We start from the raw sequence: 72,089 nt of genomic DNA, 5'->3' as shown, positions 1-72,089 counted from the left end.
CACACACACACACACACACACACACACACACCACACACACACGGGATTTCCCCTGTGGTGGTCCAGGGCTTCCCAGGTGGCGCTAGTGGTTAAAAAAAAAAAAATTCCACCTCCCAATGCAGTAGACACAAGAGATGCAGGTTCAGTCCCTGGGTGGGAAAGATCTCCTGGAGGAGGAAATGGCAACCCACTCCAGTATTCTTGCCTGGAGAATCCCATGGACAGAGGAGTCTAGCGAGTTATAGTTCAGGGAGTCACAAACAGCTGGACACAACTGAGTGACTGAACACACCAATGGTTAAGACTCCACAGTTCCACTGCAAGGGGCATGGGTTTGATAACTGGTCAGGGAACTAAGATTCCCACATGCCGAGTGCCCTCTCCCTGCAAAAAAAAAAAAGAGGTTCAACATTACAGGAAAGTGACCAGGGTGGGAAGTGGGTTGAGGGGAAAATAGCAGGAGATGAGACTGGAGCTGAGACTTGGAGCCAGATGGTGAAGCCTCCCTTAAACTAAGCAAAGGAAGTTGGATTAGAGTTTGCAAATAATGGGGAATTAATGGAAGGGCTAAGCAGGAAGGTGACATGATCAGCTTTATATTCAGGAAGATAAGGAACAGGTTAGAGTGGGAGAGCCTTGAGGCAGGAGATCCTAACAGGAGACAGTCATAATAGTTCAAGGTAAAAGATTAGGACACCCTGTCCCAAAGCTTAAAATAAAAATGAAAGGCTGATTGGATGAGGTAGGGAAGACAAAGGATGATGCCAAGGTTTATAAGTTAAATTACTAGAGGAAGTAAAACTCAAAGTTATTTACCAAAAGTCAGGTAAGTAGTAGTACATGTCTGAGTGCCTTTGGCCAGATGACTTACTGCTGTGAAACATTCTCCTTCTGTGGAGTAACATTTTATCAGAACAAATGAACACCTGCATATAAGTGATGGTGTCCAGCACATGTTAGTGTCGTTATTGGAATGTCCCTGGGACTCAACTTTGTGCCTGAATTTTTTTCTTTCTTCTTCTTTTTTTTTTTAATCCACACTCAGGTCTTAGCTGAATCTATCCAGTCTCATAGCTTTACATACAACCTCCATACCTGGCTGGGACTTTTCCCATAAAATCGAGCTGTATATTCACTTGAGTACTTAATGTCTCTACTTAGGTGTATAATGCGTGCAGGCTCAGTTGCTCAGTCATGTTCGACTCTTGGTGACTCCACAGACTGTAGCCCAGCAGGCTTCTCTGTCCTTGTGATTTTCCAGGTAAGAATACAGGTGTGGGTTTCTATTTCCTCCTCCAGGGGATCTTCTTGACCCACGTCTCCTGCATTGCAGGCAGATTCTTTACCATTGAGCCACTGAGGAAGGCTGGGGGTATAGTAGGCATCTCATATTTAAACAGGTCCAAAATTGAGTCCCTGAATTTCTCTCCAAAATCCATGCTTCCTTCCCATTGTCCTCTAGTCACCTTGCTTCTAGTTGCTTGGGCAAAAGTCTTGATGTCATCCTTCATTTCTCTCTTTCTCTCACAATTCATGGCCAATCCATGAGCAAATTCTTTTGAGCACACCTTCAAAATACACCCAGAACCTGATCACATCTCTCCTTCCCCACTGTTCCCACCATGGTCCAAGCCACCTGCATCGCTGGCAGAATTGTCGCGTTGATCTCCTAACAGGTCTCTCTTCAGTCTCTCTCAACAGCAGTCAGATGGTTTTCAGCGGAAGCCAGTGGCTGTCATTCTTTTGTTCAGAGCTCCTCCTCAGCTTCCCAGCTAACTCAGGGTAGGAGCCAAGGCTTTCCTGGACCTGCAAGTGCTCATGTGGTCAGACTTTCTGTTGTCATCTGGGTTTCACCTCTCCTTCTCCTCCCCTCTTCACCCCAACATCATGGCAGCCTCCTTCCACCCAACATGCCAAGCTAGGTCCTGACCCAGGTATTTGTGCTTAATAGTCTGTGCTTTCTGTAGTAATTTTCCGTGTTTTATTTTCATATGCTCTCTCAAAGGGAAAAAAATATATATGTTGAGTACTTGCTATGTACCAGGCTCTACATTAAAAAAAAATTTTTTTTTAATTGAAGTATATAGTTTAAAGGGGCTTCCCAGGAGGCTCAGTGGTAAAAAAAATCTGCCTGCCAACGCAGGAGACGTGAGTTTGATCCCTAGGTCAAGAAGGTCTCTTGGAGAAGGAAATGACAATCTGCTCCAGTATTCTTGCCTGGGAAATTCTATGGACAGAGGAGCGGGGCAGGTTATATATTCCATGGGGTTGTAAAAGAGTCTGACACAATTTAGTGACTAAACAACAAATATAGTTGAACAGAGTGTTCAGGGTAAGTCTTACTGGGAAGGCAACATTGGAGCAAGGATCTGAAGACGGTGAAGGGTTTTGCCCTGCAGTCTTCTAGACTGTGTTTCCTAACCCAGTCCCCTCTTCAACCCCAGATGACTTTTGCTTTAGTTTCCTGTGGTCACCTCTTAGTACAAAAGAAGAAGGTGGGACTACAGAGAATACAGGAATGTCGTGGTTACATGACAAAATCCATTACCTGGAGCTGGCCTATTGTTGTCTCAAACAAAAGTGGGGTTTTCTTAGCACAGAAGATACTGAATAAGCGTCTCCCTTAGGGTTATCAAGTAAAAAGCTTAGCATGGTAGGGCACACAGCAAGCAGTAAATGTTTTGCTACTATTTTATCTAATTTTTAAATACAATATGATTGTTAATATTCATGCTATTGAAACTAAACATGGGGTTCATCTTGCCTATGAAAGCAGTTATTATCAGTTCAGTGTGAAATTTTTATTGTGTGTTTATAACCTCAGTTTTCCAGATCTCATCATCTCACCAGCCTAAGGCCTCCAATGGAGTCACATAAACAGCTACAGCCCACTTTTCATGGGATCCTGCCCCACCTGCTTATCAGGTATTTCATCCTTCTGTGAAGCCCCTCCAGGTGTGTTCTGTAGTCCCTGGGAAGAAGGTAGACTCGTATGTTTAAAAACAAGCCCACAACCACCAGGCCCTCAAAGGTTGCCTTCTCCCAATATGCTAGAGATGCAAATGGCCTGTGACAGAGGGGAAAATGCTGGGTCAATGCCTATTGTTAGTTCAGGTTACTGACCTGTGTTAGTTCAGGTCCAGCAAGAAGTGAACACCAAGGCAAGACTAGATGTGCAAGAGATTTACTGGGAGGCTGAGCAGGAGGTGCGAGGGAGAGCCTTCAGAGCTCGATGCAGGTCTGGTACCCATGGAAGAGGAGCGGGAAGGAAAGAGGATGCATGGGGTGAGTCTCAGACCACCCAGCATGCTCTCTTCTCTTTGCCTCCGAGACTTTGGAATTTGCCCAGGCTCACTGTGCTGCCTCCTTCATTCTGGGGATACCTTCTCTCCAAGACTCCTCAATTTCTCCAGCAAATGCGTTTTTTCTCTGGCTCAGACTCTCCACATAGCAGACAAGGTCAGACCTGCTGAATCTCATCAGAAAATACAGTTGGGGCTCAGTTCCCAAGCTGGGAACTCTGACTGAAGGTGTAGAAATACTGAGTGTCAGTGAAAATGGAGTTCCCTGCTGTAGCTCCTTCCAGTTCTTATGGCTCCAGCCCTTTCCCCTATTGCCCCTTCCTACCCCACTGTGGATCAACCCAGTCTTCCTTTTCTGCACTTAGATCTTTTGATCTAGTGTACCGTGTAGTGAAAAGAAAGGGGGTCTTGAAATCCTAGCAAAATTGAGTTCTAAACTCCGTGTTATCATCCAGCTGTTCTGTCCCCCAAGAGTGGGTTACATCATCTGTAAAACTGGGCTAATAATCATACTTACCTCCTACAAAGACAGTGTAAACAGATGTAAAACATCTGGCATATCGTTAGTGATTAATAAATGTTGCCTCTTTTGCTTGCTTGGTCTCAGGTGCATACACTCATGTGCCAGAGAAGCCATAGTGTTTCCTCTTTGTCCCAGGTAATACTCTCTGATTTTAACATTTTAGTTATTAATTATAATGAAAATGTCTCTCACTCTCAAGTGTGACTTAAGTGGGGGCTCTGCCTGCCTAGTTTAATATTAGCCTTTGATCATATTAGTAGGAGACCAGACATATTGGATGTAGTATTTAAAATTTGAAAGTAGCTTTTTTTTTTGCAGAACTTAATGCTTCTGACTACTCTGAAAATTAATCATTTGAATAAGGATTGATTTATTAGATTAAATGTAATTATCATTCAGCTGTACAAACTGCTTTTTACCCACCAAGAAATGTTGCATAATTAAGCCAGTGTATTTTCAGGCCCTCAGATAAACATACAGTCTGGGTGCACTTCGCATGAAAAGGCCGTTGGCTCCAGCAGACCATGGCCCAGGCCCACTTACGCAGCCTCAGTGGTAATCCTCCACTGTAAATAATTAACACTCCCTGCGCCCTGCATCCAAAGCCTGCATGGGGTAGGCTCTCTCCACCTGGTTGCTAGGCTGCCATTGCCAGGTCAGATACTATGTGACTGAACAAGGCCCTTGCAACGGAAATTGAATATCTCAGTGAAGGGCAAATTAAACCCTGTGTGATGAATTCACTCCTTCCACAGCTGCTGAGCTGTTTGAGGGTCACAGGCTCATGTAAAACCACTTCGCACTGAGTAGAACCCCAAACATCAAAGAAACTGGCCATGGAAGTATATGGAGACAAAAATGATTTTTAAAAATTGTGTAATTGCTTCCAAATGCTTTCTTGTTCACAAATACAACATTAAAAACATATGCAGCATGGGTGGTACATAATACAGGTTGTGTTTTTCTGCAACAATGCCAATGTTCCAAAGGGCAAAAAATAAGGTTTCTCTGTCACCTGTACATGTGATATTCTAAACTGTTTTTAATCTTTTATTAAAGAGGGAAAGGAAAGAAGATGTGAAAGAGATTTCATATTATTCCTTGTCGGCTAAGATACATTTCCAGTCCTTTTGTGAAATCATATTTTTAAGAAAAACAATTATCTTTAAAAAACCACCCTAAAAAAAAGAAAACAACTCTAAATCAAATCTAATATATGGCAAGTGCCCACTTTATGTTAGCCTGAATGAAGAAGCTAAATTAACCTTTGAGATTGACAATAATTTTTCAGTTTTCATGAAGTTTCTTGACTGTATGGATCTAAATATAACAAATTAAGAAAACAGAAGAAACTCAGTTATCCAGAGTCCTAACAACCCTTAACTAGAACTTCAGTGCGTTCTAGTTCTGCAGTGACCACTTTTGACAACAAAAGGCGAAAAAAGTCTTGTTATTAGGGATTTATTATTAGAGGTTTGCTGCTGCTGCTGCTGCTGCTGAGTTGCTTCAGTCGTGTCCTACTCTGTGCGACCCCATCACGGCAGCCCACCAGGCTCCTCCATCCATGGGATTCTCTAGGCAAGAACACTGGAGTGGGTTGCCATTGCCTTCTCTGAGGTTTATTAGGGACCAATTTCAAGGTCCATTCGAATATCAGTAGGATACAGCCTGCAGGCTGTCTCTCTAGGACTGAACAATAATTTCTGATTGTCATTAGATATAGAGACAGCTATGTAGAATTTAAGCTCAGCCACACTCAAGCTTTGTAGTATTGGGCAAATAACCTTTCTGATCCTCCATTTCTTCATCTATTAAGTGAGGATGATAATACCCATTGCACAGAATGATCATGAAGATTATAGTCAGATAAAACATATGAAAATTCCGTATAAAACTTAAGTGCTTTAAACATGAGTATGTAGAATAATAATAATAATAATAGATGGTGAACTATTTTAGGATTCTAAAATGATTTTTGAATCATTAAAACAAGTTTACTTATGCTTACTATAGTGTATCTTATTGCATTATAACTCTTTTCAGTGTTTCATTAACATTCAACTAGCCAAGATTTCCATTCTGTTACCTCACAGGATGTAAACAATTTATCTATGTTAGTAGCCAATTAATGGTTTAACAGTCCACCGACTCAATGGACATGAGTTTGAGCAAACTCCAGGAGATAGTGAAGGACAGGCAAGCCTGGAGTGCTGCAGTTCATGGGGTCACATAGAGTCAGACATCACTTAGCGACTGAACAACAGCAATTAAATGGGTCTTAAAGTCTGAAATTTAGGAAAAGGAGGAAAATTAGAGTTTATCTTGGGAAAGAAATAGGTCAGAAGACATTAATAGGTCTTCTTGTTTAATAGGTCAGAAGACATTTCATATGTTCCTCTCACCCTCATCCATGTCAACCAAATCTGGACCCCATCACTTCCTGACTTAAAATATTTCGATGGTTGGCGCTCATCAGCTTCAGATCAGGGTCAAAATTCTTTGCCTGCTTATGGCACAGCCCTGCTTACTTTTTAAGCCCACCTCTCACAGATCTACCTTCCCATCTTCCCCTCCAGACATTGCCGTCTATGCGGTTCTCCTCCTGTGCTGTGTTCTCTGTGATGTCTGCTTCCTGGAAAACACTACTCCTTTTCCATGGATTAAAAACCACCAAAGGGCTTCCCTGGTGGTCCAGTGGCTAAGGCTCTGCACTCTCAGTGCAGGGGGCCTGGGTTTGGTCCCTGGTCAGGAACTAGATCCCACATGCTGCTACTAAGAGTTCACAGGCTGCCACTAAAGGTCCCACAGCTGTAACGAGGATGAAAGATCCCATGAGCTGCAACTAAGACCGGCACTGCTAAGTTAAAAAAACAAAATCTACCAAGAATGCAAAAATGCTCTAAAATGAATCGCTACCTAATGCAGCGCAATAGTGAGTATCTGCATACATGTAGCCCACCAGGCTCCTCGGTCCATGGGATTCTCCAGGCAAGGATACTGGAGTGGGTTGCCATGCCCTCCTCCATGGGATCTTCCTGACCCAGGGATAGAACCTGTGTCTCCTGCATTGCAGGCAGATTCTTTACCACTGAGTCACTGGGGAAGCCACAATAGTATCTGCTGCTACTGCTACTAAGTCACTTCAGTTGTATTCGACTCTATGACCCCATAGACGGCAGCCCACCAGGCCCCGCCATCTCCGGGATTCTCAAGAACACTGGAGTGGGTTGCCATTTCCTTCTCCAACGATAGTATCTACATACCTTTTAAAGATAGTAGTTCATGTGTGGTCTTCCTATAGGAAAATGAACAGTGCTCATAAGAACTTGTTTAGAGACTAAAAAGGAATTGACAATCTGCTGTTAATAGTTTTCAGTCACAAAGAGGAATAGCTGGATCCGAATCAGGGCTTTGGAGTCAGAAAGAATTCTGAACCACTTACAAGCTTTAGAGATTTAACCATGACAAGCTTCTACTGTGGTTGAATGAATTCTCAAAAATGGCTACAGCAATATATCTGGTCCCACGAGCTCTTCAAAACCCTTGCCACACCCCCTCAAGAGATAGACTCTATTTCCCCTTCCCTTGAAACTGGGTGGGGCTCTGTGATTGCCTCAAAGAGCAGAATACAGCAGAAAAGGCACTGCATGACGATTTTTTCAGAGAAAATTGAAGGTGTCCTCTCTTTCTCCTGCATTGCAGGAGGAATTTTTACCGGTTGAACCATCAGGGAATCTCGCAGATCAATACAACAGAATAGAGAACTCAGAAATTCATCCACACAAATATGTCCAACTGATTTCTTGCAAAGATGCAAAAGCAGTTCAATGAAGGAATGATAGCTTTTTTCAACAAATTCTGTTCAACAGTTACCATCCATAAAGAAAAATATAAAACTCAATCTAAATCTCACATCGTATATACTGTTTTCACTTTTTTAATGTATTTATTTTTTATTGGAGGATAATTGCTTTACAGAATTTTGTTGTTTTCTGTCAAACCTCAACATGAATCAGCCATATGTATACATATATCCCCTCCCTTTTGAACCGCCCTCCCCATCCTACCCTTCTAGGTTGATACGGAGCCCCTGTTTGAGTTTCCTGAGGCATACAGCAAATTTCCATTGGCTATTTACTTTACATAGGGTAATTTAAGTTTCCATGTTACTCTTTCCATATATCTCACTCTCTCCTTCCCTCTTCCCATCTCCACAAGTCTATTCTCTATGTCTGTCTCTCCATTGCTGCCCTGTAAATAAATTCTTCAGTACCTTTTTTCTAGATTCCATATATATGCACTAGAAGATGATATTTATCTTTCTCTTTCTGACTTATTTCACTCTGTATAATAGGTTCTAGGTTCATCCACCTCATCAGGACTGACTCAAATGTGTTCCTTTTTATGACAGAGTAATATTCCATTGTGTATATGTACCACAAATTCTTTATCCACTCATCTGCTGATGGACATTTAGGTTGCTTCCAGGTTCTAGCTATTGTAAATAGTGCTGCAGTGAACAATTGGATACATGTGTCTTTTTCAAATTTGTTTTCCTCAGGGTATATGCCTAGAAATGGGATTGCTGGGTCATATAGTGGTTTTATTCCTAGTCTTTTAAGGAATCTCTATATGTCTTCCATAGTGGCTGTATCAATTTACATTCCCACCAACAGTGCAAAAGCATTCCCTTTTCTCCACACCCTCTCCAGCATTTATTCTTTGTAGACTTTTTGATGATGGCCATTCTGACCAGTGTGAAGTGATATCTCATTGTGGTTTTGATTTGCATGTCTCTAATAATGAGCAATGTTGAGCATCTTTTCATGTGTTTGTTAGCCAGCTGTATGTCTTCTTTGGAGAAATGTCTGTTTAGGTCTTTTCCTCACTTTTTAATTGGGTTGTTTGTTTTTCTGGCATTGAGTTGTATGAGCTGCTTGTATATTTTGGAAATTAATCCTTTGTCGGTTTCATTTGCTATTATTTTCTCCCATTCTGAGGGTTATCTTTTCACCTTGCTTATAGTTTCCTTTGCTATGCAAAAGCTTTTAAGTTTAATCAGATCCCATTTGTTTACTTTTGTTTTTATTTCCATTACTCTAGGAGGTGGGTCATAGAGGATCTTGCTTTGATTTATGTCATCAAGTGTTTTGCCTATGTTTTTCTCTAAGAGTTTTCTAGTTTCTGGTGTTACATTTAGGTCTTTAAGCCATTGTGAGTTTATCTTTGTGTATGGTGTTAGGAAGTATTCTAATTTCATTCTTTTACATGTAGCTATCCAGTTTTCCCAGCACCATTTATTGAAGAGGCTGTCTTTGCCCCATTCTTGCCTCCTTTGTCAAAAATAAGGTACCCATAGGTGCATGGGTTTATTTCTGGGCTTTCTATCTTGTTCCATTGGTCTATATTTCTGTTTTTGTGCCAGTGCCATACTATCTTGATGACTGTAGGTTTGTAGAGTAGTGTGAATTCAGGAAGGTTGACTCCTTGGCTCCATTTTTTACTTTTAAGATTACTTGGCTATTTAGAGTCTTTTGTGTTTCCATATGAATTGTGAAATTTTTTGTTCTATGAAAAATGCCATTGGTAATTTGATAGGGATCACATTGAATCTGTAGATTGTGTTTGGTAGTATAGTCATTTTCACAGTATTGAGTCTTCCTACCCAGGAACATGGAATATCTCTCCTTCTGTTTATGTCATCTTTGATTTCTTTCATCAATGTCTTATAATTTTCTGCACACAGTTCTTTTGTCTCCCTAGGTAAGTCTATTCCTAGATATTTAATTATGTTGCAGTGGTGAATGGGATTGATTCTTTAATTTCTCTTTCTGATTTTTTCATTGTTAGTATATAAAAATGCAAGTGATTTCTATGTATTGATTTTGTATCCTGCAACTTTGCTAAATTCACTGATTAGCTCTAGTAATTTTCTGATACTATCTTTAGGGTTTTCTGTGTACAGTATCATGTCATCTGCAAATAGTGAGAGCTTTACTTCTTTTCTGATCTGGATTCCTTTTGTTTCTTTTTCTTCTCTGATTGCTGTAGCTAGGAATTCTGGAACTATGTTGAATAATAGTGGTGAAAGTGGACACCCTTGTCTTGTTCCTGATCTTAGGGGAATGCTTTCAGTTTTTCACCATTGAGAATGTTTGCTGTAGGCTTATCATACTATGTTGAGGAAGGTTCCTTCTATGCCCATTTTTTGAAGAGTTTTAATCATAAATGGGTGCTTAATTTTGTCAAAGGCTTTTTTGCATCTATTGAGATTATCATATGGTTTTTATCTTTCAATTTGTGAATATGGTGTATCACATTGATTGATTTGCATATATTGAAGAATCCTTGCATCCCTGGAATAAACCCAACTTGATCATGGTGTATGAGCTTTTTGATGTATTGCTGAATTCTGTTTGCTAAAATTTTGTTGAGGATTTTTGCATCTATGTTCATCAGTGATATTGGCCTATAGTTTTCTTTTTTTGTGTTGTCTTTATCTGATTTTGGTATCAGGGTGATGGTGACCTCATAGGATGAGTTTGGAAGTGCTCCTTCTTCTGCAATTTTTTGAAAGAGTTTTAGAAGGATAGGCATTAGCTCCTCTCTAAATGTTTGATAGAATCCTCCTATGAAGCCATCTGGTCCTGGGCTTTTGTTTTTTGGGGGATTTTTGATCACAGCTTCCATTTCCTGGTTCAGTCTTGGAAGACTGAACTTTTCTAAGAATCTGTCCACTTCTTCCAAGTTATCCATTTTATTGCCACATAGTTGTTCATAATGGTCTCTTACAGTCCTTTGTATTTCTGCATCATCTGTTGTAATATCTTCTTTTTCATTTCTAATTTTGTTGATTTGATTCTTCTCTCTTTTTTTCTTGATGAGTCTGGCTAAAGATTTGTCAGCTTTGTTTATCTTCTCAAAGGACCGGCTTTTAGTTTTATTAATCTTTACTATTGTTTCTTTCTTTTTCATTTACTTCTGCTCAGATCTTTATGCTTTCTTTCCTTCTACTAATTTTGTTTTTTGGGTTTTTTTTGTTGTTGTTGTTGTTCTTCTTCTTTTCCCAGTTGTTTTAGGTGTAAAGTTAGGCTGTCTATTTGATTTTTTTCTTGCTTCTTGAGGTAGGACTGTGTTGCTATAAACTTCCCTCTTAGAACTGCTTTCGCTGCATCCCGTAGGTTTTGAGTTATCATGTTTTCATTGTCATTTGTTTCTAAAATGTTTTATTTCCCTTGTGATTTCTTCAGTAACATGTTGGTTATTTAGAAATGTGTTGTTTAATCTCCATGTGTTTGTGTTTCTTACAGCTTTTTCTTATAATTGATATCTTGTCTCATAGTATTGTGGTCAGAGATTTCAATTTTCTTAAATTTACTGAGGCTTGGTTTGTAACCCAAGATGTGGTCTATCCTGGAGAATGTTCCATGTGCACCTGAGAAGAAGGTGTATTCTTCTGCATTTGGATGGAAACTCCTGAAGATATCAATGAGATCCATCTCATCTAATGTATCATTTAAGACTTGTGTTTCCTTATTAATTTTCTGTTCCGACGATCTATCCATTGGTGTGAGTGAGGTGTTAAAGTCTCCTACTATTGTTGTGTTACTGTCAATTTCTCCTTTTATGTCTGTTAGTGTTCATCTTATGTATTGAGGTTCTCCTATGTTGGGTGCATAGATATCTACAATTGTTATGTCTCCCTCTTGGATTGATCCCTTGATCATTATCACATTGTATATACCATTTTAAAATTAATTTTTAATTTGTTAAAATACATATAGCATAAAATGTATCATTTTAACCATTTTAAGTCTATAGTTCAGTGCATACATTCACAGGTTGTGCAACTACAACCACCATGCATTTCCAGAATTTTTTTCATCTTGCAAACCTGAAACTGTATAACTCTTACTCAATTATTCACCATTCCATCCTTCTCCAGCCCCTGGCAACCACCATTCCACTTTCTGTGTCTTTGCAACTGATTACAATTTACTACACAAGTATCTTAATTGACTGCTTTCAAACAGTATTTCTTCTTCTGTGACGGGCCTATTTCACCTAGCATAGGGTTTTGAAGGTTCATCCATGCTGTTGTTGTTTAGTTGCTGTGGTGTGGCGTGGCACGCTTGCTCAGTCATGTCCAACTCTTTAAACCGTAGGACTGTAGCCCTCCAGGTTCCTCTGTCCGTGGAATTTTCAAGGCAATTATACCACAGTGGGTCACCATTTCCTACTCCAGGGAACACTCCTGACCCAAGGGTCAGACCCACGTCTCCCACATCTCCTGCACTGGCAGGGAGATTCTTTACCACTGAGCCACCTGGGGATGGATTAAAGTTTCTTTCCTTTTAAAGTTTGAATCATATTCCATTGTGTGTATATACCACATTTTGTTTACCTGTTCATCCATCAATGGACACTTCAGTTCAGTTCAGTCGCTCAGTCATGTCTGACTCTTTGCGACCCCACGAATCGCAGCACGCCAGGCCTCCCTGTTCATCACCATCTCCCGGAGTTCACTCAAACTCATGTCCATCAAGTCGGTGATGCCATCCAGCTGTCTCATCCTCTGTCGTCCCCTTTTCCTCCTGCCCTCAATCCCTCTCAGCATCAGAGTCTTTTCCAATGAGTCAACTCTTCGCATGAGGTGGCCAAAGTACTGGAGTTTCAGCTTTAGCATCAATCCTTCCAAAGAATACCCAGGACTGATCTCCTTTAGAATGGACTGGTTGGATCTCCTTGCAGTCCAAGGGACTCTCAAGAGTCTTCTCCAACACAGTTCAAAAGCATCAATTCTTCGGCATTCAGCTTTCTTCACAGTCCAACTCTCACATCCATACATGACTACTGGAAAAACCATAGCCTTGACTAGACGAACCTTTGTTGGCAGAGTAATGTCTCTGTTTTTTACTGTGCTCTAGGTTGGTCATAACTTTCCTTCCAAGGAACAAGCGTCTTTTCATTTCATGGCTGCAGTCACCATCTGCAGTGATTTGGAGTCCAAAAAAAAGAAAGTCTGTCACTGTTTCCACTGTTTCTCCATCTATTTCCCATGAAGTGATGGGACCAGATGCCATCATCTTAGTTTTCTGAATGTTGAGCTTGAAGCCAACTTTTTCACTCTCCTCTTTCACTTTCATCAAGAGGCTCTTTAGTTTTTCTTTGCTTTCTGCCACAAGGGTGGTGTCATCTGCATATCTGAGGTTACTGATATTTCTTCCAGCAATCTGGATTCCAGCTTGTGCTTCTTCCAGCCCAGTGTTTCTCATGATGTACTCTGCATATAAGTTAAATAAGCAGGGTGACAATATACAGCCTTGATGTACTCCTTTTCCTATTTGGGTTGCTCTAAATTTTGGCTACTGTGAATAGTGCTGCTATAAACATAGGTGTAACATCTTAACCAAAAATGGATCATAGACATATGTAAAATGTGAAACTAGGAAACTTACAGGAGGAAATCTTCAGGACCTACGACTAGGTAGGCAAAGAGTTCTAAGCCTTAACATCAAAAATGTAATCTATAAAATTAGATCTTAATAAGACTTTTCTCTGTGAAAGAGGATAAAAAGACAAGCTACAGAGTAGAGAAAAATTGTTTGCAAACCACATATCCAACAAAGGAAAAGATGCAATGATAGTAATACACAAATCTCTTTTGTCTTGCTGCGTGGCTTTTAGGATCTGAGTTCACTAAGTTAGGCCCTCTGCAGTGAAAGCATGAAGTCCTAACTACCGCACCACCAGGGAATTCCCAATAATATGCAACTTTTATGAAATGCTGACTATGTGCTAGATGCTATTATATACATTAACTTACCTAATCCTCCTCATTCTCTTATGGAGTATTAGATATTATCATTATTACCATTTTATGAATGAGGAAACTGAGGCACAGGCTTAACAACATACCCAGTGTCACACAGCAAAACTGATATTTGAATCCAGGCAACATGCCCTTCAGATCAGGCCCTTAACTTATTTTTTTGACAATGAGGTTAGCAAATTGTGTTTTATTTTTCAATTTTTATTGGAGTATAGTTAATTTATAATGTTGTGTTAGTTTCACATGCACAGCAAAGTGAATCAATTATACATATACATATACCCACTCATTTTAGATTCTTTTCCCATATAGGCCATTATAGAGTATTGAGTCAAAGAGGTGGCAAAAATACACAGAAGAGTTATACAAAAAAGATTTTCATAACCCAGATAATCACAATGGTATGATCACTCACCTAGAGCCAGACATCCTGGAATGTGAAGTCAAGTGGACCTTAGGAAGCATCACTACAAACAAAGCTAGTGGAGGTGATGGAATTCCAGTTGAGCTATTTCAAATCCTAAAAGATGATGCTGTGAAAGTGCTGCACTCAATATGCCAGCAAATTTGGAAAACTCAGTAGTGGCCACAGGATTGGAAAATGTCAGTTTTCATTCCAGTCTCAAAGAAAGGCAATGCCAAAGAATGCTCAAACTACCACACAATTGTACTCATCTCACACGATAGTAAAGTAATGCTCAAAATTCTCCAAGCCAGGCTTCAACAGTACATGAAACGTGAACTTCCAGATGTTCAAGCTGGTTTTAGAAAAGGCAGAGGAACCAGAGATCAAATTGCCAACATCCATTGGATCATCAAAAAAGCAAGAGAGTTCTAGAAAACATCTATTTCTGCTTTATTGACTATGCCAAAGCCTTTGACTGTGTGGATCCCAACAAAGTGTGGAAAATTCTGGAAGAGATGGGAATACTAGACCACCTGACCTGCCTCTTGAGAAACCTGTATGCAGGTCAGAAAGCAACAGTTAGAACTGGACATGAAACAACAGACTGGTTCCAAATAGAGAAAGGAGTATTTATATATAAGAGTGTATATATCACCCTGCTTATTTAACTTATATGCAGAGTACATCATGAGAAATGCTGGGCTGGATGAATCAAAAGCTGAATCAAGATTGCTGGGAGAAATATCAATCACCTCAGGTATGCAGATGACACCACCCTTATGGCAGAAAGCGAAGAGGAACTAAAAAGCCTCTTGATGAAGGTGAAAGAGGAGAGTGAAAAAGTTGGCTTAAAACCAACATTCAGAAAACTAAGATCATGGCATCTGGTCCCATCACTTCATAGCAAATAGATGGGTAAACAATGGAAACAGTGACAGACTATTTTTTTGGACTCCAAATCACTGCAGATGGTGACTGTAGCCATGAAATTGAAAAGTGCTTGTTCCTTGGAAGAAAAGTTATGACCAACCTAGACAGCACACTAAAAAGCAGAGACATTACTTTGCCAACAAAGGTTCATCTAGTCAAGGCTATGGTTTTTCCAGTAGTCATGTATGGATTTGAGAGTTGGACTATAAAGAAAACTGAGCACCAAAGAATTGATGCTTTTGAACTGTGGTGTTGGAGAAGACTCTTGAGAGTCCCTTGGGCTGCAAGGAGATCCAACCAGTCCATCCTAAAGGAAATCAGTCCTGAATATTCATTGGAAGGAGTGATGCTGAAGCTGAAACTCCAATACTTTGGCCACCTGATGCGAAGAACTGACTTATATGAAAAAGACCCTGATGCTGGGAAAGATTGAAGGTGAGAAGAGAAGGGGACAACAGAGGATGAGGTGGTAGGATGGCATCATCAACTCAATGGACATGAGTTTGAGTAAACTCTGGGAGTCAATGATGAACAGGGAGGGCTTGCATGCTGCAGTCTGTGTGGTCACAAAGAGTTGGACATGACTGTGCAACTGAACCGAACAGAGTAGAGTTTCCTGTGCTATAGAGTAGGTTCTAATTAGTTACCTATTTTATACATAACAGTGTGTAAATGTCACTCCCAGGCTCCCAATTTGTCCCTCCCCTATGCATCCCCAGTGGACTTCCCTGGTGGCTCAGATGGTAAAGTGTCTGCCTACAATGTGGGAGAGCTGGGTTCAATCCCTGGGTCGGGAGGATCTCCTGGAGAAGGAAATGGCAATCCACTCCAGTATTCTTGCCTGGAAAATCCCAAGGACAGAGGAGCCTGGTAGGCTACAGTCCATGGGGTCGCCAAGAATCAGACATGACTGAGTGACTTCACTCCCTCATTCACTAACTCATGCATCCCTATGCTCTTAAATCTTAAAAAGCCTCTCTGTGCTCAAGATTGTTCATACCAGTACTGCTTATAACAGTGGAGCATCGGAAATAAACTTCATATCCATCAATGAGGACTGATTATGTAAATCATTCATGTGTGCACGCTCAGTTACTTAGTCGTGTCTGATACTTTGCAACCCCATGGACTGTAGTCTGCCAGGCTCCTCTGTCCATGGAATTTTCCAGGCAAGAATACTGGAGTGGGTTGCCATTTTCTACTCTGGGGATCTTCCCAGCCCGGGGATTAAACCTGTGTGTCTTGCATCTCCCACACTGGCATGTGGATTCTTTAGCCCCAAGCCACCTGGGAAGCCCATGTACATCACTGAGAAGCTATAAAAGGTAATACTATAAATTCACTGAAATGATGATGTATAACTTTATTTATTGACCATGAGAGACCTAGAATATGATATTGAGTTTAAAAAGCAAGTCCCATATGCAGTCCCGTTTTTGTAAGATTTCATACACAGAACTACATAAATATTATATAGACTCTGAGATGTCTGAAAGGATAGTCACTGATATGTTACCAAACCACTTTTTGAATGTTCAGAGTTTTGATGATTTTTACTTTCATCTTTGTATCTTTCATATTGTTTGAATTTTTAAAAACAAACTGTCTCATTTAAAAGAAATAAAGCCGAGTTTTAAAAATCTAGTTAAGAATAAAAGATATTAGAGAAATATTTCTGAGGCTTTGAATATTTTATTTTGTAGGATCAATATTCTTGCTCAAGTAAATGTGTCTTAGAAAGGAACAAAGACCTGCAAGCATTTGCAAAACCATCTTCTAAGCTTGGATATGCCCAGGTTGGGCTTCCCAGGCAGCACTAGTGGTAAAGAACCTGCCTGTCAATGCAGGAGACATAAGAGACGAGGGTTCAGTCCCTGGGTTGGGAAGATCCCCCGGAGGAGGGCACGGCAACCGACTCCAGTGCTCTTGCCTGGAGAATCCCCTGGACAGAGGAGCCTGGTGGGCTACAGTCCAAAGGGTCACAAAGAGTTGGACATGACTGAAGCAACTGAGCATGCATGCACGCATGCCCAGGTTGCTCTATTCTTATCGCCAACTAGTCCGAAGAACTCGCATCTAGAGCAGTAGTTCTCAGTCTGGCTTGCATGTCACAATGACCTGTGATGACTGTAGGAGATCAGATGCACATCCAGGGTTAAGAATCACAAGTCAAAAGCAGCAGACATAGGAGAACAAGCAATTACAGGAGGGCATCTATTCTAGTTGCTTCTGAGCAAGCACCTTTTGAATTGAGGCCTGAAGATTTAGACAGGTTTAAGTTGAGGAGTTAAAGAGGGTTTCTCAAATTTAACAGCTTAAAAAAAATGAAAATTTGTTCTTTTACAGGTCAGGATGATCCTCTGGAGAAGGAAATGGCAACCCAGTATTCTTGCCTGGAAAATCCCATGGACAGAGGAGCCTGGCGGACTAGAGTCCATGGGGTAACAAAGAATCAGACATGACTTGGCAACTCAATAACAAAAAGAACAAGAGGCCAGAAGTCAGAACTGAGTCTTGTGGTCTAAAGTCCAGGCAGGGCTGCTTCCTTCTGGATGCAGTGGAGCTGCGGGCATCCCTCTTTCACAGCACATCACTCATCTCCTCTCCCACCTTTGCTGTGCTAGGTGCTCAGTTGCTTCAGTTGTGTCCAACTCTGTGTGACCCTATGGACCGCAGCACGTAAGACTCCTCTGTCCATGGGATTCCCCAGGCATGAACTGGAGTGGATTGCCATTTCCTTCTGCAGGGAATCTTCCTGACCCAGGGATCCAACCTGCATCTCCTGGGTCTCCTGCATTGGCAGGTAGATTCTTTACCACTGAGACACAGGGGATGCCCCTCCTACCCTCACTGCCATTCACTAATTATGCAGTCAAACCTCCCTTGACCTTTTATAAGGACACTTGTGATTATATTTAGGGACCATCTGGATAATCTAAGAAAATCTCCCCATTCCAGATCTTTTTCAGGAGTGGAATAGGAGACAAGAAGTGAGTTAGCATTCTGCTTTAATGAAGATCATGCTGTGTGCTAAGTTGCTTCAGTTGTGTCTGACTCTTTATAACACCATGGACTGTACCCCACCAGGCTTCTCTGTCCATGGGATTCTCTAGGCATGAGTACTGGGGTGGGTTGCCATTTCCTTCTCCAGGGGATCTTCCCAACCCAGGGATCGAACCTGTATCTTTTATGTCTTCTGTATTGGCAGGAAGATTCTTTACCACTAGTGCCTCCTGGGAAGCCCTTAGGGAAGAGCACTACATGGCTAATCTCCTTGAATCTATTTTATTCATCACTTGAGATTTTTTTTGAAGCAAAGGGACATTCACTTGTAAGAGGTCTGTATTACTTGAGTATTCTATAAGGGGCCTTTATGATTTGACAGTGATTATATTTACTGCTGTAAACTGTAAATTGATGCCACACTACTAATAATGATAACTAACATTTCATGAGCTCTTACTACAGCATCAGGTGCTCTCCTAAATGCTTTAATATATTTTAATCCCATCAACAATTCTGAGAGGTAGTGGGTACCATCCCCATACTACAGTTAAGAAAACTGAGACAGAAAAATCATGTTACTAGCCCAAGAAATGTGGTGAGACACAAACCAAGACTGGCTTCAGAGTTCCTGCTCTCACAGGCAATGTTATACTGTGAATCTTAGAATATTGTGCTACGTGAGTCTCATAGGTACAATACACAATTGCATATGTGCACACTTAAGGGTGTTACTAAGGTGTAATTTACATGAAATACACTGTATATATTTTATTCTTTTAAAGATTGATTTTTTTTTTTTTTTATTTTGGCTGCACTGGATCTTCCATGCATTGCAGTGAGTGCAGGCCCAGTCACTTCAACTGTGTCTGACTCTTTGTGACCTTATGGAATGTAGCCCGTCAGGCTACTCTGTCCGTGGGATTCTCCAGGCAAGAATACTGGAGTGGGTGGCCGTACCCTCCTCTAGGGGATCTTTCCGACCCAGGGATCCAACCTACATCTTCTGAGGCCCATGCATTGCAGGTGGACTCTTTACTGCTGAGCCACCAGGAAGCCCCTAGTTTCGTTGAGTAGGCTACTCTGTTGCAGTGTACAGGCTTCTCATTGTGGTGGTCTCTCTTGTTGTGGAGCACAGGCTCTACGGCTTGTGGACTACAGTAGTTGCAGCACAAGGGATCCAGAGCACCAGCTCGGTATTTGTGTTGCAAGAGCTTCAGTTACTCCATGGCATGTGGTATCTTCCGGGACCAGGGATCCAGCCCATGTCCCCTGACTTTGTGGGCAGATTCTTATCCACTGTACCAGCAGGGAAGTCTTGTATATAATTTAAATATACAAATTTGCTGGGGTCCATCCCCGGTGGATCCAGGGTGATTCGAAGGGGAGACGGATAGGCGAGGAAAACTTATTTATTTAGAGATATAAGATTAGATTAGGAAGAAATAGTATAGTAGGAAATTTAGGTGGAGAAAAAGATGCTGAATAACTTGGTTTACAGGGAAAACCAATAAAACCTCGAGAAAAGAGGTTTGCACCATCTACGTTAGGCCACCGGCGTCCACTTGAATATCGAAGGGTGCCCCGCCTTAGGCTCCCTTTCGCGTGGATCTTAGCAGCCAGGGCAAGTAAGTAGACGTGGTGAGCCTCCCTGCTCCAGATGGGAATTCAGCCAAAAAAGGGGAGAAAAGAACGACATGGGGAAGCCCAGCGTCTGTGCAAGACTCCAAAAACTTTATTTTTCAAAAGCAGCTTATATACCCCAAGTTGTACATAAAGAAATAATGGAATATGCAGAGTTATGCAGGGGCAGCAGTCCTGACCCTCACTGAGATAAACAAGGCTTTCTTTTTGCATACCCTCCTGTATACAAAAGGTCTCAGGTGGTTTACATTATCTTCTGGCCAAGAGGCCCGTTAACATTTTTATGGCTCTCTTCCTGGATAATTGTCTATCAACCAGAAAACTCCTTTTCCCTAGAAGTGTTTTTTCTTTACTCTGCATCACCCTCAAAGTACAAAATAAAGTTACATTCCAGTAGAACAAAGGTGCAGTGGGTTATAACAAAGAAAGTACTTAACTCAAAGATCTAATGTTGCTAATACCAGGTCTACTACCTGTTTTTCTATATACCAACTATCTCTACAAATAAAAGATACGAAAATTTGGCAGCAAATATTGGCTCAACAAATGAAACCTTTAATCAGTCCTATTCTAATGATTTTGACTCCTCGGAAGCCCCTACATTCCTAGGATGTTTTAAGCTTCCTGTGCCTCCTGCAGTCAGGAGGCCTCAAACAATCACTTGCGCAGCTGTAGGAGTTCTGAAGGCAGGCTAGAAAGCCATCAGAGGGGTTTTTGGATTGAAACACTCGTATTATGCTCAGATTTATTATCTAAAAGCTCTAATTTTTTCCAGAGAAAGGTGGTGGGGGGACAGCCCCCTGTTAATGACAGAAGAGTAGGTGGAAAGCATAACACAGTAAAGCAGGCAGACTCTGGTCTTGGGAGGTGGATGCTCAGGAAATTCCAGGAGGAACCCCTGAAGCCTGATCACGTCCTTACGTTTTGTCAGGCTTCCTTCTGCATGACGTTGTCATGGGCGGGATTCCTCACGCTGGCTCCTGGCACAAATTTTTAGGTCTTGACATATGTATATGGGCATGTAAAGTCAAGAAATAAACACATCCATCACCCCCAAATATTCTTCATGCCGTTTTTCAATAGTTCCCTTAAGCATTTCCCCTCAGTTCCTAATCACTGATTTGCTATTTCTATTACAATAGATAAGCTTGTATTTTTCTAGAATTTTATATAAATGGAATCATATGATATGTACTTATTTTTGTCTTATTCTTTAGCTTTTGACATACATCCATGTTGAGGGTATAAATAGTTCATTACTTTTTATTGCTGAGATATATTCCATTGTATGTCTATATCACAATTTATTTGATGAACACTTGAATTGGTTATTTCCTGTTGGGTTCATAACAAATTAGTCTCCTATGATCATTCTTGTGCAAGCCTTTTAATGGACATAAGCTTTTATTTCTCTTTGATAAATATCCAGGAGTAGAATGGCTGGATCATATAGTGTGGGTATGTTTGACTTTCTAAGATATTGCCAAATGTTTACAAACCATTTTACATTGCCACCAGCAGTGATGGCTGTTCTAGGTCCTATACATTCTCACCAGTAGGGTCAGTCTATTTTTTGGGGTAGGGGGAGAGTTGCCCTGGGTCTTCATGGCTGCACATAGGCTTTCTCTAGTTACAGCGAGTGGGGGCTCCTCTCTAGTTGCAATGTGAAGTCTTCTCATTGCAGTGGCTTCTCTTGTTGTAGAGCACAGGCTCTAGTTGCCTGGGCTTCAGTAGTTGTGCCTCTTGGGCTCCGAAGGTCAGGCTCAGCAGCTGTGAAGGGCTTAGTTGCTCCATGACATGTGGAATTTTCTCGGACCAGGGATCAAACTCGTGTCCCCTGCATTGGCACGTGGATTCTTAACCAGTGGACCACCAGGGTCAGTCTTTTAAAATTAGCCATTCTAATTAGGATGTAGTAGTATCTTACTGTAGTTTTAATTTGCATTCCCCTAATGAGTAACACTGTTGAGCTTATTTTCCATCTACATATCTTCTTTCATGAAAATATGTGTTTGTTCACATATTTTACTCATTATTTTGGAAGGTTTTGTTGTTTGTTTACTATTCAGATTTGTGAGTTTTCTGCATACAAGTCCTTTATCAGATATATACAAACATTTAGTCCCACTCTGGATTATCTTATTATTCTCTTAACAGTGTTTTTCAAAGGGCAGAAGCTTTTAATTTTGATGAACTTCAGTTAAGCAATTTGTTTTTTTTATGGATCACATTTTTGGTGACGTGAGAAATTTTTGCATAACCCAAGGTGTTTTTTTTTCCTGGAAGTTTTGTACTTTTATGCTTTACATTTAGATCTATGATCCATTTCTAGTTGATTTTTATATGGTATAAGATATATTATTGAAGGGTTTTTTCCAAATGAATATCCTATTGTTTCAGCAACATTTGTTGAAAAAAACTATTCTTTCTACCCTGGATTGCCTTTGTCAAAAATCAGTTGTCCGTGTACATATGAATCTTTTTCTTAACCCTCTATTATGTTTCATGGATGTTTTGTCTATCCTGGTGCCAATACCATACTGTCTAAATTAGTATCACTTTATAAGTCACCTTAAAATCAGGTAATATTGGTTCTCCAGTGTTGTTTTGGCTAGCCTAGGCTTTTCATATGCAATTAATTTACATATGCAATTAATTTACATATGCAATTCTGGCTTTCATAAAATTTCCATTAAGTGATTTGCTAGAAGCTCAGCCCCTTTATGACTTGGGCCTTGTGTAAGTGCATGAAGAACAGAGCTGATGATGACTTAAGTACTGTTCCACAGTGGCTAAGGATGTTAAGTAGATTTGGGAAGTGGAGATGGCTCGTACAATGGCTGACAATCTCCCAGAAGTGAATGTGACCTTGCAAGGGAGCAGCAGCATCAAGGGAGCCCACAGTCAACAGAAAGAACTGAGAGAAACTCAGAGTTCCCCTGATATTTTCTTTTCATATTCTTGAAAAGAGGCTTAATTTTAAAATAGAGGCTCTCATTTTAAAATAAAGTACAGATAACCCTGCCATCAACATCATAGCATTTTAATCAGACGAGGGGACTGCACACTTTCCGGTGACACTGGAAGATCAAACAGGTTTTTCCTGGAGGCAGAGGAGAAGGAGGCAGATTGTGCTGGGTATGGGAGGGGAGGGCAAGACTGGTTGGGCCCCTGAGGCTTGAGGCATCAGAGCTGGCACTGATGAGGCTTGAGGAGAAAAGGACTGATCAAGAGAGGCGAGAATATGCCCAGTTTTGGCCACTGTGCAGATTAACCAGGGTGCCCAATGACAATGATTTCCTAGCAATTGCCTGGGAAAGCTTTGCATATTGTTGTTGGCTGCCAACATGCCATTCAGCATTTCTATTTCCTGCTGCATTTAATGAAGGGTCCCCAAGTTCATCCAGTGACATTTGGTCACTAGAGGAGGAAGCAATAGGAGGTAATTGTTGGCCGATAACATCCTGTTCTTCTCCTGTTTCCATGAAAGGGAGGGAACTTCCCCACCTCTCAAGGGAACAGGGCACAGGAGGGATGCTTCAGCTTCTCTCTGCCCCTAATCTACTGTTCAAGTCACAAGAAGACAGACTCATCTGAGTGGGATTGAGCAGGACATGAGCCTGCTAGGCTGGGGGCCTTCTCTGTTCCCTCGCACACAGAGCCAACCTGTAGATGCTAGGTACCATGCATATGTTTTTATATCTCTGACAGCTTCCACCTGTGCCAGGAGAGGCTTGTTTTTTACCACTGCTGCCAGTGACTGGCTGAGGGGATCAGACCACAGGGATGTAGAAAGAAGCCCATTTCACCGCAGACCAAAGTCACATTCTCTAGCTTACTAATACTAGAATATATATATATGTGTGTGTGTGTATATACATTAAAAATTTTTTTAAACATTATTTTACTGTGTTGGGTCTTTGTTGCTCTGCGTGAGCTTTCTCTTGCTGAGGTGCATGGGCTTCTCATTGCAGTGGCTTCCCTTGTTGCAGAGCACAGTAGTTGTAGCACACGGGCTGAGTTGCCCTGCAGCATATTAAATCTTCCCAGACCAGGGATTGAACTTGTGATCCCCGTTGGCAGGCAGATACTTAACCACTGGACCACTAGGGAAGTCCTCCAGCTTACCTTACCTGCTATTTTTATCTCCATGTGTCTGGTTCCTGTAATAGGCTCTAATTTCAGGATGGAAAGATGGGCGTGGTGTCAGTCTCCTACAACACATGCTAGCACAGAAGTAGTTGCGAAGAAGAAACACTGGCAGGAGAGGGCTAAAAGAGGAAACAAAATGAAAACTGTGGTTGTGGTCAGGGCCACAGCCCTGGGAAGACCCTAAAGTAGGAACCCCAGCTGCAAGGATTGACTGTGGTTCTGTTCCTGCCAGTGTGGGGCCTACAGGGCCACTGGAGTTGGCAGCACAGGGCTCATGAAGAATGGACCCCACCCAGGACATATCTCAGCCAGGCTGCTGACAGACCCTCCCTAGCGCTGCTGGGAAACCCTTCAGCTCTCTCCATCAAGATGAGGCTTGTGCAAATCTGGATATGATGTTTTTGTCCCTCCCTGGGGTTATCTATGTGTCCAACTTTCAGTGCAGCTCTGACTTTGCTTGTGTCCCAGTATTTCTAGGTAGGAAAATTGGAAAGAACAGGGACTGTCATTCAGTATTTCCCCAAGTGTGGTATATATGCCAAGGTGTACGTTATAAATCTGTTTTAGTGTATTGAAAAAAACATAGGAAGTTAACTTGTTTATGACAAATGATCACTGGTTTTCCTTTTATGGTAATAATATGAAGTTTGTAATAATACTAAATTTTAATTTTATATTAAAATTATAAAATAAATAATAAATAAATTTATAGAAAAACGTTTAGAGAAAATAGGAAAATAATATTACACATGGTACTTGAATATGGCAGAAATTGTAAAAGTTGTCTGTATGATGGAGTTCTGGGATGACTAAAAGTAACATGGACGGGACTTCCCTGGTGGTCCAGTGGCTAAGACTCTGAGCTCCCAGTGCAGGGGGCCCAGGTTCGATCCCTGGTCAGGGAGCTAGATCCCACATGCTACAATTAAGACCCAGAGCAGCCAAATAAATAATACAATTATATTTTTTAAAAAAAGTAACATGGAAAGGAACACAGGATACCCAAAATATGCATTTTTAGAGGATTTTCATAGCAATAGATTTTTCTAATGATGAGGAAACCTAGGATTTATGGTGGATTCACATGTGACTCTTAGAGGTTAATTATAACACACAAAATTTATCTCCAACTCAATTTTTGTGGTGTCCAAAAACACATTGTGACATGCACTGGAAGTCTGCAACTTACTTTAAAATGTACTAAGAATCAAGACAAAAAAGAGTGGATACATAGGTACATGATCAAGCAAATACAGCAAAATGCTTAACAGTGATAGAAGCTAGGTGGGAAATATGTGAATGTTCACTATATGATATTCAGCTTTTCTTTATGCTTTAAAGTATTTATAATAAAATGTTGATGGAAAGAGATATTAACTGGCCTTCTTTTATGTATACATTGGTTGACTCTACAGGTGAGTTTTGAGATTATGTACAGATCAAACATAGACTCATAACCTAGGACAGATGGCACTTTATGCTCTGATAATTTTCATCTCCCAGGTTTAGACAAGTTGTTTTCATTAATCTAATGATTCAGAGTTGCTCTTAGGTTAAAATGTGCACTTATACTGGTGGGAAGGGGGTGGGGTGGGGATGGAGGGGAGGAATGGGGTTTGGGAGTCAGTCAAGAAGAGACACAAATAGATCCATTTTCCTGAACAAAGGTCAGGAACAAGGGGTTCACTTGCTGTTCAGTATCTGTGGCTGTGAAAAAATGTAAGCTGCAGGCTCATCACTTTCACAAAAACATCTTAGATGTGAGGGATTTTCCCATTTCTTAATTTAATACCCATTGTACTTGTCTAAAGCTGGAATTTTAAACTCTCCTTGGAAGAATTTATTTTGAAGAGTAAAATTTCCAGTCAAAGAAGTATGTAGAATACTGAGGCCAATGCCAAGTTTTCACTACATAATACATCCATTAAGGCAAAAAAGAAAGATTAACTCAACTGACTTAAAAGCATGCCAAAGGCCTTTTCAAACAAATAAAGATTAAGTTAACCCAATTCAGGGGCAATATTGAGGTATTTTTCTCACTTGTTTAAAACAAACATTCGTTTAAGAAAAATGAAAACACTAAATGTACTTCCTCGCCCTAAAGTGGTCTCTGTTATTCTAATTTCTTTGAAAAAAGGAATTGTTTATAGTGTTCATTTAACTTTATGAAAATATTTTCTAATAAAGTGAAAAGTAGGTTTTTCCAGTTCTACTAAAAAGTGCATGAAAATTAACAGGATATTTTTCATCACAATTTCTATAAAGAAATAAATGACTCATTTTAACAAAAGCTTTCTTGGAAATCTTTTTTTCTTATGGTGAGATGTACGTTTTCACACACATATCATTTAAATAATTGTTTCCACTGAATTCTGCAGCACAAAATTACCTAAAATTGCCAACCCCCTTATTTTTTAAGTCACTAAATTTTACCAATGTCATTCTAGTTCCAAAAGGAACACAAATCATTGAAAAAATAAAGGAAACATTATTTTCTTAACCACAAATGATTTATTGATCAGGAGTGAATATTTGAAAAATTACATACATGTTGCACCTCATAGTGCTTAGTCTTTTCCTGACAAAAGATAAGCATTCTCTAAGAATCCCTTTTTATTCATTCATTTATTAATAATTAACTGAACATCTTCAATGTTGTAAGTCCTAGGCCTATGGCAAAGAACTAGACACACAAGGTCCCTGTTGCCATGGAAATTACATTCAAGAAGGGTGGGCACAGATAATGATCAAATACAGAAGGTAATTTCAGATACTGATAAATGTCTTGATGAAAGTAAGGCAAGAAACATTTTCCAAAGTTATAAATATCTGTAGTTTAATCATACAGTAGCATAACTATTTGGGGCTTGTTACAAGAAATAGAAATCTCTGTCTTTTTCCTCCCCCATTCTCAAAGCAGTTACTGATTAGGTTGACATTTAAGCAGAGACGTGAGATGATTAAAAAAAGGCACCCAAGTAAGATCTGGGTGAAGAAGTTTCTAGACACTGGGAATGGAAAGTCCAAAGATCCTTACAGGACTGAGGTCCTCTGTGTTGCTGAAGCACAGGGACCATGGGAAAAGGTCCAGGAAAGGGTGTGGCTATCTTTTCTAAAGTTTAGTTTAGCTTCTGTGGTTGGAATGGATTGTGGGTGTGGGGAGTGCAGAGTGATAGTAAAGAGATGAACTAGGAAGAGAGAGATGCTGGTGGCTTGGATGAGGGTGTTGGTAGTGACAAACTTCAGTGCATAGAACTGCTGACAGGTTGTGTATAAGGGCTAAGAGAATGATTCCAAGTTTGGGGCAACAGGGCGAGATGAAGTCTAGGGAACTGTTGCTCAGGCTGTTCAGCATTTAAATCCCTTTTTTATCTTCACAGAATTTACCTTCACGAAAGTTTCAGAGAAACAGTGCTGGCTAACTGCTCTCTGTCTCCTGGAAGCTGGGGCACAGTCTGATGCTTCTGTCAGGGACATTGATCATATCTGAGCCTTATTGAATTCAAAGCAAACATGGGGCAGGGAGAAGAGAACAGAATATTCCTCTTAGTACCAAATTCCTCAGGTCAGTGAGACTCAAATTAGGACTTAAACATAAAACAGCTTTATCACTGTCCAAGTAGCTAAAATTTGATGTTCTTAAATTATAAAATCCTAAGCCTCAAAATCATTCTTTGGTCTGGAATTAAATTCTTTCCAGGAACCGTATCACTCCCAAACCTGTTTCTTTAGGGTCCCTGATATAAAGCTACGCAATCTGAAAATTTCCAAAGACAATTACAATGTGGGACTTTGCTTTCTTGCATTCTTATTTTTACAATGACTGTATGGGGACCATCACCAGGTACAGAAGCATTAGTACTTAAGAGTTAATAAGGATTTTATAAAGCATTTCCATAACCACTGTATTTATAACAGAAGCATCCTACAAGGAACTCATTTAAAAAACACAGTGGAGTCACGTCAATCTTATCTGATAGCAACTCCATCCTTCAGTTGCTCAGGACTTACTCCTTTCGCTCACAGTCCAGTTGCAGATTTCTTTGGCTCCTACTTCAAAATGTATTGAAAATACAGTCACTCCTCACCACCTTATTGTCTCCTTGCTGGTCTGAACCACCATCATTCTTACCTGGATTACTGCAAAGCTGGACGCTAGAAGATAATAGAGAAATGTCTTCAAATTTCTAAGGAAAATGAGTTTGAACCTAGGACAAGTCCAATCAAAGTGAAGTATGGAAAATAAAGACCTTGTCAGACATGCAAGGACTCAAAGTTTATCTCCCATGTGCCTGATTTTGGGAAGTGGTGGGGCAGAGGGCTACTTATTAATATACTTCAGGAAACAAATCAAAAAGGAAAAAATGAAATTAAGAATAAAAACAAAAAAAATAGCACATAGGAGTGCAAAGAAAATATATCCCAGGAAACAGCTAAAAATTGCTAAGCACAAGTTTGATAAAGTTAATGAAGAAGCTTAAAATGATCCCTGGGTTATAGTAAAGAAAATATTTTTCTTCTGTCAAAGAAAAATAAAGGTAATCATACCCTTCAGGAATCCAGGATGAAAGCTAAAAGTAGTCTGAACGAATTTGGTAATTTACTGACAAAGGAAGTGTAATAGTAAAGAAAATATTTATCTTCTCTCCAAGAAAAAAAAGGTAATTACTTACTCCAGGAAACAGTAAAATCTTCAAAAGCCATTATGAAGCAAATAATACATGATTTAGAGAAACTGATGGCTGTAAGATAAAATAATCCATTTGACCTTTAGTTTGTATTCTGCTTAAATCAGTATACAGACTTCAAGATTGTAAGACTGGAGATACAATAACATAGTAAAGCCACCCAAGAATATTTCTGCATAATCTAGCATAACTGCTTGTTATTGATTAGCAGTTTTTAGAATCAATACTAAAGGAAAATCAAAAGTATAGTTTCCCCAAATAATACACATCTATTAATGATTGATTATATAAACTAATAGTATAACTTACAGAAGTTGGGGAGGTAAAGGGCAGTAATGAATTGGAAAGAAAGTACCGGGTTGGTCATTTCCACAATGGTAAGAGGTCAAGAGATACTGTTTAAAACTGATGGATCAAGGAATAACTTATAAAGTCATAGAAGCAACCAAAAGAGAAACCAAAAAATTAAATAAATAAATGAAGAGGAGGAATAGAGTGAAATAAAGTGCTTATCACTCAAAACGGACAGTCAACAGGTACCACTTAAATGACAAATCAAGAAACAGCAGCAGGAAGCATAGAGTGACAAAGGCAGTTGCCTGAAGAATAAAAAGTGGTTGTTACCTCTGAGAAGTAAGATTGATGTGGAGGGCAGGGAGCACTTTTATTTTTTATTTTTAATCTACTTGAATTGTTTAAAATCTTTGTTCAGGTACATGCCCTAAAATTAAATTTGTTTTCAATCCTAAAAACCATTAGGGCTGGCAGGGGAATGAGAGTTGACTGTCTAACCAGTATGGGAAGATTCCAGGAGACTATAAAAAGCAGGTATAAAAACTCAAAAAAGATTTGAAAAGGCCATTTTAAATAAAGGTATATACCTAATGGAGTACTTCTAAAACAGCACAGTCAACAAAAGAGGTTTATTATGACTGATTTAAACAACAAATGTTTAGTATTTTCCATTAATACTTAAGACGGCAGAGATTAACTTTAAAATTATTGGCCCAAAATAATGTGTGGCCCTTAAAGTATTGCAGACTCTGGAAAACTCAATTTTGGAAAAAAAGAAATGTTATTACATATATTTATGGATAATATATGATGGTCCAATACTTTAACATGTTCATTTAAAAAGAATGACTTTGAAATAAATGACCCTTAAAAATCATCATAATAATAGCATGATACCGAGGTTATAATGTTTTAATAAAGCTTTTGCATTTCTGGCACTAATTTATATAACGCATGTGATATAGCACTCAAAAGAAAGAAGACTGAGACAGTCTTCTTACAAAATATTTAGGGTACATTTCTTTTGACCATTTACTCAATAATATATATCTGTCACATATTCTTTTGGTATTTTTCTGAATTATTATATAAAGCTTTAAAAATGAAAGTTTCATATAAAAATAGTTATTTATCTGACTTTTAACAAGTAAATTTTCAAATTAAATTACTTGGTATTCCATTTACCAATGTATATTGCATAGAAAGTTAAATACTTTAATATTTTAAAAAACATCAAGAAGTCAGTTTTTTTAATGGTTGCTACATCTTTAAGTTGGTAGTTCAAATTTTGTTAATAATTTTAAATTATACATTCTGTAGTATAAAAGTTTACAAAAAATACATTCCAATTTAATAAAAAAGACTTCTAAATTTACATTTTCAAACACTGTTGTGATTGCTATAATGACTATTTTGTAGATAAAATTAGTCAAAATAAGTTAATTTTTAAAAATCAATAACGTAGTATTCTGGCAAGATTTCTTTAGAAATAAATGAAGGTAATTAAAAAGTCAAAGTTATATATGTACTATTACAAATAAATATGTTCTAAGTATAATTACTTTGTTTTAAAAAGCAGAATATAAAAATGTATAAATAGGTAAAGATTTTTAAATTTAAGTCACCAGTGCAGAAATCTTGATACTTAATCCTTTAAAATGTTAGAAGATTTCAATTTAAAGGATGACTTCTCACTGGGGATACTGTGACTTTCTGTAAGTCAAAAATGAAAGTCTTATTTTTTCTATTTAGATGTTCCTAGTGTTTTGGTTCAAGTGTTTCTATGCAACTCCTCCTTTAACTTAAATGTTCTTTCCCTGAAAAAGACATTTTTAAGCTAATGATTTTGGCCTCATGACATATACTTTAAAGATACACGTGATTTTGCAGCCAATCCTTCCCCCCATTCTAATATCTATACATACATGCGCTGATAAATATATACATATATTGGGGATTACAAAAATACTTATTTTTTAAGTTTAAATAATTACTGAATGTTAACACAGAATACATTAATATTTGTATAGTTTTACTTTATAAAAAGTAAAAATTTATAAAAAGGTTTTCTTACAGCAGCATTTGTATTGTGAATGAAATGTGATGGAACAATGTTGCAGTGTGCATGGATTCATACTGCAAATCAGACGGAGCAGCTGCATTCCTTCCACTGGAAGGAATGTCTGTTTCAGAAAAGCAGTTTCTATAAAGTACAAAAGTCTTGAGGGGCTAATAACTTATATGAACCTTAGAAGGGCATTTTAAACTTATACCCATAGCATTGGCAAGAAATACCCACAAGAAGTCCAGGTTATCTTTACCTCAAGAAAAACTTCTTAATGAAATAAGTAAAAACTATGGTAATGAATGGTGTTTTTTGAATTACATGAACTTGTTAGAAAATAACTGAAGGTTTCAAGAGTAAAAAATTTAAAACATCACTGTGAGAGATACAAGAAAGTGAGAAAGATGGATGTGAAACATAAGACATTATGAATAAGCAAAAACTCGCAACCTTAAACACTCATATTAAGTTTGTTTTTGTTGAGTTCACTCTCTAGATTTCCAATCAAAGTATCAATACTTTCTTGTAGGTCTTTGAGATTGACTTTTCGGTCCACTCTAGACTCAATTGTCTGCACTGTCAAATACGTCTGAAATGTGCACTCTTTGGACAGAGGAGTTGGCTGTTCAGTCATGATATCTGGCTCATATATTTTGCTACAGTTTTCTCCATTTTCTCTGTCTTCTGAAGGGACATCATCATAATCCACAGTATTTAAATTTTCTTTTGTATTTAAAAAGTAGTTTTCTCCACAGCTGCTCCAGTCTCCTGCGTAACGATTACTGAGTGGACTGTCTAGTCTGGTTTGCCTTGGCCTGAGTACTCTTGATGATTCAGTACCACTCAAATTTAACAAGTAAGGTCGTTCTTTCTTCCGCCTCAAATAATTTAGAGAAGACTTCTGCTCTGGGAACAAATTGTCTGCTGATTCTTTGATAGTTAAACGTTGCACTAGGAACAAAGAATTGATTTGTTTTAGTGACAGTAATCCAACTTAATCCAATTTAAAAACACAGAGCTAAAGATAAGCTATTTAATAATCAACTACAAACATGCATTACAACAAACACATGCACACTACCAAAAGAAAGCATTCCATAACTATTTTTTCTATCACCAGACATAATCAAGATTAGGAACAGAAGCCAGTAGAATGTTCAGTGGTGCTAATTCATGCTACATCACAACATCCCAAAATAAATCAAATTTCCAAGTTGATTAACTTTCTGTGCAAGTTAATTAATATCTAGCTGTAATTCAAACAGTGGCTAAGCTGGTAGCTTCTTTTAAATTAAAAGCTACAGCAAAAAGCAGGCAAGGCATGTTCGTGTATAAACAAAACAAAAGTTTCTTTATCTGCAAATATCTAAATGAGGCCAAGGCATCTAAAGTGCTTAGTCTTAAAGTTCTAATCTTTGTGGGTTTTTTGCAATTCTATTAGCAGCAGTGTCATAATTTACTTGACTTTAAACAGCCAAATTTCTTTGATAAAATGCATGAAATCTAGACTTGTCCACTTGTTACCTGAGTTTGATTATACAGCATTAGCTAATAACAGTCTTCATTTATTGCCTGAAAATAGTACAGATATTTTATTTTCCCATTCTGGTTAGGAATCTAACAATCACAAATAACATTCCTCATACTTAGACTAATTCCTTCCATTATTAATAGTATGCATTGCACTGGCCAAACAGATTAGCAGGGAGACACACATTACTTCATAACAAATCAAGGCTTTACAGCTTACTCTTTTGGGTATACTGAACAAAACACTTGTCGAATGGACTTAATTTAAATGTTGAGGCACAGCTATTAAAAAATTATCCATAATGCCTTTCTATTTCTGCATGTTTATTCTCCATTAATAAGTGCCTCTCCATTTATATATTTCCCTTCACTAAGATAAAGGGAACATATAACCAGTGACAACATACTTTACACTCTCTAACATATTCATTTCCTACTGAATAAAATAAGATAATTAAAGAATAATACAGACATGTATATAGTTCTAGTTTTCCAGATGTACAGTGATTTATATAACATTTTCAGAGATTGAATGATTTTATTAACTTAGATTTTATTAAAATACCTGATAACTGTATATAGGTATGTTTTTAACATTTCTGTTTACCTGCATTTTTATGATGGCTATTACATATCACTATGAATAGCTAAAAGGTCTTGATTTAAAATTTTCTACAAAAAAAAGGTCTAATATTTACTTTAAAGGAATGTGTGTGTTAGTCGCTCAGTCATGTCCAACCCTTTTCGACTCATGGACTGGAGCCCACCAGACTCCTCTGTCCATGGGATTTTCCAGGCAAGAATACTGGAGTGGGTTGCCATTTCCTCCTCCTGGGGATCTTCCCAACCCAGGGATCAAACCTGGGTGTCTCCTGTGTCTCTTGCATTGCAGGCAGATTGTTAACCCGCTGAGCCATGAAAGGAATGGCAATATTTACTTTAACTTGATATTTAAAACAGTATTAACAGAGAGTGCCATATGCCATTTCAGAATGGATATCTCACTTTTTTCACTGTTTAATTATTCATCCTTCTACTGAAGATGCTTACCCTTACTAAGTCTCCTTGCTTTTCCCCCTTCATTTGCTGTGCTCTTCCTTTTCTTAGGAAGTGTCATGCCTGTTGTTTTTGCCAACCCATTACAGTACTAGGCTAACCTTGAGGTCATCTGGTTTGTGATCCAACCAGGGTAAACATTTCTGACTCTGTGTTGACCTTGTCTTAATTTGTCTGCATTTTCCAACATTCACCTGCAAAAACCCACATTAATTTTGTTGCCAGCTGCTTAAAGTTGCTTAACCAAGTCCCTGTTCAAACATTATTTTTGCATTTTCTTAGAAAACATTTAAGAAACCAATTTATAATATTTTATATCTCTGGTGGCTCAGACAGCAAAGAATCCACCTGCAATGCAGGAGGCCTGGATTGGGAAGATCCCCTGGAGAAGAGATTGGCAACCAACTCCAGTATTCTTGCCTAGAGAAGTCCATGGACAGAGGGCCTGGCGAGCTACAGCCCGTGGGGTTGCAAAGAATCGGACACAGCTGAGCAACTAACCCTTTCTTTCTTTTTATTTATTTATTTATTTATTTTTTTTGCCAGTAATATTCTTTATTTTTTTTTTTAGCATATTTTTTTTTTTAATTTTTAATTTTTACTTTACAATTCTGTATTGGTTTTGGCATAGATTGACATGAATCCACCACAGGTGTACATGCGTTCCCAAACATGAGCCCCCCTCCCACCCCCCTCCCCACAACATCTCTCTGGGTCATCCCCGCGCGTCAGCCCCAAGCGTGTCATATCCTGCATCAGACATAGACTGGCATTTCGATTCTTACATGATATTATACATGTTTCAATGCCAAAAACCAACTATAGTATTTTATATCTTTTAGACCAAAATTTCTAAAAAATCAACTTTACTAGCTTTTTAAACTACTGGTGGTGATACGGGTTTCCTATTACATATGCAGATAAAATGGCTACTTTACCCCCCAAAATTCTGGTTTTCCTAGCACTGCTGATTACCCACCTTCAAAAGAATAAGATGAAAATACAATCTAGAAAGTTGTTAAAAATTCTCAAAATATAATGATAATTACTAAGAAGCATAATTTTCTTATTTTCTACCAATAGATTTATATTTTTAATCACCACTCTATTAGCTTTTTATCTATAGTATAATTACCTTGGGCATAATTACTTTACTTAATAGAATATATTGGGTATCTAGTTGTTTGCAAGTACTCTGTTATAACCTGGAAGTGTAGAGGTAAGCAAAATGTAGTCCTTGACCTCACGAAGCTTAGTCTAGTGAGAAAAATGAACCAAAAAGAATTAGGGAAGGAATTCCCTGGCAGTCCAGCAGTTAGGACTCCAGTACTCTCCCTGCCAAGGGCTCAGGTTCAGTCTCTGGCCAGGGAACTAAGATCCCACAAGCTGCACAGCCGGAAAAAAAAAAAAAAAAAAAGAATTAGAGAAAATAGATAGCTCTTCCAAAAATAAAAGCCCAGTCCCAAATCGATTCGTCATAGAAAATGTGATGTAGCAAACAGCTGGTCTAAGAATTGTATATTCTCTAAAGCTATTTTCCTATCTATAAAGTGAAAGGGTAGCCTATCATTAATTTTTAATATTCTTAAGACAGCAAACTAATGTTTTTTAAAAGCAACTACCTTCTAAATACCCAGTACATAAAAAAGATGAAAAGAAGACTGTTTTGATCAAAAGGGAAATATGTTTCCATTTTGCTCCCTCACCTGCTGCCAATCTGGCCTCAAAGCTGCTTCCAAAGAACTTAGGGTTTTGCCAGAAGAATCTGAAAAGCCACTGGCAGGCTGACTTTTAACTTTCAGTGCCAGTATACCAGGGTTCTAACTGATCACTTTGAAGACAAGATTTTTCAAGAAGAAAAGCTCAAAGTAAATTATATTCAAATTATTAATATAAATTATACTGCCCAAAATTAAAAAAAAAAAAAAACACAAAACAAAAAGTTAAGGAAGTAAAAAAGAAGGAAGATAGAGAGGAAAGGGTGGAACCAATTCTTTTTATTTCTGGAGTAGGATAAATACCAACAAGGAAAATAAATGGGATACACGTAGCAAGGACAGTCATTCAGCAAGTAATATGCCGTGGCCCATTTTCTATGGCACCATCAATTTTCTCAGGCTCAGTAAGTGCACTGTGTCTACTTGATTTGTGCCTCTTCTTGAATCCAAAAGCAAGTGTTGTAGTAGGAAAGACTAACTCCTATTTCCTCTCAACTTTCTCCCCTGTTCTATACTTTGTCTGAGGTATTATAACTGAAGAAAAATAACAAGTTACAAGGGGGCAGCTATTTTTCAATCCAACCACACAAACCTTTGGAATAAGGTGCTATATACTCAGACACAATTGCTTAAGGTTGTTACTGAAATACTGTACAGTGAGTCTCAAATCTGAACCTTTTTTTTCCTATAACATACAACATAAATTTTTGCTCCTAAATCCAACACTAAGATGACTGTTACAAAATAATGGAGTGACATTAACCTCTGATACAGAATTAATGATAAAAGAACTCAGATACTGGTAATAAACTTAATAGCTCCAGGCAAGAAAACTTTCATTTGATTAGAATGATAAGATAGCTCCTTTCCCAATTTTTCATGTTTATTAAAATTAAAACAGTTCCAGGAAAAGCTAGGAAACACACATTTAAACCTGAACCCGAGTGATCCCTTATGTTGGGTACCAAATGTAGAAATCAGACTAATTAATCAGAACATCTACATTCAGCACTTTTAACTAATAAATAATACATACTAACTCAGCTAAAATATAATTTGAAAATTATTTTTTAAGCCTGTATTTAAAAGAAAACAAAAATATTAACTTTCCAAATTTAAAAGTTGAAAATTTTTATTAATTTTTAATTCACTTTTTAAAATTAATTAGTTTTTTAAAAGACTAAATCAAGCAATCCTTTATACTTCGTGTTTTTTTAAAATATGTATTTATTTATATTTATTTATTTTTGGCTGTGCTGGGTCTTTGTTGCCACACATGGGCTTTCTCTAGCTGCAGCGAGCAGGGGATACTCTCTAGTTGTGGTGCTTGGTATTTCTCACTGTGGTGGCTTCTATTGTCTCAGAGCATGGGCTCTAGGGTATGCAGGCTTCAGTAGCTGTGGCTCGAGAGCTCTAGAGCATGGGCTCAGTAGCTGTGATGCATGGGCTTAGCCGCTTTGAGACATGCTAATCTTCCCGAACCAGGATCAAACCCGTGTCCCCTGCATTGGCAGGCGGACTCCTAGCCGCTGACTCACCAGGGAAGTCCAAGCCTTTTGTACTTTATTTAGTCTATCCTTCTCTCATATACATTAACAAAAGAGTTTTTTTGTTGAGTGGCTAAGTTGTGTCCAACTCTTTTGTGACCCCATGGCTCCTCTGTCCATGGGATTTCCTAGGCAAGAATACTAGAGCAAGTTGCCATTTCTTTCTCTAGGGGAATTTCCTGACCCAGGGATCAAACCCACATCTCTTGCATTGCAGGCAGATTCTTTACCACTGAGCCACAAGGGAAGACTAATAAGCACATTTACTGAGGACTGACTTTATGCTAAACTCTCTGTTCATTTCCTTAGATCCTTTATGCCAATCTTCACAACAACCCTAAGGTAGGCACTATTCATACAGAAGCAAACTGAGGCTTAGGAAAGTTTGCCTGAGTCCACACTGCTGGTGAGTGCCACCATCGGATCTGAATCCAAGCCTGACTCCAGGGCCCAGGCACTTTTAACACTGTGTACTGCCCTTAGCATTTAAGTATCTTCACACTTGGTCCTATGCAGGATAGGGGAGGCAAGTGGGAGTTACTACCAGGTAAGAAAATTTTAGAACCTAAATACAGGGATCCTTTATAAAGCATCTAATTAAATACGTATTCCTTTTAGCTGTGAAAATACTTAAGAGATATGTTAGGAAAATAATTGTCAGCCTTTTCTTATTGAATAAGGGATGGACAAGAAAAACTGAATTGTCCACTCAAGCCTAGATAATTTGAAGAATGACCATGAATACATGAAAGATGTCAGGAAGAACTGATTTAAGTAGAAAAATGAATTCTGCTTTAAATCAGTTGAACTAAAAATGATAATGGTAAAAATCTTAATATTTACTGAGTACCTATTATGTGCCAAGAGCTGTGCTGAGCACCTTATACACATACTTTTTTAAATTTAATCTTCCTATCAATTCTATAAACATATTACTAACTCACATGACAAAAGGTGATACTGAGGCTGTAAAATGTTAATGAAGTTGCCCACGGTCAGACTAATAAGGGATACAATCAGGATTCAAACCCAGAGCTGACCAAATCCAAAACATATACATTGGTATCTATGTCTACAACAGTATCAGCAAAAGCAGAACATTTAAATGGAGAAATCTAAAGGGCAGGTATCAGTTCATACTATTTTAAAAAGCAAAATCTAGAAAAGATTTTCTTCAACCATACATGGGCATATTTAATGATTAGCTAATTCTATCATTGTAGAGATATCATTGTAAGAGAAAAATAATTCCACTGAATCATTTACCTGGCCAGAGTTGAAGTAAGTAGTGAAGAACTTCAATATGTTTTTTAAAATCCAAAGCAGTTGCAAGTTCCTTGGAATCAGTAAACACTCTGTTGTTATGGGTGGAAGTTTCTTGCCTCTGACTTAATAATACTGGTCCAAAGCACACAGCCAAGTTTTGGCAGGTCATCTTATTCACATCATGATAAGAAGCCACCAATTTCAAATGATCCAACAACATCATTAGAGTTGCCTAAATTGAATTAAATTTCATTTAGTACAGTCAAACAGGGATAAATTCAAGGACACAATTTATAGCAGGAAATATAGACAAACAACCTGTCACTTTTTAGAAGGTTGTTTCAAAGATTTGCTTTTAAGCTGGATGTTTAGAACTTGAAACACATTTTTTTTTAATAAAATGTTACACAGGACACTTAGGTTTTGACAACATAATTTGATTCATTGAATGGTTAAAATATACATTATCTAAAATGCTCGTGAATGAATTCCAAATTTTAGCTGGAGTTTCTTAGAAAATATGCCATCAACTTTTTCCTCTCTTCCCTTCTCTAAAAAGATAACAGCAAAGGTTGTGATGAAAAGGGGATTAGGGTAGAATGTTCTTTTTTTTTTTTTAAGTTTTAAAACAACATGAATTTATTCTCTGATCAATTTGGAGGCCAGAAGTCTGAAAGGAGTCTCAGGGAGCTAAAATCAAGGTGTCAGCAGGCAGGGCACACTCCTCCAGAAGCTCTAGGAAAGAATCTGTTTCCTTGTCTTTTCCAGGGTCTAGAGCTGTATTCCTTACATTCCTCAACTCAGGGACCCTTCTTCCATTTTCAAAACTAACAATATAACATCTTCTGATTCTGCTTCCCTCTGTTTTCATCACATTGTTTTCTCATCTGCCTGTAGTGAAATCTCCCTCTCCCTGTCCCTTATAAGGATACTTGTGATTATGTTTAGGACCTACCTTGATAACCCCAGATAATCTCTCCATCTCAAGATACCCATTTGTTTGTTTGTTTTGGCATGCAGGATCTTAGTTTTCATACTATGTCACTTTTTATGTAAGAAAGAATGGGAAATGAGAAAACATGCATGTATCTAATTATTTTTATAAACAGAAATACAGAAAGCATAAACAAAAAACTAATAAGATTAGGTATCTATAGTTGACTAAATAATGGCCACCAAAAATATTCAGGTTTTTGTAGCTATCATTAAATTAGTTATCTTGAGGGAATTCCTTGGCAGTCCAGTGGTTAGGACGGCCCACTTCAACTGCAGGAGTTACAGAATGTTCATTTTTAAGTTCAGTTAAATCCTGTAGTCATAAGTAGGGGGCACCATCTTAAAATCTAGGTTACCATGGCCAGGTTCTATTGTGATCCAGATTAGGAAGAAGGCCAATGCACTTCTTAATAAATATTTTAAGTAGACAAACAATGGAAAAGGGAAGCATAGAAATGAAAAAAATTATTGAAAAAAAACTGTTTTTACTCCTTGAAGAAACCAATAAGGGGAATTTGCTTAAGAAGTGAATGGTTATTTAAGTTTAAGCAATTATGAAAAGAAATTATGTTTTTAATATACTGGTATATGATCAATCATTTAACAAAATAAGCATTAATTTCCTCTTCATAATTGAAGAAATAAATATCAATAATAACCTATAACTTTAAAAAATTATTTTAAAAAATTAAAATGACATATTATCAATATTTCTGGAGCCAAAAGTGACAACTGGATTTGGTGATTAGAAGGTAATTAGTAACCTTGACAAAAACAGATCCACAGAGATGGGGTAGGAACCCAGATAACAGTTTGTTGAGTAGTAAATGAGTGGTGAAGAAGTGATAACTGCCAGAACAAACGTTTGCTCAGTGTTTGGCTATGAAGGGAAAGAATCAGGAGCAAATGGATCTAGAGTAGACTACAGTTGATATTCTGAAATCAAAACCAGTCACACACTGGTTAACACAGTTAACACACACACACGACTGGTTAAATATATTAGGCTCAATCTCAATAGCAAACCAAGAAATGCAACCTAAAGTAAGAAATTTTTTTGTCCTTGAAATAAGATCAGCCAAAAAATGTAATTGTTATGTCCCCTCTGAAAAGTAATATGAAAACATGTACTAACAGCCTCAAAATGTTCACAACATTTAAATCAGCAATTCCACTTTGAAATTCTAATCTAAATAAGTAATTCTAACTGAAAAGAAATCTGTGGACAAATATATACAAATAGGTTCAAAACCTAAATTTTATATAAAACAAATTATGATAAATTGTCAAATCCATTCAATGGAATACTTTGGAGCCTTTTTAGAAAGAATATTAACAGCATGAGCTTTAAGGCCAGAAAGGCCTAGATTCATATGATAGACTATAACACCCAAAAACCTACATAATCTTGGGCAAGTGATTTAAATTCCTTGACACTCGAGTCTTCACTCATAAGCAAAATGATACATAATTTTACCTTATATTGATGAAGGAACATTTCTACCCCTTCACCCCACCCTTCTTCTGCCTACCTCTATGTAGCTATTCCTCTCTCCCACCCAAGGGAACAGAAATTCCTAATCTGACTGGACAGAGAACAGGCCATTCAGATGACTAAAATAAACTAGTGAATGAAGGTATTAGGCTTAAAGTATTTCTATCCACTCTTGGACCTTCCACTCTCACATGATAAGAAATATAGGCAAAGCTGGCCTCATCTGGATAAGCCTGGCCATATTTCTTTCCCTTATTCTCCCTTTTGTTCTAAGGAACAACGCTAAAGTTAGGCTAAGATTAGTTCTGCAAGCCCAGTCATCCTCTCTCCTGCAGTCATACCAGAAGATACTGGTATGAGATTTAGATCATGGGAAGGGGACAAGGAGGAAGGAAAGAGTGGTGGTGAGCACTAAGTCTTGAGGCTAAGTCATGTACACAAAACAGTTACCATATTTTTTTTTAATTTATTTTTTATTTTACTTTACAATTCTGTATTGGTTTTGCCATACATTGACATGAATCCAGTTACCATATTTTAAAAATACTATTAATAAAAGGAAATAAACCAAAATGTTAATTATATAGCCTTTAGATATTGATAATTATAAATTCCATTCTTCTTTTCTGTATCTTCCTAATTATAAATATATCGTTTTAATAATAAGATAACAATACTCTTTTAAAACTTATGGGGAGTATTCATGCCTAAGTTAATATCACATGCGAAAGAGAAAAAACTGTTTTCTAGATTTATTCTATTTAAGAATCAGTTTCTAGATTTACACTGTTTAGTCTTTAGCAAAGGTAGAGCTAAAACTCATTAGTGCTACAAATGTCAAATAACTAAAAAATTATCTGGAGCTCTGGAGCTAAGTACTCAGTTCATTAAGTATGTGGTTTATTTCAGGAAGAATGTATATCTATGGTGCTTACCTTCTCAACGTCAGGCAGACAATCCAGAAGGCCAAAAGTGTACTGAGAATCACCTGGATCATTCTCACAACCATTTGAGGACATTTTCAAAGGATTTTTTGCCATTGCATCTAATACGGCCTCATAAAGCTGCTTTGTTATCAGAGGAGAAGGAAGTTCTCTTAAATAATCCTTAAGAACACCTTCAGAAACCAAACAAACCAGAAATAGATGTCAATTAGTCTTTAGAGTGAAATAATAAAAAGCTGTGGCAAATTTTTTCTCAAAGTATCATTACAGTGAACTTTTAACATTCTGAAAACAATAAAAGCAGAAATGTAAAAAGTACTGTAACAAAACACTTGCAATTTGTATTCTTAGAAATTGCTTCATTAATTGACATTTTGTTTTGAAACCATGCTAATAATGCACATGCATAATATCCAATTATCATATATAGTAGTTGTTCATAAAGTAAATTCCTTTTATAAAAAGATCCTTTAAGTGCATATAAAACAAAAGAAAATAAGGCACACTAATATTAATTGTAAATTATTCCAATTATATGGATTTTTAATTTCCAGACTTTTCATAAACCCTTGTAAATAAGTGAGCTATATAAATGCAATTCCTCTTATATACAGAAGATATGGCTTAAACACACATACTGAATAGTCTGGATAATCTCCAATGCTATACTATGGAAGAAAAAAATCATTTCTAAAACCAAAACCCAAGAACAGAAAACAACAAACATGCCACTATAATAGGAATGAGGTAAGTCTATTTCAAACACACCACAAATAGTTATGAACTTAGAGGTGATATAGCTATAGTAGAGGAAACAGGAAAGGATAATAGCTGTTACATATAAGGAAGGTAGGTTAAGATACTAGCTAAAGGATAGAGTATGATCACAAGAAAAAAAATTGACATTTCTGACAGCAAAAACCTAAATATAGACAATACTGATTTAGAAATGCTCTCAGCTTAGCTGAGAACTTAGTTTGAGGGCTTAATTTGAATTTAAGTGAAAGTGAAAGTGAAAGGCACTCAGTCATGTCCAACTCTTTGTGATCCCATGGACTATACAGTCCACGGAATTCTCCACCAGAATACTGGAGTAGGTAGCCTTTCCTTCTCCAGGGGATCTTCCCAACCCAGGGACTGAACCCAGGTCTCCCACATTGCGGGTGGATTCTTTACCACCTGAGCCACAAGGGAAGCCCAAGAATACTGGAGTAGGTAGCCTTTCCTTCTCCAGGGGATCTTCCCAACCAAGGGACTGAACCCAGGTCTCCCACATTGCGGGTGGATTCTTTACCAGCTGAGCCACAAGGGAAGCCCAAGAATACTGGAGTGGGTAGCCTATCCCTTCTCCAGTGGATCTTCCTGACCCAGGAATCAAACCAGGGCCTCCTGCGTTGCAGGTGGAGTCTTTACCAACTGAGCTATAAGGGAAGCCCAATTTGAATTTAAACATGATCATAAAGGAAGTTTCCCATCTGATAAATCTTTTAAATTTTGATAATACTATGGCTCATAAGAATTCTTGGCGGGAAATTCAGGTTCAATTCCTGGTTCAGGAAGATCCCCTAGAGAAGGAAATGGCAACCCATTCCAGTATTCTTGCCTGGGAAATCCCATGGGCAGAGAAGCCTGGTGGGCTACAGTACTTGGGGTTCCAAAATAGTCAGATGTAACTAAATAACACAACAACGGTTCATTAGTTTCTTATGCATCCTTCCAGCTTTTGCTTATGCAAATATAAATATTAATAACATATTACTATTTGTTCTCCTTTATTACATAAAAGATGGAATATATTTATTTATTTATTTTTAAATTTATTTTTTTTACTTTACAGTAAAAAGATGGCATATATACTTTTTCACTTAACATTTTATCCTTGCTATGTATTGTGCTTAGTCACTCAGTCATGTCCGACTCTTTGCGACCCCATGGACTGTAGTCTGCCAGGCTCCTCTGTCCATGGGGATTCTCCAGGTGAGAATACGGAATCGGTTGCCATGCCCTCCTCCAGGGAATCTTTGCAATGCAGGGATCAAACCCAGGTCTCCTGCATTGCAGGCAGATTCTTTACCAACTGAGCCAGCAGGGAAGCCCAAAAATACTGGAGTCGGTAGCCTATCCCTTTTTCAGGGGATCTTCCTGATCCACGAATCAAACTGGGGTCTCCTGTACTGCAAGTGGATTCTTTAGCAGCTGAGCTACCAGGGAAGCCCTATCCTTGCTATAACCCTTGCCATATTTTCAGTACACAGAAATTTTCTTCAAACGTTTTTACAGCCACATCACAGTATTCCAATGTATGGATGCCCCACATTTTGATCTAGTCAGTGGCTACAGACAGATACTTGTATTCTTTCTAATCTGGTATTTCACAACATGCTATAATGAATAACCTTGCACATGATCATTTTGTATATACGCAGGTATGTTGGTAGGACAAATTCCAAAACAGGACCACTGAATCAAAAACATATTTGTCATTCAGAGGAAAAAGGATGTTTCCTAGGTCTGGGGCTTCAGCATCTAAGTGAATAATAGTGCTATTACTTGAAACAGGGGAAAGGAGGAAAACCATGCTTTAGAGGATAGAAAGGAGTTTCATTTTGAACATATTAAGCTTAAGTTATCTATGGGACATTCAAGGCTACTGGATATAAAAATCTGAGACTCAGGAAAAAGATGGCTGGAGACACAGATCTGAGAATGATCAACTTAAACATGATAACTAGAACCTTGGGAATGACTGAGATTATCAAGGAGGAGAGAGAAAGAGAGAAAGAAAGTGAAGTCGCTCAGTCGTGTCTGACTCTTTGTGACTCCATGGACTGTATAGCCCACCAGGCTCCTCTGTCCATGGGATTTTTCAGGCAAGGATACTAGAGTAGGTTGCTATTCCCTTCTCCAGGAGATCTTCGCAACCCTGGGATTGAACCCGGGTCTTCCACACTGCAGGCAGACTCTCCCACACTGCAGGCAGACTCTCCCACACTGCAGGCAGACTCTTTACCGTCTGAGCCACCAGGGAAGCCAAGGAGGTAATATAGAGTGATATGAGAAGGCCTAATAATAAGAGAAAATGATGAAGAACATCAATCAGCTCTTTTTAAAAAAATTTTTTGTTCTTTAAAAAAAATTATTTTTATTTATTTTTAATGGGAGGATGATTGCTTTACAATGTTGAATTGGTTTCTGCTGTATAACTATGATTCAACTACAAACATATATCCCTCTCACCCCACCCCCATCCCAGTCTTCAATCAGCTCTTACGTGGTCATCAGGAAGAAGATTTTCCAAAGGTGACTAGGGAAGAATGGCTAAAGAAGTGTGAACGGTAAGTAGAGGCAGGGTGGGGGTTGGGGGCAGGACAGGCAAATATGCTATCAAGGCAGTAAAGGAAAGAATGTTTCAAGAAAGAGTTTAAGGTATCAGTTGATACCCAATAATAATTAGGTTAGATAAAAGAGTGTACTAGATCGGTCATTTGTATGTTAAAGTCATTCAGAATGATGGCAGGACTTCAGCTGGAAATCTAACCATAGATAAGATATCAAAGTCTTTAGTGAATAAATGAAAATGCTCAAGTATTCTGATGATGATATTAAACAGGAAAGAGGAGGTACAAGACTGTGCTGTGAGCCTCCAAAAAACCTTATTCCTTAACATAGCATAACTTCCTACTCCATAGTAAAAAGGTAACAAGATGGAAATAGCAGGAAGGAACCAAGAGAATACTGACCAAACTTTTTCTCTGATATACACAAAGAGATACAATATATATAAATTGCTTGGCATATAATAATAATCAATACCTGTTAGATATACAGTGATATTCCCATTCCTTAACTTTTATCATGTGATCTTTACTACTATCCTTAGTTTCCCACAATGAAGAGCAACATTCAGTTTTAAAAGAATCTACAACTAGAAAGTGAAAATGCAATTTTCTGTAGCTGCCAAACAAAGACACTACTAAACCTTTAGGGCATAATTTTTTTTTAAGGTTCCATATTTGTTCCTCGACAAAACAAGACTTGTTAGTTCTCATAAAACTCAATATGCCCTGGTAATTTGAGACTTGTCCTATAATGCAATTATATTAAATTAAAATCTAAAAGATCTCCAGAAAAGATAACTTTATAACTTAGTGAAAATATATGTCAAATATCATTATACTTTATGAGTAATATACTAAACAACCATTAATATAAATGGAATTTTAAATGGATCCAGGTTCAAGATTACTTACTTCACTATAATTTGAAGGCAAATAAGGGAGAATTATTATAACAAACATTAAGTACTTAGAGTATGCTCAGCATATTATGTTCAATGAAGTAAAGGTTATTATTGCTTTTCTATTAGTAAATGCAGACAAACTTCACAGGAAAAATAAAAGATTTTATAAAATGATACGGAGAGGAAGTATTTATAGTACATTGTGACATATAAGATATAACGACTCATAAATCTAGAAATTGACCATATAGTCTTATCTCAAAAACTTAGTGATAGACAGGGGCATCTTAAAACCATTTTGCCTTCTTAACATCTTTCAAACACTTTGGGACATAAAAAACATAAGATAATAACTTTGTGGTGACAATCTTTAATGCTACAGAAGCTACTTAAAAAACGACTTGGGGGACATTTATGATGAAGTTTATTTAATGCAACACAGTATATCTTTTATCATGTACTTGAAGCAGCAATTATTGGTAAATAAAGAACTGGTTCCAGTTACATCTCTTAAGCTGCCCTGTATTAGTTGCTGCTGCTAAGCTGCTTCAGTCGTGTCCGACTCTGTGCGACCCCATAGACGGCAGCCCACCAGGCTCCTCCGTCCCTGGGATTCTCCAGGTAAGAACACTGTATTAGTTAGATACTATGAAATCATATGCCTCTTACCTTCAGGCACAAGGACCAACTACACAGAAGATTCTACTCATCCCTATGATGCAAAACAGGCATCACCACACTGAAAAAAAAAAGGGCATTCTATCTCTAAAACTACATCTGTTTCTCAGAGACTGGTTTGAAGTACCTATATTTTATTAATTCTCAATCACAAAATTCACCATTCTCTCTGCCTAAAACTTTAATAATCACTAAATAATAAATATGTTGACTTTTCTATTATCTTCTCTTAAAACTATGAATAGATTTTACACCTTAAATTTTGCACCTGATTGAAAAAAATCTGGTTTGTCTGGAGTACTTCATTCTGTATTCCAGACAAACCAATCACTAAGAACACATTAAACTGTGAGTAAACTCTATCATTCACTCCATTAATATCTTTTTTAGACCTATTGAACTGTTAATTATATTTCAAAGTTTACTTAGTAATGTGAGTTCACATGGAACAAACACATGAGGCAACACTAGTACTGGCCAACTCCCCAAATTTTGAGCCATGATGAGCCCCTGTGTATAATTTATTGCAATTCCAATGGTATTTCTCAGACAAAACTTAAATCATTCCATTGGCTTTTTATCAAGAAAGAAAAGAGCTCTTGGTTCTTCTGAAAAACAACTTTACTGAAACGGAATACAAAGAATAAAGCCAAGAAATATCTAATTCATAAACTATGGAAACTCTCAACTTCAGAAAAGAATGCTTCTATAAATCTAACATTCATTGATCTACTGTCATATCTTCTGCATGTGCTACAAATTTCTGACAATTCAAACCACATCACTTCATCTTCTTAAACTGTACACATTTGACATAATTTTTATCTCTAAGCCAAGGCTTCAACTAAGACAAAACCTCTTTTTATTCAGAATGTAATTTTCTGAGAACTATACTTATAAAGTTTCTCCTTAATAAATTCATAAAATGAGTCTTTTGCTGATTCTGTTAATTATATACTACTAAGGGGAAAAAAATCTACCTTTTTGTAGAAATGACCCATTTTTTAGTAGAAGTAATAAATCTTCTTCCTTTAGAAAAATAAAAGTAACCATTATTTCTCGTTTGCTAAAACTTACAGGAAAAAAAGTGCTTTGGTTTGTCTTCTTTTAGAATTAAAATGCTTGGGCTCAAATTTAGTTATCTAAGAATGTATATTAATAATCTATGAAAATACAGTCATTCAGAGTTCAGAGATTGGGAACCTCAATTATTTGGAAAGTCTCAATGCTAAAAGTTGGCTTTAAGGATTCCAATCATTAAAAAATCTCTTTAATATGTGCAAGTTGAGCCCTCCTCAAATTCTCACCTAGACAACTGTGTGCAAAATAAGAAAGCAATTTAGAAGGAAAAACAAATATTGTTAGAGCAAGGGGAAAAAATGGTAGTTGACAATAGAGAGAAGAGAAAGACTATCAAAATACATAGACAATCTGGAAATACATACCAAAGCATCTGTAGGTGAAAGGATGTGATATCTGAGATTATGGTTCAAAATAGTCCAAGTGTGGGGAGAATCAAATGAGGGGTATAAATGAGACAGGTTTGGTCATTATGGAAGCCAGATGATGGACAAAGAAGGTTTATCATAGTATTCTATGCTTGAAAACTTTGCTAATAAAAAGTAAAACAACAACAAAAAACAAACATGGAATTATAAGCCAATAGTCCGATTAGTTATCAAAAATCTCCTAAAGGGCTTTTTTTTTGTTCTCATCTCATATGATCTCTCCACAGAATGACAATGCATCACACCTTGCTGTGAAAACTCTATTGTTTCTTGTTTCCCAAAGTTTCTGACTCCTTTCCTCTCAATCCCTTTAGATGTTTCTTCTTTCTTTGTCTGCCTCCAAAGTTTGGAAATCCTCAAAGTTCTGGGCTTTTGAAACTTTACAGACAATTGGAAGGTGTTAACTATAACTAGTGCCAATAACCATCAAATTGCCATTTTCATCACTCAGGGCTTTGGAAGAGTATTTGCAATGCTGTACATTGGACTGTATTCATCACTTGGGCAAATAACAGACCCCTCACATTCTACTACATCCTCTACTTAGCTGCAGATAAGCACTTTCAACTTTGCTTGATGTATCCACTGAGATCTCTGACTGGTACCTCAAGTTCAATATATGTTTGAAAAGAAATCCAATTCATAATATTTTTCTACATTTCTCCACCAAAAACAGTAGTTTTCTCTTACTTCTGCTAATGGAATCCAATCAACCAGGTGTCAAAGTCATGTTTGTCTGGGCCCTCCCTGCCTTCATGTACTTTCAATTCTATTCCTTCCTGCTGTTGCTACTGCTGTAAGATGCCATCTGCTCTCATTACCTCTTTGCTGAGACTATTGCCAAGCCTTCCTAACTGGTTTTCTTCCCTCTTCTATCTTCTTATTTCAATCATTTGCACAGACTTGCCAGATAAGTATTCCTGAAGACTATCTCTGAAGATTTCATTCCTCTGCTCAAAAATCTTTGGATTCCCTCTGCCTAGTAAATAAATATAAATTCTCTAACCAGACAGTCAATGCCCCTTATATTACCTATGCTCCAGTCAAACTGAACCTGATGGCACTTTATTTATCCCTCCGTGAAGACAAGGTACCCTTTTCTTTCTGTTAGCTACTGGAGCTAATTTAATGTAGGCCTTACTTCCTTCCAAAGGTTGGCTGTTTGAGAACAGGGACTGTATCTTGGTACCTCCCCATAGAAAAGAACACAGTAGTGTTTGTGAAAGAAGGAAAAAAAGACTTCAGAATAATACCAAAACAGTATTTCAATTCTCTTTCCTGCAGAGGTAGTCTTTCAGAATGTGTACATAAAAATAACATCTATTTATTACCTGTTATTACATTTATATCTGGGTATTGGCTTTCACACAGACCAACAGCTTTGCTATCCCTCTCAAAAGCCTCTCGAAGTTCTTTCTTGACTGCTGCCGAGCCACATAATCGGTATAGGCCTACTACCTAGAAATAAAATTATCGCCACATTACGGTAAATTGGATAAAGAGAAAATATAATAGTACAGTATGTATAAATCACATGACTTTGGCAATCTTATATATTCTGATGGCATTTAATTACAAATATCTCAAATATAAGCTTCTGAAGTCTCACCACAGACTATACTGAGTGTAGTTACATAGTTTAATACAAATTTTATATTCTTTCATTTAAATTCAAATGATATACCTGTAGTGCTAGCTATAATATCTTAAGCAAAGACACAATCCCTTCCCTTTAATTTTATACACTCAACCAATATCTTCATGGGTGCCCTTTTACATCTTTTGCTCCAGATTGAAGTAATACAGCACAACAGCTAATCAAAGATTTTGGATTCATAAAGCCCCATACCATCACTCCTTGCTTGGTAAATTTGGGCAAGTTTTTAAATTTGTTTAATACTCAGTTTATTTTTAAAAGCCAAAATCTCAGTTTATTTTTTTTAAGTATATATTTGAAATAAGGTTCCAGGAAACTATTTCTGTAAAATTATCTTCTAAAGTTTCTTGGGAAGAAACGAAAACAAATCTAGGATTTTTTAAACTTATCAAATTAATTGATTATAAAGCACTGAAGGAAATTCAGTGGAAATAATATATTAAAGGGGAAAATAAAACTTCTAGTTCAAAATGTATTTACGATGCAAAGACACCACTCAATCTCCCTTCAATCTACATTAAAAAGATTTGTTTTTTAAACATTGTTAGTTCAATATAAATTCACTAAGAGGAAATCAACATGGTGTCTTAAAGAGAAAACAGGCTGATTAAGCAATTGGGGCCTTTTAAAAGAAAAAATCTTCATGAAAATTGAGGAAAGTGGTCGTCATCTATACTTCTACATCAAAGACTATTTAGGAAGTTCAGTCACCTTGAATTGAAAGATTGGATAAAGGTATTACTTCAAGACAGAAATAAAGTGAAAACACACAATGCGATCCCCAAGGATCTGAACTAGAAATCACTTAAAAATATTAAAAATGATCTAGAGGAAGAAAGCAAATGAAATTTACAGGTTTACTTATGACACTAACCTCTTATGAATTATTAATAACTGATAGACTACACTACAAAAGGTGGGTCTTAATATAGGAACGTGTCAGTAATGGATCCACGGAAATGTTATCCAAAATATTTAAGATGACAAGCACTCAGAATTAACTTAAAGATAGTAGAGACTCTACAACTATTTCTAAGAGAAGGTAGTTCAAGGTGCTGCTGAATTCAAAAGGATCAACAGGATATGGGAAACCAAGGAATGTACTAGGAATAAAATTCAAATGTCCTATTCTTTTCCACATTCACGGTATATTCACATTGACAATAGCAGGTGTTAGTTACAACATCAAGAGAAAGAAAATCAGAATGGCAAATGATCCAGAAAATGAAACTAAAATATTAAACAGGATCAAAGGAAACACTACAACATTAGAAGAAACCAACTTGAGTAGAGCCCTTCTAGTGTAACAAACTTAAAGTGTCACAAAAATCTCATAAAGATGTATCCTCTTAAGCTTGAGAAAGATGAATGTAGAACAAATTAAAGAAAGTAATACTTCAATAACGAGTGATAATTTAAAGGAATGTGTTATCCCAAAAGCTGGTATTACAAATATAGTTTTTAAAAGTGAATAAGGAAGATATACGATACATACATCAGGGAGGAATATTTTAGGATATATTCCTTAACTTCAGAGGCTGATTTCCTGAATCAAACACTTGAAGTATGTGCTTGATGCCTCTAGTAAGGACAGAATCTAAACTGGACGGACCATGAGTATGATTTCTATACTAATCTTTTCCCACTCCAAGCAGGAGATGGATGATAGTGGCCTTCCAAGTATTTGGGAAAATATCACAAACTATTTTAGTATGACTATCGAAACCTGATTGTCATGGTTAAAAAAAAAAAAAAGGAATACTGACTAGAAAGGTAAACAAAATTTAAGCAGTATGCTGTTTATAAAACACAGGCACATATCACCCTCTTTCTGTATGTGTATTGGGGTGGAACAGGGAGAAGCAAAAGAGACAAAACAAGAAAAGGTGTTTAAAAAGAACTGTTTCAAATATACAACTGTAAATTTTACTTTTTATTTCACAGGAAATAATTCCTTATTAAAATAAATCTTTCTAAACTTTATAGAAATAAAAAGCATTCCTAAAAAATATTTTCTTAGCATTTAAAATCACTTACAACAGTCTTATCTACTTGCTCTTTATGAAATATTTTCAGAAAATAGACTGCAAAAGTATAGTGTTATTTGAGTTACTTATGGGGCAACCCTGGTGGCTCAGACGGTAAAGAATCTGCCTGCAGTGCAGGAGACCGGGGTTCAATCCCTGAGTCAGAAAGGTTCCCGAGACGAGGAAATAGCCACCCACTCCAGTATTCTTGCCTGGAGAATTCCATGGACAGGCTACATTTCATGGGGTCGCAGAGTCAGACACTACTGAGCAACTAACACACATTTTAATGTACAATTGTAAAAGACTTTAGCTTATTACTTTAGCTTTATTTAAAGCCTGCCTAACTTCTGGCTTCTCTATGTGCTCCCTGGGAAAAAATATGGAGGGAAAATAGACACCCTTAAGAAAAGAGTAACTGGACCAAAAGCTGGCTTCTAAAGGCCTCACTTCTACCCAGACAACACAAACTCAACTTGATAGAATCACATATCTGAAAGAGGTTTCAAAAATTCAAATGTCCTACCTCTCTGCTTCAGGAAGTTACTACATCTATATTTATTAATATAAGCAGAAAAGACTCATAGAGATTAAGTGACTTGCCCAACATCACACAATAATGGATGAGAAACCAGAATCTAAGTTTCCTGTATCTTTATACCAAGCTCCATTAAGTTAGGTTTCTATAGTTTCCATGTTAAATTCAAGGTAGGTTATTTAACATTTGCTTCTATATTCTTTTAAAGAAATCATATTTCAGATTTTATGGTATTCATCCTTGATATTTTTGATCAATGTTATAAATTCTGATAGCACTAAAACAAAATACTTCAGTAATAATTCTAAGGCTTATTTTGTATTGCAAAAGATTAGTATAAATAATTACTTGTACTTCATACTAATATCCTCAGTGATACACTGCTTCTCATTGTCATTCTACAAGTATTAATGAAAATAAAGATAAGGTCTGGTGGTGGTGGTTTAGTCACTAATTCGTGTCCAACTCTTGCAACCCCGTGAACTATAGCCCACCATGCTTCTTTGTCCATGAGATTTCAAAGAAAAGAATACTGGAGTGGGTTGCCATTTCCTTCTCCAGGGGATCTTCCCAACCCAGGGATCGAACCAGAGTCTCCTGTATCTCCTGCATTGGCAGGTAGATTCTTTACTGCCTCAGCCACCAGGAAAGCCCAAAAAATAAGGTCTACCAACTGGTTAACATTTACATGGAAGTGAAACTATCAGTCATGTCCGACTCTTTATGACCACATGGATTAAGGTTCACCAGGCTCCTTTGTCTGTGGAATTCTCCAGGCAAGAATAGTGAAGTGGGTTGCCATTTCCTTCTCCAGGGGAACTTCCCGACCCAGGGATCGAACCCAGGTCCCCTGTATTACAGGCAGATTCTTTACCGTCTGAGCCACCAGGGAAGCCCATCTTGTTACAAATAGCACCAGGTTTTTTGTTTGTTCTAATGAACTACTTTTACCTTATTTAAAAGGAAAAGAGAATGTGATGTGCTTTTATTAGTAGGACCTCTCCTTATCCACCATGCTATCCCAAAGGTAAGACATGGATAAGCTTATGCTTTCCAAAGCGTGGAACTAAGGGAGAACAGGAAATAAGGGCAGGGAGTTAATTTTAGGAGTGAAACAGGGTTATAAGATTTACTGTTAAACTCTCTATCAAAGGAAAGTCAAACCATGCAGAAACATTCTTTAAATGAATTAGTCTTAGTCCATGTTGTTAGCTCTGGCTTTTCCTAGGAATGTCACTGTAAAATGCCATATCTTCATCTCAAAGTATCCATGCAGCCCTGCATCAAACATAAAGAACCATCTAGCATGCTTTCAATCATTGACAACACAGGTTAAGGCATAAATTATATCTTAAGCAGTAATGTAATAAAAATAAAGAATAGGAATGAGAAAAAGTCTAAATTAGATTTTTTTAAACTTACCTTGAACTCCTTCTCCTAAGACTTACTATAAATAAATTGAATTAATTACTCAAATAGATAGATAAGGGGGCAATAGAGAAACACAGTAAAATAATACCTGACAGCCTCTCTTTTCAATTTCCATAATACATTTCTGAATCAGGAGTGGTACCATCAAGCCTATATTTTCTTTCTCTACAACTTTTCGAATATCAACACCAAATATTACTGGTTCTCGATTTATATCTAGCCCATGAAGTGAATTCTCCCACTGTTCCAAAAGAGTTACTTTCACGTAAATAAGTCCTCTAGGTTCAAGTTTGACAGCCAGTTGATGTGTCTTTGTCACTCGGAATAAGGTGGGAAGAACAACAGTTCCATGACAACACACTCGGTTTTTTCTTGGAGTGGGTTCCCAACTAAACACTACTAATTTCAAATGCTGTGCATTTTCAATTTCTATGTTGAAAGTATGATCCATGTCTAAAAACGTTGTTCGACATGTGAGCAAAGCTGTTCTGGCTTTGTTCACTGAATCTACCTGAATTGCACAAAAGACATCTTTTGAGTCTATCCGAGGTGGTTTTAAATCCTCAGCACCATAGAAGTGCACACTCATGAGCCCAGATATGTACTGTGAACACTTAGGTTGATCAGAAAAGCTGTAATGTCTAAAAGCATCAATGTCTATTTCATTCTTGCTGCCGCTATTTGGAATTATGTCTTTTCCTTTTGCAAATTTGTTTTCAGATCCATATTTGCTAGATTTGGCTATCAGTTCAGGTGAATCTCCATCACTGAGATAACCACCTTTGCAGGAATACTTAGAACTCACGGACGTTTTCTTCTGATAGGTGGGCTGAGAAGACACACTGGTATCAAGATGGTACCGACTTATCACATTCCTCTTAGCAGCTGTGGTTGTATTCCCAGAAGGTAGAATAACAGCATGATGAATCTCTTGACAGTTACATTTAGACAAAGAAGGAGTATTATCTGGACTGTTTACATAATTCAAGGTTCCTTTAACACTCAGTTTTCGGCTAAGTTCTGGCAACTTTTTCATTTTCATGGAAAGTTTCCTCACAGTTCGTGGAGATTTTATTTTATCCGGGAAAGACCAATTCATTGAACTGCCTTTTTTCACTGGGCTAGGGCTTGGTGAAGACGGTTCCATAACTCCCAAATCAGTCTTGTTTGTAGCAGCTACACTCCCAGGACCTTGAAAAAAATAAATAAATAAGGTGATATGTTTCGATTTCTTTTTACTTTATAAACCACAGATTTAACAAGCTCTAATATGGACAGAAATTCTTCCCTGTTTCATCTTAATGGTGAGGTTTAGTCAAAAGCTTAGCTGAATTCCCATTACCAAGTTTAAGCAGGATATCAAGATCTACAAAAGGCTTATGGTGGAGAGAAACATCTCCCTCTTCATCTGCTTTTCTATTCTGAAGGTTTGGAAGAAAGGCAATATAGGTTCCTTTTAACTCTTTCTCACTGCAATATACTTATAACTGTAAACAGTGGATATCAAAGAAAACTAGGAAAGTTTTCTATTTTAATATGTTCACCAATTTTCACATTTCCTACTTTAATATACTTATTTAGAAATTTCACCTAATATGAGAATGGTTGATAAAATGTATTTTCTTATAATTTTCAGTTTCTATAAAGAATAAAGTGTAAGACGCTTTCAATTTTTTCTCCACAAAAATTGCTTTATTTTTTTCTGAATGTCAAAGTTACTCAGGCTTACAATAAAAAGTTTTTCTAAAAATTTAAAAAGCACAAATAAATAACAGTCCATATCACTAAAAGATTAATCATTGTAAAACTGCACTACCAGGAGATTAATCATGGTAATATAGCAGTGAAAATTATATTAAAAGTAGCTCCGACTCTTTGCGACCCCATGGACTGTAGCTTACCAAGCTCCTCTGTCCATGGGATTTTCCAGGCAATAGTACTGGAGTGGATTGCCATTTCCTTCTCCAGAGGATCTTCCTGACCCAGGGATCGAACCCGGGTCTCCTGCATTGTAGACAGACGCTTTATCGTCTGAGCCACCAGGGAAGTCTATTACTATTATTAAAGTATAATATTTATTATTAAAAATAATACCAGTCAACTTTCACTGAGCTAGACAAAGTATGAAAACTTAATTTAATAATTAGTATGCACGGAACCTCATTTAACTCTCATAATAACCTTACAAGTTAAGATACCATTCTCCAGATGAGGAAACTGATGGATGAGCTGTCTAATTTGTCTAAACTCACTTCTGGTAAGTGGAAGAATAAGGACTCATATCTGAAAACAGGCTTTCAGAATCTGTGCTCTAAAATACTATACTTGCAGTCTCTCCATCTTTTTAAACATTTTTCTGTCCATACATATACATCAAATTGACTTTCAAAGACCTTTTTTCAACTATTATTAAGAAGTTAAAGCATTCCACTTAACCTTAAACTTTTAATTCCCAGTTTAAAAAAATAAGGATGTGTAAAGGCTAATCAATTTCATTGAAAAATCTTAATATTTCCTAGTAAGTTTTCAAATTAATAGAGCAAATTGAAAGTAGCTTCTAAAAATTTAATATTATATAAATTTAAACTGTGCTTTAAAGAAAAACATAGTATTATCCCAATTGTTTAAAATTTAAATTAATTTTTCATACTTTATCTAATTATTCCTTATAAAGATCCTTAATGACCCTAGTACCAGAGGCTACTCTATGTAGTACATTTGACAATTAAAATGAGAAAAGTGTTTATTCATTTCAAAAAATCAATAGATTAAATGACCTTTCTTCAAAATATTAAAATAGTCTAAATAGTCCTCTCTCCATCCTTCTCTGTGTGTCCTATTGACAAAATAGTTTCTTTATAGAGAAAGGACTATTTTAAGTATGCCTGTTGGGCTTCTCTGGAATGTAACTAATAAGAAATGGAGTGTTTAATAAACTAGACAAAGCATTCCCTTATACTGTAAACTGTAGTACAATTTTACTGGTTTACTGGTCTAAAATATTCTACAGGAATCAGAGTCTTGCTGTAGCATACAATCTACCTATTTTGTCATGGCCTAAAGAAGCTACCCAGCATACAAAATTGTTCTAGGTTTTATTAAATAAAGAGTAAATCTAATATAATGACTTTTTAAAAAACATATTTCTACTGCAGGCAAGACTGAATTTATTGAAACAAAAAAGCTTTGTTTTTATAAAATCCAAGAGCTGAAATATGACAAACCAAGTTCAACATTCACTTTAAATTAAACCACAATTATACTAATCAAATCACAGATTAGTTATAGCTTATAAAGAAAGAAAAGAAAAGTGTAGTTGCTCAGTCATGTCCACCTCTTTGCGACCCCATGGACAGTAGCCTGCACCAGGCTCCTCCGTTCATGGGACTTTCTAGGGAAAGCAAAAAAGGAAAAATCTTTCAATATAAATTTATGAACCAGACTAGAATCAACTGAAACTGGCACATTCCCTTCAGCACCTAGAACAGTAAATGGCACATAGCAGGAACTAAATGTTTATTGAATAATTGAATTAACCAATTGTTAGTTGCCTGTAAACTATAAACTTTTTAGGAAATACAATATAGAAATTACCTATAATAGTTACCAGCTGTAAAGACCAAGTAAAAATACTATTAATAGTAATCAATCTTAATGAAGCAAAACAGATCTTGATAAAGATCACCATAGTAGTAGTGGAAACATTCTATTAACATCTAACAATAAGGAACCAGTCAAATAGGGCACATCAACCCAATTAAATACTATACAAATTGGGGAACAATAACATTAATCGACATGAAAGAATGGGGCTTCCCTTGTAGTTCAGTCGGTAAAGAATCTGCCTGCAATGCATGAGAGCCAGGTTCAATTCCTGGGTCAGGAAGATCCTGTGGAAAAGGAAATGGCAACCCACTCCAGTATTCTTGCCTGGAGAATCTCATGGACAGAGAAGCCTGGCAGGCTACAGTCCATGGGGTAGCAAGAGTCAGACTTGACTTAGCGACTAAACCACCACCACATGTAAGAATACAAAGTATAGATAATAAGTGAAATCAGCAAAACCCAAAAATAGTCCATTATGACAGCAACTAGATAAAAGGTACATATATATCCAAAAGTTAATAGGCAAAAAACAGTCATAATTGTGTCAGGATGATCATAAAACTGTCATTCATATTAAAAATACTTGAGCTTTCCTATTTCTTAATCAAAACATTATTTTGAAATTTAACCATTCTCTCTGGCTATTTCTCAACAGATTTTTGCCAGTGTTGCTAAAGAAAACATTATCACTTTAGGTAAATAACCTTTCTGATCATATTAAAACCAAAAAAAAAGATTATATAAATGAATCATCTAAATATCTCCTCTGGTCAACATAGGAATGTACTTGTTGTAACAGTAAGCTTAAGAGAAAAATAACAGTAAGAAAGGAGACATAATTGACATCCTTCTGTATTTTCAAATTTGGGTGGTTGTTTTTGTTTTTCAGTAATGTCTGTCCTCTTAACAGATTCACAATTTGCAACAAACATAAAATAATAAAATTTAAAGACAGTAACTTAAAGTGTACCTCATTTGACATACACTGACTTTCTAACACTGCTCTTATACTTAATGCCCTCTTGCCTTTTCTGCACCATTCCACACCCATCACGATCTGTCTGCCCTTCTCCTGCAAGCTTTCCTCATCACTCCACCTGGATCTCAACTTGTGTTTTAAAGTATTATTTTATATACCATTTATTACTCTTCCCATCCACATTACAAAAGAAACACACAGTCACTGTGGAAAATCAGTTTACACTTAGATATGCACACACACACGATTTTAATACCAACACTGGGGGTTGGGGGTGGGAGAGTCAGGTATTAACATTTCCAGTATAGCTTTTCATTGTTTCTTTCAAAATTAACATCATATACCTCACACTGTTTTTTAACTTTTTTTTTTCATATCAATGTAACATTTACTCCTTCTCACATCCCTGAGAAAAGGATCCAAATGCAAGTAGTTTATTTGTAAAGTAAAAAAATATCAGCAAGAAAGTGAGAAAATTCAGGAGAAAATTCAAGGTGAATTATCAAGCCTCCTACCACTAAGGGTAACTAGAGCTTAATTTCATGAGAAAAATGGGAAAAAATGTAGAATTATCCCAACAAGGGTGGAGAGAGCTGGTGTAGGCCCATACCAACTCCTGTCAATCAGGAGTTGAAGGGCACTCTCAGGCCGACCTGCAGGAGACTCCCTAACACTTTGGAAGGAGTCCTCCAAGTAGAGATGCAGATACTGATGTTTGGAAGTAGGCTGCCACCATTTAAATAAATAACGCCACCCAATGTATATGGACAAGTACGAACAACACCTGCTACACTCCACATAGTTGAATATTCTGTATCATTTGAAATTTTCTAAATGAAAATCCCTTGATATAAAAACTGCTTTCTAAACAACACTTAATAATTGCAACTAAAAGTGTTTAGGGTTTCCCTTATAGCTCAGTTGGTAAAGAATCCGCCTGCAATGCAGGAGACCCTGGTATGATCCCTGGATTGGGAAGATCCACTGGAGAAGGGATAGGCTACCCACTCTTAGTACTCTTGGGCTTCCCTTGTGGCTCAGCTGGTAAAGAATCTGCCTGCAATGTGAGAGATCTGGGTTCAATCCTTGGGTTGGGAATATCCCCTGGAGAAGGGAAAGGCTACCCATTCTAGGATTCTGCCCTGGGTCTCAAAGAGTCAGACATGACTGAGCGAATTTCACTTCACTTCAAAAGTGCTTATGCTCTGTTTTCTAGGTACAACATCTGGGACTAAATTTAAAAAGAAGCACAACAGAAATCAAAGAAGAATAAAACCATTAGGTTGAACTATATGAAATATCAGGTTTTTTTCAGGTCAAAAGCTGTTAAATATTGGCAATTTCATATGGTTCAACTTAATATATATTCAGTTACTTCCTTTCTGGGTTCCGTATCTACTGTAGCACCTATTTGCAAAATATTTACTTTCACCTCTGGTCTCTTTTTCTCTTCTTCTTTTCCTTTGTTTCTGAGGAAATGTAGGCACAAAAGTGAAAACTAATGACTACTAGTATACTGAACACAGAATTTTGCACCTGTGGCCAGGCTAGGTGTGAATGAATGAATACATGAAGGAAGCAAAACAAGACATACACAAAGAATACATCTTTTCCGGTCCCCGTGACTCCATTCTTTCAACTAAGGGAAAAGTGATTACTGCCTCGATGGACAGACATATTAAACCACACCATACACACTAAAAGTTGGTGTAGGATTCCAGCTCCTTCACCCCTTACAAAACCAAGTCTGTGATTGGAATAATTAAATCAGCATGTACATAAAAGTGTTTATAAATCTTTTTGAGTTTTAGTTTCATGAAAATACATTCACATTGTAAGGAAAGGTTCAAGGCTACAATAAACATCTATACTTAGTTTTAGATACTGCCAAAGAATTGAAAATGAAAGAAGAAATGGCAGATATATGATCATCTTTACCTGAAAAAGGAGATTTCAACATGGGACTGTCCTCTATAATTATACGTTCTTGCATCTTGTGTCTATGCCTTTGCTTGTACTGCTGCACAAACTCTGTGGGACAGATGGAATCTACAGGATTTACCTCGTTTGACTGTGCGGTCTGAACATTGCCTGTGTGTTCAGAAGAGCAGAGCAAGTCTTCAGTGTACTGCTCTGCTTTCATTAGGTTACTGCCAGATAATACTCCCAAACTGACGTCAGGAAATTTCAGAACAGCAGAGTCTGTCTCACCAAAACTCAAGGCATTTGAAATACCAAAGTCATCATCCTCAGGAATGGGGTTGTACCATATTTCTCCTTCATCATCTGCATCATTTTCCTCATTAAAGTCTAATGAACAGTTTCTTGATAATGAAGAATTTGTAGCATTATACACCATATACGTACAATATTCTTCAGATGATTTGAGAAAAGGTTGTGACAGCTGCTGTTTAGGTAGAGAAATAGGTGAAACAGATAAATGACTTATATCTTGGCATTTCCTATTTTCTTCTTCCAAATTAAAAGATCTCAGAGTACTTTGATATAGCCAATTGCGTTTCTTTGACACAGTGATGCTGTTAAGTGGCTTATGACCCCTGAAGCCAATATTATCCTTCAGATCCTTAAGTTCCTTTCTCTTCATTGAAGACTCACAGACATTTTCAAATAAATCTGTTTCAAAGAAAAAAAGAAGGTAGAATATAATACCTCGCATACCAAGAAAGACATGTCACTTAAGACCAGTTATTAAAATACTATTTTTAAAAAGATAAAAAGAAAAAAAAGTGTAATATTAATCACAATCAGAGACTAAACTTAAATAAGAAAAACTTTGGATTTTCCACCTAAACATGATTTCTATTATTTAGTTATCAGGTACCGTAAGAATTCTTAAGAAAAACGATAAACAAACTTTGAAACCACCTTTATAAATATCACAGGGCTAAAACAGCTTTATCCTAAGCAAAACATGTTTTGTAAAAAGCTTGTATAGAATGCTTGGTACACAGCAAGCCTTTAATTAATATGAGTAACTTTCAACTCAATACTACAAGAACTTTAGAAACTACAAAGTGATATTATTACTTTTTCACAGAAAGATTAATAAAATCTTTTAAAAATAAATCTAAAGATTGAATAAATCTTTCAAAATAAATGTACCTCATTTATTACTAAGTGTCTTACTGATTATTGAAATTTCAAAATCACATTTGTTTTCTAACCACATAATGCAGTAGCAACTCATACAGAGTTTAAGTTCTAAATATCTAGAGCAAAAATAAAAATTAAAAATCCCTAGAAGGCCCTTGATTAGGACTAAGTATCCTGTCTCACAATAAACACAACACAGCTATATTACTGATAGGCACAAGCTTAAGTAGCAAGAATACAAGAATGAACAAAATGGTCCCTGCCCTTAAGGAATTCATAGCCCAATGTAGAACATCAAATACTTAGATATGTGCATGTATTAATATAATGGATAAGACTCTAAAAATGTATAACATTAATTCCATATAAAGGGGAAAATTTCTACACTTCCAAAAAGTCACATAAAGCCGGCTTCAGTGACAGTCAATAAACTAAATATATTTTGTCCACAGTGGAAACAGTGTCAGACTTTATTTTTTTGGGCTCCAAAATCACTGCAGATGGTGACTGCAGCCATGAAATTAAAAGATGCTTACTCCTTGGAAGAAAAGTTATGACCAACCTAGACACTATATTCAAAAGCAGAGACATTACTTTGCGGACTAGTCAAGTCTAGTCAAGGCTATGGTTTTTCCTGTGGTCATGTATGGATGTGAGAGCTGGACTGTGAAGAAGGCTGAGTGCTGAAGAATTGATGCTTTTGAACTGTGGTGTTGGAGAAGACTCTTGAGAGTCCCTTGGACTGCAAGGAGATCCAACCAGTCCCTTCTGAAGGAGATCAATCCTGGGATTTCTTTGGAAGGAATGATGCTGAAGCTGAAACTCCAGTACTTTGGCCACCTCATGCAAAGAGTTGACTCATTAGAAAAGACTTTGATGCTGGGAGGGATTGGGGGCAGGAGGAGAAGGGGATGACAGAGGATGAGATGGCTGGATGGCATCACTGACTCGATGGATGTGAGTCTGAGTGAACTCCAGGAGTTGGTGATGGACAGAGAGGCCTGGCGTGCTGCGATTCATGGGGTTGCAAAGAGTTGGACACGACTGAGCGACTGAACTGAACTGAACTGAACTGATGCTAATTTACTATGCATAAATAATTAAAACAAAACCATATTTCTAATTTTAAGATCATGCCAGGTTTGTAAACTATGATCTGTGCTACTTTGAGTGCGTATACGGTTGATTCATTTTAGTATTACAGCAAGTAAAATATAGTAGTCTAGTAACAGAGAGTGACAAAAACACATTAAACTTTGAGGAGCTTAACAACAACCAAAAAATTTGGTTCATGTATAATAAAGGTTTTCAGTAACCTCCCTTCTACTGAAAAAAACATTTGAAAATGTAAATTTGCCCTTTTTATAACCCTAAATGTTACCTAATCAAGCAGATTAATTTAAAAACAAAACAAAGCCTTAAACACAAACTGGGCTTCAAGTTCAATTAGTTCCAGAGGCAAGAATAGAGGAACAGACTTAGAAGGGAAGAAATCTCCCATGAATGCCTACTATGTCAGATATTTATTTACTCAAGAAATATTTACTGAGTGCCTATTATGTGGCAGGAACAAGAGATAAAGCAATAAGAAAGCCCTTAACATCCTTTAACCCACCACAGTAATTCTGAGACAGGTTGAATTAGTTCCATAAGCTTCAAACATATGAGGAATATGGTCAAGGTACTAGCCCTAGGATTCAAACTTAAGTCTGTCTTTAACTTATATGCAGAGTACATCATGAGAAATGCTGGGGTGGAAGAAACATAAGCTGGAATCAAGATTGCTGGGAGAAATATCAATAGCCTCAGATATGCAGATGACACCACCCTTATGGCAGAAAGTGAAGAGGAACTCAAAAGCCTCTTGATGAAAGTGAAAGAGGAGAGTGAAAAAGTTGGCTTAAAGCTCAACATTCAGAAAATGAAGATCATGGCATCCGGTCCCATCACTTCATGGGAAATAGATGGGGAAACAGTGGAAACAGTGGCTGACTTTATTTTGGGAGGCTCCAAAATCAATGCAGGTGGTGATTGCAACCATGAAATTAAAAGACGCTTACTCCTTGGAAGGAAAGTTATGACCAACCTAGATAGTATATTGAAAAGCAGAGATATTACTTTGCCAACAAACCATGCTCTCACCTGTCTCCCCCACAGCATGCCAGCTACTAAAAGTAGGGAAGTAGGTGACCCTCCCTGAACATGATGATAGTATCAACCCAATTAACCTTATAGGGTGGCTCCTAGGATTAAGTAAGGTATTGTTTAAAATACTTTGAAACTATATAGTACTACTCAGAAAAGTCAAGTAACTTGCCTGAGATCATCTATTGGTAAATGGAAGAGGCAGCACTCAAACCGATTACAGAGTCTACAGGAGCACACCAGGACTACTACCTCCTCCACTCTCCCAGAATCTAACATGCAAACATTTGATAGATATTCAATAAATATCTTGAATTAATTTAATTTACTTTAATCAATGAAACCTGAAGATTCAAGAGTTTGGTTCTGTCTCCTTTACACTTAAAATTAACAACAGTCCTGGACCTGTATCCAGAAAAGACAAAAACTCTAATTCAAAAAGAAACATGCAGCTTCATTTTCATAGCAGCACTATTTACAATAGCCAAGATATGGAAGCAATTAAAGCGTCCATCGACAGACAAATGGATAGGGAAGATGTAATGCATACATATGCAATAGAATATCACTTAGCCATAAAAAGAGTGAAATAATGCCACTTGTGGCAACATGGATGGACCTTTAGATTATCATATTAAGTGAAATAAGTCTAACAAATATGCCACCACTTATATGTGGAATCTAAAAAAATGATACAGGGACTTCCCTGGTGGTCGAGTGGTTAAGAATCTACCTGCCAATGCAGGGGACATGGCTTCAATCCCTGGTCCAGGAAGATCCCACATGTCCTGGAGCAACTAAGTCCATATGTGGGCTTATGAAGAGAAGCTCACACTCACTGCAACTTGAGAAAGCCCACCTGCAGCAACGAAGACCCAGCGCAGCCAAAAATAAAAAATTTTAAATTAAAAACAATTTTTAAATGATACAAATGAACTTTTATTTCTAAAACAGAAACAGCCTCACAGACACAAACTTATGATTACCAAAGGGGAAGGAGAGGTGGGATAAATTAGGAGTTTGCAATTCTGGCTGGAGAGTGATCTGCAATTGATCTGAAGTTGAGAAGGATAGCTTTAAGGAACACTGGGAACTGAACTAGAGGGCACCACTATAGGAGCACTTCTTTATTCTACTCATCTTTTCCTCTGTGCCTTTTTCGTCTTTTCCTCTCATGCCTTCTCCTTACTTTCAGAGAACTAAAAACAGTCTCAAAGTTCCCTTCTCTACTTTTCTATCCCCAAAGCTAGCATACAGCATTTTTTCTTAAGAGTTTTTATTGCTCCTAAAGTGGTGTCCTCTAGTTCAATTCCCAGTGTTCCTTAAGGCTGTCTTTCTCAACTTCAGATCACTATCCAGCCAGAATCTTAATGACTTGGGACAAGGCAATATTTTCACAAAGCTTGCTTGCCTTTCTCTTGGTAACAGCTAAGTGCCAGGCATGGTACCAAACGGATTATCTTTTTTCATCTTCACAGCAACCTGAAGACTGGGGCTATGCAAGGCTGAGTAACTTGTCCAAAGTCATAAGCCTGTTAAGTGGTAGATTTGATCAGAAACCCAAAATCTCTATTCTACTAGCCATTACATTATATGGCCTCCTCTCTTGCTGATTCTAAAATCTTTTACTTTTACTGGTGCAAGGCAAGACCAACACAGAGAGAACTGCTTATACTTGTCATAGATAAGTAGTAAGTATAAGTTCATGCTTACAAAACTGAAGCAGAAGGACTTCCCTGGTGGTCCAGTGGTTAAGAATCCACCTGCCAATGCAGGGGACATGGGTTCGATCCCTGGTCTGGGAAGATCCCACGGGCCGAAGAGCAACTAAGACCATGGGCCATAACTACTGAGCCCTCAGGCTGCAACTACTGAAGCGTGTGAAGCCTCTGTGCTCCACAACAAGAGAAGCCACCACAATGAAAAGGCTGCTCACCACAAGCACAACAGCAAAGACCCAGCACAGCCAAAAAAAAAAAAAAAAAAAAAAACTGAAGCAGAAAGAGCTCAAGCACTGTGCTCTAATAAAGGGGTTAGTATAAGTATCAAGTGCCAGAATAAAGTAGAATGCTTTTTCAAAACATTTAACAAAATATCAAGATAGGTGATTGGAGGTACCGAGAATTACAGAGCCTTACTATTCTAAACATGTATACCAAATAACATCTATACTGACAGTTTGTTAAAATGTAGAACCTCAAGGTCCCACCCTCACACATATTAAACCTTCATTTTAACAACCAATAGTCTTAGAGATTCTCAAAACATTAAGCCCCATTTAGAAATGTAGGACTTTCAAAAAGCAACACAACACTGTTTTCTGCTGAATTTGTAATTCTCAGTGTTTTCCTGCCACCAGCAACTCTGATGTTTTATGGCACTCTTCCCAAAACAAAAAAACAGAAACTAAAACATGGACCTGCTTGCTTCTGGGGCCACGACCGCAGAATTTCTAACAGAAGGATTTAGATGTAGAAGACAGACAAAAATTACTTGCCTACATAGTTTTACTAGTCTTGAAAGGGCTAATGCATGAAAGAATTTATTGGAAAAACCCATAAAGAAAATATAACTCATAAAGTTACAAAAATGGAGCTACATATATTTCAGAAAACAGAATTAGTAGGAATCTGCATTAAGTGTCAACTTCAATTTAAGATATAATGCACAAGATCATACCAGCTATTTAATACTACCTGTTACCTGCCCTAATTTTTCTTCTTTCACAGATCATGGAACAAGAAGAGTAGAGTCAAAGTAGGCTAATTGTTTTTTAAAGCAATAAAAGGCCAAGCTAGCTCAACTTGGAAAATAAACTTTTCCATTTACTTCTGAGTACTATCTGCTAATTAAATTTATAAAGACTTTGCCTGCAATGTGGGAGACCGGGGTTTGATCCCTGGGTCGGAAGATCCCCTGGAGAAGGAAATGGCAATCCACTCCAGCACTCTTGCCTGGAAAAGCCCATGGATGAAGGAGTCTGGTAGGCTACAGTCCATGGGGTCGCAAAGAGTCGGACACGACTGAGCGACTTCACTTCACTTCACTTCATAGTCAGTAAATAAATTTAAATTCCCTTTCACAGCTTGCAGAAACTTAACAGTATTTACTATGGAATGACTTTAGATTTCTTAAATAATCATCTCAACTAGTAACAAACTGGCCAATCTGTGAACACTACATTCTGCATCAAATCACTGGCAGCATTATAATATCAAAAATTTTAATGATTCTTAATAGGAGCCAGAAATCAAAACAGAAAAGCACTTTGGCTTCCATTTGTCATGTGGTCTCAAAAATTTCCAAAACACCTATGTAGACTAGGTATCTCTATCCCCCTATATAGTTGTTCTGTGTTATAAATTCTAACTATAACTGTATTTTGAAAGAAAATATCCTCACAAATCATATTGTATAGCAAAATGTGATAGAAACCTTTAGGCTATTTAACATCTTTATACAATCAAGAATGTACTGCTTCATCAGGACTGCCTGGTTAATTTTTTAGAAAACATGATTAAAAACAGAATCCAAGTAACCAATTTGAACTAATTAAAGGTAAAAGTGTAAAGTGGATATAGCAATTGATTCTATTCTAGGAGTCCCTCAACTTTTTTGCTACTTTGAGGAAGCTACTTATTTCCCATCTCCTCAATCCAAGCAATTTAAGAGAATTAATTAGATCAAACCTCTAAGGAAATTTAGAGTCCCTTTGCTTGTGTGCGTGCTCAGTCACTCAGTCATCCGACTCTTTGAGATCCCATGGAATTCTCCAGGCAAGAATACAGGAGTGGGTGTCATTTCCTCCTCAAGGGGATCTTCCCGATCCTGGGATGTAATTCAGGTTTCTTGAACTGCAGGCAGATTTTTTATCACTGAGAGATCGGGGAAGCCCATAAAGTTCCTTTGACCTTATATAAATAGGGATTTTGGAGTTATAAAGACTTGAGTTTGAATCCACACAATAGTTTGAACCTATATACTAGTATACATAAACGATATACTAGTTTAAATGACCTTGGGCAAAGTACTTAACCTCTTATTTTCTTTTGCTGTTGCTGTTCAATAATAGCTGTCATACTTTCATATTGGGGCGGGGGTGGGTGGTGGTGAGGGGATGGGGGTGTAATAAAGATTATAGGCAGATGCTTTAAAGTATCCAAAATATTTTCAGAAAATTCAACTAACCATCATAAAAAGCAATTTTTTAAAAAAGACTAAACTCTTCAAATCTATACTAGATATATAAACATTGCATAAAGTATTTTTAATCTTTCCTAAAAGATAAACTAATGATTTGAAAAGAAACAACATCTGAGTAAGTTTTTTAAACTAGAGGTTACCTAAACTTTTGTTTAGATTTCTTGTGAAATATCTAATTTATACTCAGTAAATATCTAATTTATATATAGAATCACATAGTAATTCTAATGTCATTTATTTTAAAATTAATTTCATTTCTCAATGAAAAAAGTCAATGAATTCATTCTTAAAAGTTACTGCATTTATTATTATTTTTTAAAAACTTGAATTTTTCCACAACAGCTGAGAATATTAAAAGCCATCAGATAGTAATGTTTAACCTTTGCAACAAAAGGGTAATACATATTTTACTGGAAGTTTTATACAGATTTTTGTTATTGCCAAAAGTTAACTGTCTTACAAAGAGTTAACTGTACCAAAATCAGTGGAGGTAAAGGTATAATAGCAATAAAATATAATAAATGATTACAAATACTTTACTACTGGAAATGAATACTTTAATATGAACTTAACATAAAGTACATCTCTCTTCACAAAAATCTGCATTCTACTATCTTTTTATTTAGGTGGAATGGAAAAAGTTTGAGGGAAAATTTTGACAGGTGTGGGTTAGAACTTCATAGATTCAAAAAAACTTTTCTAGTTTTGCATACACTTGAGGTGAATCATTTGACTTGTCTTCATTGTGTAATAAAAAGTTTTGTGAACTTTGTTTCTCCCCAGTTTTGTGTTTATTGGTTAAAAAAGTTAATGTGTACAAACCTAGCCCTGTAGGATTTGTAATTCTCACCAGGGAAACAGCCAAGTACTGTGAATACTTTTACATTTCAGCATTTAATATTTTTTAAATTATTACTAATATGTAAGTCATTATGTTCACTAGAAGTCTTTAAGAGTGTAATCCAAAAGATCATGTTGTTTTTGGCTCAGTTTGAAGGTACTTCTTTCACAAGAGAATTTTTTGTTATTTACAACTTCAGAGATTTCTAGAACTGATAATGTAAACCTTCAGTGAAAACTAAAAATCACACATACGAAACAGGGAGCATATTCTATTATTAGGACAAATATACTTTTTACAAATGACTTTAAATGTCCACACTTTCTTTAAAAATAACACATACTTTTCTTTTGATTAAAATCCAAGTGTCCTTCATTTTCCACAATAAGAAGATTATCTAGAGCTAGGTTTGGGGGTTAGGGAGGGGAGAGAAAGATGAAGAGAAGAAACAAGTGAAATCCTACCCGACTAAAAAAATTTTTTACTATGATAGTTTTTTCGGTTCACTTTGGCTTTGGGTTTTGGTTGTGTATATGTCTGTGTGCACGAACATAGGGTGGGGGAGAGTGAAGAGGTGTAATGACTAAAATGACAATTTAAAAAGCCCATAAAGTCTAACTTGGATCAAATTCAAATTCACAAACTCCACAAAAGTCTACAGTTCGCCTAGAGCTACAAAGAATAAAAATCAAGGCAGCACCGCCCAACTCTTAAATCCACTAAAAAGTGTGTGGTGAACTTAACCTTTACTCACTGTTGCGCTTAAGAGTAGGTAGGTACACTGGTTCTTAGAGAAGAAAAGACAAAAACCCCAAGTTCCTCATGCCACTGTCAAAAAAAAAAAATAAAAGCAAAAAACGAGAGAAGGTATGATCCTAGGTAACCGGGAAATCGTATTAGGCTGCCATTGACATGACACTCACTTTGGCACGGGCACGTACCTGTCTGCAAAACCATAACCTTCTTCTTCGCTCTAAAACCAAAGCCCGCTCGGTAAACTTTAAGGCTCAAAGAGTTAGCATGTTGATTGCAAGGCATCCTACCTGTCAGCGTAATTCTTTGGTCTGGAGGCACCGACAGGACCTGGCTTTCCCCCATTTTCAAAGCGCCCAGATTTGGAGAGGTTGCCTGAGCACCCGTGCCATCGGGGGGTGTCCTACGGGCGCGAGCCTTCATTCCCAAGGACAGCAGACGTCCTTTGTACATCCACTTCTGCAGCTTCTTGACTGTCACCGCGGGCGGCCTGAGGAAGGGGAGTCCCTCCTGGCCGTCCCCTTTGCCGCGGCTTCCCGTGGAGCGGCCAGGGTCCTCGGATCTGGGAAACCGGGGGCCCGAGGGCGCCGCGGCCCAGGCGCTGCCTCCGCTCCAGCCTTGCATCCCGCCTCCACGTGGCGGCGGCTGGTCCTGCTCCCCGCGCGTACCGCACCAGATCCAGCTGTCGCTCGGCCACCGCTGGAAGGGAGGCGTTTTGGCACCCACCTGGAGGCTGTCGAGACTTCTGCTGCAGGACAGCTGCATCCGAGGAGTCCGTGGGCGGCCTCCCCCCGACTCCCCAGGAGGCGACCGGGGCGGGGACACCTGCTGCCAAGGGCAGCCGCCGCCTCCGCGCTCCCAGTCTCGGGGGCAGGCTCGGCGGTCCGCCGCGCCGCAGGGGGAAGGCGGCTGGCCCGGAGCCCGGGCTCCCGCAGGACAACCGCGATCTGGCCAGCCCCGGTCGCCCCGCCGCGCGCCGGAGTCAGGGGGCAGGTCGTGCATGGCCTGGATCAGCAGATAATAGGCCTCTCGCAACTGGGTCTGCAGCCTGCCTGTCTCCAGGCGGCCGCCCTCCGCCCCCGGGGAGGAGCCCACGGCTAGGGGAGGCGGGGGCCACAGCTCCGCCTCCGCCCCCTCAGGCTTGGACGCAGGCTGGAAGTCTCCCGGCAGGTTCTCGTAGTAGTCGGCGTCTTCCTCCTCGTCCTCTCCGCTGCCCTCGGAGCCCGGCGGGGCGTACAGAGAGGCACGACTGAGCCCGCGGCCCGGGGGGGTGGCCTCCTTCCAGCCGCGCGGCGGAGGACCGAGCGCCCCCGACCTCTCCGGCTGCCCTCCCGGGACCCCCGCCTCAGGACCCCACGCCTGAGGCGACGGCGGGGGCCGCTCCAGGTTCGGCCGGGCTCCGCTGGCGCGCTCGCCTGAGGGGGCGTCCCGGGCACTACCCGCGTCTCCCTCGGCAGCCGAAGAGGCCGCCACGGTGGCTGCTGCGGCCGCCCGGAGACCGAGCCCCCCGGTCGCGTGGGGACCCCGTCTTCCCCGGAGCCTGGACAGCGTTTTCCTCAGAGGGTCCGTCATCACCCTCCGCCTCAGCAGCCAGGCTCGCCCCCGGTGCGGGGAGAACTCGGAGCCCCGCTCGCGAGAAAGCTGCGCTCGCGGAGGCGGCGGCGGCGGCGGCGGCGGCTCCCCATGACCGACGCTGGCCCTCTCGGGCTCCTCACATACTTGGCATAACTCTGCCGCGGCAAGGGTGGGGGAGGGCGGCGCCGCCTCAGAGCGCATGCCCCGCAGCTCCGGGCTGCGAAGGGGCGCGCGGGCTGCTGGTGCCGCGCTGAGTTCCCCAGGTGGGCGCACCGCGCTGGGCGAGGGGAGGCGGAGGGCGGAGAGGGAGGTGGGTGAGAGCTAAAAGACCGACGGATAAGAAAGTGAACGCGTCATGGGGGCTGGGAGAGGGATGCAGTGAGAGTCGAGGCGGGAAAAATAAGAAGCGGGAAGGTGAGTCTGAGCGGGAAGCTGCAGAATTCTGGTTGGGGAGACAGAGAAAGGGGAAGTGCCCTCCAGGCTGCCACTTCGTCACCTTAACCCCCCACCCCACCCCTCCATTGCCACCATTGCACGAGGCGTGTCTAATGCAAGTCCTAGCTTGAGAGAAAACAAAGATTGTTTTGACGGACAAGGTATGAGTACAGGTGTATCTCAGTGCAGTGTGTTCTAGAAACATTCTGAATCATTTTAATTGTACAGGGAGCTGGCTAGTTCAAGGAAATTTGCAGCGATTACTTTTCAGTTAGGACAATCTTTTTGTCCCAAAGATCACCATTGGTGTCTCTCTTTATAGGCTGTTTTTCTTTGTCTTTCAGTTAATGCATGCTAAAACAAAATTAATTCTGGCATAAACCAAAACTTGCAGAAAGGAGCCGCTAGTCTCCCCATCCCCTACTTAACACTTTCTTTTCATTAGAACTGGGATGAGAAACAACTGGATTGACATTTAGAAGCAATATTATTTGGAAATACCAACTCTCTCTCAAAAGCATTAAAATCCATGTTCTGTTTAACAGCTGTAAAATACCTTGTGTTGCCACAGATCGGTGGACATGTCTGTGGTTGATAAAAATCAATATGATTTAGGATTAAACTTTTCAGCGTTTATATGTTAGGACCTTTGAGTACCTCATACTACTAATTCCTAGTACAATACTTGCACCAAGTAAGTACTCAAGAAATACTTTTGAATAAATGAATGCTTGCATAATTCGATAAATATTTAGCTCTAACTTACCCTGTGTTCAACGATATATATCTATGTAAGTTCCTTTTTCTTTCTACAAGTCAAAGGCTCTAGCCTCTAGATGTGGTTTGATCTATATTACCTTAGAGCCGAGTCTACCTAGTCTCTGCATCCTGGAATAATTTTACCTGCATCTCTATTTGCAGAAATTTTAACCATCCTTAAGACTCCACTTGGCTGTCTTCTTCATGAA

The 72,089-nt window shown here is 38.0% G+C and overlaps 1 protein-coding gene across 1 annotated transcript; it reads right to left on the bottom strand.

Annotated features, from left to right (window-relative positions):
- Nucleotides 1–29,672: 29,672 nt before the first annotated feature.
- SYDE2 (synapse defective Rho GTPase homolog 2) lies at nucleotides 29,673–70,128 on the bottom strand. Its single transcript, XM_040232425.1, has 7 exons — nucleotides 69,402–70,128; nucleotides 59,994–60,689; nucleotides 53,559–54,661; nucleotides 49,149–49,275; nucleotides 41,383–41,564; nucleotides 37,957–38,188; nucleotides 29,673–31,790 (listed from the first exon to the last, which is right to left on the bottom strand). Exons 1-7 carry the CDS (start codon nucleotides 70,111–70,113, stop codon nucleotides 31,291–31,293), a joined length of 3,552 nt encoding a protein of 1,183 aa, XP_040088359.1. The 5' UTR covers nucleotides 70,114–70,128; the 3' UTR covers nucleotides 29,673–31,290.
- Nucleotides 70,129–72,089: the final 1,961 nt, after the last annotated feature.

This window comes from Oryx dammah, unplaced genomic scaffold (genome assembly GCF_014754425.2).
Source record: "Oryx dammah isolate SB20612 unplaced genomic scaffold, SCBI_Odam_1.1 HiC_scaffold_28, whole genome shotgun sequence".
In the NCBI taxonomy this organism is placed as follows: domain Eukaryota; kingdom Metazoa; phylum Chordata; class Mammalia; order Artiodactyla; family Bovidae; genus Oryx; species Oryx dammah.
Note: the sequence above shows the minus strand (reverse complement) of the source record. Positions and strands in the feature narration are given on the sequence as shown.

What these genes read in the sequence shown, in the direction of transcription:
- SYDE2 (XM_040232425.1), bottom strand. Translation starts at nt 70,113, where the DNA reads ATGCACGACCTGCCCCCTGACTCCGGCGCGCGGCGGGGCGACCGGGGC. An exon ending in GTTGAAATCTCCTTTTTCAG is followed by an intron (nt 54,662 to 59,993) that starts GTAAAGATGATC and finishes ATTTTTTTCAAG; the next exon opens with GTCCTGGGAGTGTAGCTGCT. An exon ending in CTTACTTCAACTCTGGCCAG is followed by an intron (nt 31,791 to 37,956) that starts GTAAATGATTCA and finishes CTTTGTTCCTAG; the next exon opens with TGCAACGTTTAACTATCAAA.